The 71,260-nt window shown below is 47.4% G+C and overlaps 1 protein-coding gene and 1 long non-coding RNA gene across 2 annotated transcripts; both read left to right on the plus strand.

Annotated features, from left to right (window-relative positions):
- Positions 1 to 9,198: 9,198 nt before the first annotated feature.
- BATF3 (basic leucine zipper ATF-like transcription factor 3) lies at positions 9,199 to 22,471 on the plus strand. Its single transcript, XM_069544199.1, has 3 exons — positions 9,199 to 9,518; positions 12,231 to 12,335; positions 21,831 to 22,471. Exons 1-3 carry the CDS (start codon positions 9,441 to 9,443, stop codon positions 22,014 to 22,016), a joined length of 369 nt encoding a protein of 122 aa, XP_069400300.1. The 5' UTR covers positions 9,199 to 9,440; the 3' UTR covers positions 22,017 to 22,471.
- A 4,802-nt stretch (positions 22,472 to 27,273) lies between these two features.
- On the plus strand, positions 27,274 to 37,847 carry LOC138415742 (uncharacterized). The gene is made up of 2 exons (XR_011247382.1): positions 27,274 to 27,928; positions 34,602 to 37,847. It is a non-coding gene; the product is annotated as an uncharacterized lncRNA (long non-coding RNA).
- Positions 37,848 to 71,260: the final 33,413 nt, after the last annotated feature.

A 71,260-nucleotide genomic window follows, 5' to 3' on the forward strand; every position in this document is an offset into this window, starting at 1 on the left:
GTTGGAGAGGTGGCGAGAGCCATGTGAGGCCAAGCGGGATTTCTGCGCTTCATCCTGGTGACGAAGGGGAACCAAGGATCAGCCCTGATTGGTCGGGTGGAAGATGCGGAAGATGTCCAATGATTTCTGCTGGGCGGCTGGGCAGCTATTGGCCCCAGACTGTGGGCCAGGACGCAGAGAGGAGCATGCTTGCGTGGATGATAGACTTAGTGTGGATCTTGTGAGGCTGAGGTGTCTGTGGGATATCCCAAGAGAGAGGCCCAGGAGGGAGGTCTTGGTGCAGAAAGATAAACTGGAAATGAATGAGAATGAGAGGAGCTGGGCCAGGAATGGAGGGTGGAGCTCAGCGCAGCCATGACCAGGGGCAGCCAGAGCTGCAGAGATGAGAGAGACAGACAAAGGCAGATGAATACACAGAGAGACAGAACAAGGATATAAACCCAGTCGATTAAATTCTCCAGCCACTATTCCAGCTTCTTTGACATCTGGGCCAAACACTAGCATCCCACCACGAGTAACTTCTTTTCTTTTCCTGTCTCCTTCCCCCGATCCTGCTTTCTCCTTTGGCCTTTTTCTTTTTTCCTCTTTGCTTCGGCAGGGCCAATTCTACTTGCAGAAACAAGAAGATAACAAGCTAACATAATGAGATTAAGGATTCTCCCCAAATCTCTTCCCAACTTTTAGGACCATAGAGCCTAAAATTTCACCGTGTGGTATTTGTCCTCTGTGTAAATGCATCTTCAGTACTTTTTCATTTTATTAATAAAATGCAAATATCTTTAATAGAGGTAATATGAACCCTCAGGTTTGACTTGCTGTCTTTGTCTTTCTGGTCTGAGAGCTAAGGGAGAGAAAAACCTGAAGGGTGGGAAGATTGGGTGAAGAAAATGTGGTGATGGATTTTGAATCAGGCTGTAGAGCACTGGCCTGTAGCCTGCATAGCCTGCCCCTCGAGGAATCCTGGGCACCAGGGAGGCAGTTCTGAGGAGTGGATATAGAAGGTGCAACAGAAGGAACGTTGCTAAAAACAACCCTTTCTGTTGTTGTTCTTCAGTTGAGTCACCTCTTTGTATCAGGTAGCCAAAGTATTGGAGCTTCAGCTTCAGCATCAGTCCTTCCAATGAATATTCAGGACTGATTCCCTTTAGGATGGACTGGCTTTATCTCCTGCAGTCCAAGGGACACTCAAGAGTCTTCTCCAGACTCTTTCCAGAGTTGGAAAGCATCAATTCTTCAGTGCTCAGCCTTCCTTATGGATCAACTCTCACATCCGTACATGACTACTGGAAAAACCATAGCTTGGACTCTATGGACATTTGCTGGCAAAGTGATGTCTCTGCTTTTTAACAAGCTGTCAGTTTTGTCATAGCTTTTCTTCCAAGGAGCAAGCGTCTTTTAATCTCATGGCTGCAGTCCCTGTCCACAGTGATTTTAAAGCCCAAGAAGATAAAATCTGTCACTGTTTCCATTTTTTCTCCTTCTATTTGCCATGAAGTCATGGGACCAGATGCCGTGACCTTAGTTGTTTGAATGTTGACTTTTAAGCCCACTCTTTCACTCTCCTCTTTCACCCTCATCAAGAGACTCTTCAGTTCTTCTTTACTTTCTGTCATTAGAGTGGTATCATCTGCATATCTGAGATTATTGATATTTCTCCTGGATATCTTGATTCCAGCTTGTGATTCATCCAGCCTGGCATTTCTCATGATGTGCTCTGCATAGAAGTTAATAAGCAAAGTGACAATACACAGCCTTGACATACTCCTTTCCCAATTTTAAACCAGTCAGTTGTTCCAAGTTTAGTTCTAACCCGTTGCTTCTAGACCTGCATACAGGTTTCTCAAGAGGCAGGTCAGGTGGTCTGATATTCCCATCTCTTTCAGAATTTTCCACAGTTTGTCATGAGTCACACAGTCAGAAGCTTTAGTGTAGTCAATGAAGCAGAAGTAGGTGTTTTTCTGGAATTCCCTTGCTTTTTGTGTGATCCAGCAGATGTTGGTGATTTGATCTCTGGTTCCTCTGCCTATTCTAAATCCAGCTTGTACATCTGGAACTTCTCAATTACCTAATTAACTAGTAGGATATTCATACACAGCTGGCAAGACTATCAAATTGCAAGGCCATCTTGTACTATGAGTCAAATACCTTGAAAATATGTTATTTCCTTTTGATTAGCAATTCTTTTCCTAGGAATTAAACTTTAAGGCCATAATTAGATAAATGCAAAAATATGTTTACACCATGATTGCTATACGCTTTATTATATACCCTCCCTAAATTCATATGTGAACCCCAGAGTGACTACAACTGGAGATAGGATCTTTATAAGGTAATAGTTTAAGTGAGGTGATAAGGCCCTGGTCCAATGGACTGTGGCCTTAAAAGAAGAGGAAGATAGAAATGGGTCTTTCCCTCTCTCTCTTCCTGCCGTGTGAGGGCACAGTGAGAAGACAGCCTCTATAAGCCAAGAAGAATCTTTGCGGGAAACATAGCTGGCTAGCATCTTGATCTTGGACTTTTTGGCCTCTAGAATTGTGGGAAATACATTTTTGTTGCTCAAGCCACCCAGACTGTGTTATTTTGTTATGGCAACCAGAGTTGACTAATACAATGATATTTATAACAAGGTTGTTTATACAGATGGAGAAACTGGAAACAACAGAGTAATTGATTTTTCTTTTTTTGCATACAGAAAGATTGAAAACAGAGCAATCGATGGGCTTCCCTGGTGGCTCAGCTGGTAAAGAATCCGCCTGCCATGTGGGAAACCTGGGTTTGATCCCTGGATCGGGAAGATCCCCTGGAGATGGGAACCGCTACCCACTCCAATATTCTGGCCTGGAGAATTCCATGAACTATTCCATGGGGTCACAAAGACCCAGACAAGACTGAGTGACTTCCACTTTCCCTTTTTTCAAGTGAAAAGGAAGGTTAGAGTATGACTTCATGTATACACATACATATGTATATCAATATCAACTCGCATGTAAACCTGTGGAAAAGCAATATATGTGTATGTCGGTGTTCTCCAGAGAAACAGAACCAGTAGGATGTATTATACACATACATATACCAGAAACCTCATCGTCTGTGAGGCTGTTTCTCCTTTTCATAAGACAATGCTTCTGTAATTTCACTTTCTATAGAGAGACCAGAAGGATAATTCTTTTTTTTCCATAAAAAGGACAAAAATTTGACTAAAAATATTTAGGTAATTTCTTTCAGCCTCTCAACAAATTACTGGTAATGACATAATTTTTTTAGAATTGTTGTCAGATTCGAAAAAAATCTCTAAATTTTTCAATGTGTGAGTTGTTATATTTTAGGACAGTTCACGTTTTATTTTCCAGTGATCCATCTTAAACATTCTTAGAACTGATGACCTTCATCAACCAATTTGTTACGATGTCCTCATTGTACTGGTATAGTTTCCTTGTCAATGTCAATATTTCAGATAAGAGCAGCAAGAATTGTAAATGTTTTTCCATTGTGTTTATATAATGTACTGTACCTCATTGTGGGTCATCAGACAATCCAAGAGCTTATTCACTGATTCCATTTGACGTTGTTTTCTCCTCTAAATGAATTACTGCTTCATTGTAAGCTGAAACGTGTTGTTATAATTTGCTTATTTTTGTCAAAAATTTTCTATTGATTTTAATTGCTTATCTCATCTTTTACATTTCCCTAATTTTATGTGTCTTTTTCTCTCAGTTCCTTTTGTTTTTTTTTGGCAGTGCCATGAAGCTTTAGGGATCTTCTTTCCTCAACCAGGGATCAAACCCAGGGCTCCTGCAGTGGAAGCACAGAGTCCTAACCCATTGGACCACCAGGGAATTTTCTCTCAGTTCTTCAATACATAAATGAATTGATTTTCAAATTTTTCATTTATTGTAATTAAAATATAGTTGATGTACAATATTGTGTGAGTTTTGATGTACAACATAGTAATTTGCCACTTAAATACATTATAGAATGATTGTCACAAGTCTAGTGACCATCTGATGCCACACAAAGTTACTAGAATATTATTGTATACGTTTCTCACGCTGTAAATTACCTCCCTATGACTTACCAACTTTATAATCGGAAGTTTGCACCTCTTATTCCCTTCACCTATTTCATCTAACTCCTTACCCTACACATAAATGAATTTAAAGAGAGAATGTCGTCCTCCCTATATGAAAGAATCAGAAGTCTGTACTCTCTTTTATTGAAAATGTTCCAGAACATATTTCTAAATAGCAGTTAAAGTGTCATAATCAAGCTTCATCAAATAAATCACTCCCATTAACAAAAAAAATTCCTTATAGTACATTTATTATAGTATAAGCTGTATGGTCGATTTCATTCCTGGGAGGAGAGAATGCTATTTTGACTAGAACAGCACATGTGTGACAGTCTAAGAATTTTCAGAGATTGGCTTCTGGGGCTGTACATTTCAAACCTTGTTTCTCTTCCACCACTGACATCAGTGTGGCGTCTGGCCTTGCAGGAATATTCACGTCTCAGTACAACCTACCTTGTCAGGTGAGTTAGTACAGAGGGCAGCAGGAATATTCCTGGGAGCCATACAGGTAGCAGTAATAGGACTTGACAGAAGAGACTGCAAACCACAACCCTGTATCCCAGTATATAAATATATCTCTGATTAAACCTTCCCCCAAATGCCCACAGCCACTTCAATACCACCAGACTTTATGGGACTGAGTGGAATTTCGGGGTGGAAAAGAGACAGTGGTCTGAACCATCTATGGCTGAAATATCCCAGTTGTGCAAATATTATTATGCCCTGTCACCATATGAACACATTGCCAGGGCCCATTCTGGTCCTGGCCTTGAAGCTGATGCCCACTGACTTCCTGGCAAATTGGCCTCAGGCTCCTCTACTCTCAACAACTTCCAAACCCTCACCCCCACTCTCCTGGTTTGTTGCCATCAACTCCTTTTGTCTTCCTGCCCATTTCAATCTGTTCTTAATGCAGTGGCCAACGTGATCCTGTAAGAACTGACAGTCAGATCATGTCACACTTCTGCTCAAAAGACTCCGATGTTTTCCCATTTCACTTCCAAAAAAGCCAACAGTCCAAGTGGCCCTGCGTGACCTGGCCCTTTGCCTTTCTGAACTCACCTCGTGGTATCCAGCCCTTTCTCAGTCCACTCCAGTCTCCTACAGTTTTTCCTACAGGCACAGTCCCATGAGGCTCTTGAACTTGCTGTTAATGCAGTCTGGACAACTTATCCCATCTCCTTCTGAAAAGCCTTGCTTGACCTACCCTCATGCATGCTTGGGTGCGTGCTCAGTCACTCGGTTGTTTCTGACTCTGCGACCCCACAGACTGTGGCCGCCAAACTCCTCTGTCCATGCAATTTTCCCACTTGAGTAGGTTGCCATTTTCTCCTCCGGGGGATCTTCCTGACCCAGGGATCGAACCCACAACTCCTGTGTCTCCTGCATTGGCAGGCGGGTTCTTTACCGCTGAGCCACCTGGGAATCCTGACCTGCCTCCACCAGGCCCTATTTCTTGTCCCCGCTTTGTGTTTCTCCATAGGCTGTATCACCATCTAAACAGATGTTTTGCTTTTCGTCTCTCTCCACACTCTAGAACTGAGCTCCATGAGGTGTGGATCTTTGTTGAGTCCATGGTTGTGCCCATTTCCTGGAACATGACCAATTTCTGGTAAGCACAAGGATCTCTGCCTTTAATGGACCTTTCTCTAGCCCCACCAGCAGCCCACAGGACCACCTTCTGAGAAACAGCAGTGAAAGTAGTTACTGGAAGTCCAGTTTCCCTAAAAGAGAAGAGCAAAGGTGACACAGTGGCAGGATTTTCTAGCATTTGAGCAATTTTGTTTTATAATGAAATGTTTTCTTGTGAAGTGAATCACCAGAGGATTTGATCACTGAGCCATAAACCTCTTGCACCTCCTCCCTTTGTCCCCAAAAATGCAATCCAGAGTCACTGTGGTAGTAATAGGAAATTGCCAAATCATATAATCTTCCCAGTTCAAAGGAAAAAAATACAAATAAAGAGAAAAGGAGGAAGAAGCAAAGCAGACACTTGAAATGTCTGTTCTTGTTTATCTTTTCTTCCTTTTCATTTTTATTTCTCCTTCTGATTTCAAATAAAATGAACTAGAAAACAGCACAGAAAAGCAGCAAATACAGGCTGTCATTAGCACATCCCACTTGATCAGAGAGGTGTTGACATTCTGGTGTAACAAATGAGCTCAGAACTAGGAGAGATAATATCACTTGTAAATATAAAACATTTTAAGTTGTTAATGTAATAAAACATTTTCCAAAATGTTTAAAAAAGACAAGTGACAGTATTTATAATCCTACCAACACAATAGAAAAGCTAGAACTTTCGTATATTCCCTTCTAATTTTTCTCATATGCATACACTTTTTCATTGTGGTAAAATAAAAATACAACATAAAATTTACCATCTTAGCCATTTTTAAGTGTACATACAGTAGTGTTATGCATATATTTTTATATACATGTTACTGTTATATCTTTTGTATCCTGATTTTTTTTCCCAGTTTGCCTTCTATCAAATAAATCGTCCATGTAGCAAATTTGTCTACATGCTTGTAATTTTAAAGATGCATAACATTCTATCCCATGGTTAGAACATACTTTATTTAGCTGTTCACCTATAATGGGACATTTATGTTGTTTACAATTTTTCACTTACAATATTCTTATGAATTTTTAGTTCATATAGTATTTTCTCTTTAATATTTTCGATTATCTTCTTGAATGATTTTCTAGAAGTTTCCTAGGAAAACTAAGTCAAAAGTGATGTCTTGCATGATTCTTGAAAATTACAATAGAACTGCTTTCCAACGCTTTCTACCAATTTACAGTGATACCGGTGCAATATGAGAACACCAATTTCACCACACTTTCACAACTTTTTCTTTTGATATTAAATTAATATTTTAATTCAAATATTAAAAGTTTAAAAGTCATATTACTTTAACATGTATTTTTCCTATATCTATTTTCCTTGTTTTCTCTGTTGGAGAATGCCAGTTTGTGTCACTTGCTATTTACCTTTAGGAGGTTGTCTCAATATTTTTCTTATTCTTTTTCATGGGCTGTATATATAATAAAGATTTTACCACTGTCAGATTTACTGTGAATATTTTTCCCCATCTACTGGTTTAAAATGTCTAGTTATACTGTCACCTGAGTCAATTTAACACTGTTATACTGCTCAGATCTTGTCAATGGGGTTTTTCCTATCACCTTCATCTTAGAAAATTCTCTCCCCTTTGTCTTATCCCCAGGGCTTTGATAAAGGATTTAATTCTGCTTTATCTTCCTGATCTTATTTTCTATCATTATTTCATTCATTCCTTTTGATGTAAGTGTAGGTCAAATTAATGTGTCCTGTAAGTTCTCACTAGTTAACCAGGACTCTTTCTTTTAATATATTTGAGGAAAGCCCTGAGTAACTGAAACAGTAGGGCTATACCTGTGTGAAGAGTTCTTGTGTACTGGGGATGGGTTCCAGGCTCCCTGGGGGAAGAGGAGCAAGGTAGAGCCCAAAGGACCTAGAATGTGATGTGGCTCAGCGAGACCAGAAAAGGAGCAATATCTAGAATGAAGCGTGGGAGTGCACCTAAATGTCCTTGCGTTTTCATCTTGCTCTTCTGTTGGAAACAACACTGGGGGATGAAAGTGTTTCTAAACATTAAAGACCACTTGACTCGGAGATTTCCCCGTCTTTATTGGAGTCTGTACCTGGATAGGAGGCAGAATAATAGCCCCAGGGCCACCATGAGTTCTGCTGAGCGAAGAAAAGGATAAAAGAGAAATCCAGGCGGACGGAGAGAGGGCTCCGCCGCTGTGCAGCCTTAATCGTGGAGGCGCCCACCCTCTGTCCTCCCGCGGCCCGCGTGCACCTCCACCCTCCTCTCGGCTGGTCCAAGCCCCGACACACACAGACAAGAATCACCACTTGCTTCCCTGCCCTCTAGCTGGCTGCATCTCAAAACTTTTGCAAGGGTCTTAAACCTGGCGCGGAGAGCCACTTGCACTGGACTGGGAGCCACAAGTGTCCGCCCCGCTACCCCCGACTCCTCACCACCCCCTACCCCGCCTTCATCCTCACAGCTGCCCACGAACCTGGAGCCTGAAAGCTTAAGCGACCACACTCGGAAGGCACGCCTGACCTCCTGATTCTGGTTCCCACCCGCCGGCCCAGGTTCGCGGTTATCTTTCCTTCCCGGTGCTCACAGTATGCAGACCACAAACCCGTAACCACTTGTTTTTTTTTGCCTTTTTTTTTTTTTTTTTCCCCTTTGCTGGGATCACGTACAACATCGCTTGACTTTGCATCTTTTAACTGGCAGGCAGGTGGAGGGAGCAAGCCTCGGCCTCCGTCTGGCACGAAGTCCCGCATCTTAACTTTGCGGGCAGAGCATCCGCCACTTGAACCTTGGGAGAGAAAAAGCATCGGGTCCATTTCACGTTAGCGCGCAGGGTCCAGATCCCCGAACCTGTGTACCAGGGACGTCCCCCGTGCCAGCCAGGCTACGGGGAAGCCCAGCCACTGTGAAATCTGCAGGACAATCTCTTCCTCGCCATCCTCCCCGAGGGAATTCACCCTCCGGGGCCGCCCCGCCTGGTTCCCTCCCACTGCCCCGCGGAACTGGCGATAGAGGAGAGAGAAGGTGCTCTCCTCAGAAAGGCCCCGGGGTGCCCCGTGGGTCTCAAGGTGCACAGGCCTGCGTCTCCCCGGTGGGGCCCCGGAGGGAGGGAGCGTGACCGATCGCAGCGCAGAGAAAGTCCCCCGAGACTGTCACCCCTGCGGGCGGGGGGAAAGGCGGGCGGATGCGCAGGAAGGTGCCGCGGTGGGACCGGGAAAGAAAACACCGCCCCCCCTCCCAAACCTCCCACTGGAGTTTCTCAGCCCGAGTTCTCCGAGAGCGGCCGAGAGACGCCCCCCAGGGCTGCGCGGCGCCTCCACGACCGCAACCTGTCCCAGCCTCGCTTCTGGTGAGGGGGCTTCGCGCTCCCTTCTGGGTTTCGGAGCCACCACGTGACTTCCACGAAGCAGGGGGGCCCCAGCGGAAAGCGGCGGCAGGGGTGGGATCTGGGACCCCGGGGTGCGGCGAGAGGGCGGGGAGAGGAGGAACGGAGCGGGGGTGGGAGAAGGCGGGGCGGGGCGGACTCGGGACGGGAAGGACGGCGCGCTGGGACCGGGGGGTGGGGAAACCCGGGCGCCGCGCGGCGGAGCCGGGGGAGCGGGAAGCCCGGGGGGCGGGGCCGAGGCGGCCGCCCGCAGGTGCGGGGGCGCGGGGATGCGTGAGGCCCGAGGGAGCCGGTAGGCAGCGCCCCGCGTGCAGGGCGCGCCGGGCCGCGCGGCCGCTCGTCCGCGAGGCTGCGCGGCGGGCCGGGCCGAGCCGGAGCAGCGCCCGGCATGTCGCAAGGGCTCCCGGCTGCCGGCAGCGTCCTGCACAGGAGCGTCTCGGCGCCCGGGAACCAGGCGCGGCCACAGGTAGCGAGCTAGATGGAGGCTCGGGGGGGGGGTGCCCGGGTTGCGGGGAGTGGTGGGCGCGCTACGAGGGGCGCGAGGAGGTGGGTGCTGGGGCTCCCGGCTGGGGACTGATGGGAGCAGGGGTAGAGGGCAGTGCGGGAGCCGGACGCGAGCGGCGCGGGGGCACGCGGGGACCCCGCTGTGCGCCTCTGCCCGGCCGCCCCGAGCGCACTCCAGGTGCCCGGGGCGTCCGGGATGGTGACTGGGCTCCTGAACCTGAGAGGAGCAGAGGTCGGAGGGCGCCGACGTCTGGTAGGGCTGGGCACTGTTCACGCTGCCCGGCACGTGGGGTCTGGGCCGCCCTGGGTGTCGCCATCCGTGCGCCGCCGCTGGCTGCCGCCCCATCGCCAGAGCGCGTGGTCCTTCCCCGCCGCGCCGAGCTGGGGCCAAGGTGTGGAGAGGGGAAATTCCGCTCCGAGGGGCGGCTCGTGCCCAGGCAATCTCAGCGTGTACTCTCCTCCGGCGGCCTCCCGAATGGCCCAGGGACGCGAGGTGGCGGCCCGAGGTGGGCAGACTCCAACCTCAGGGCGGGTGGAGAGCCCTCGGCGGGCGCCGGCTCCTCTGCGCAGTCCACCACAGTGTTTACAGCCGCGTACTCGGGGAAACACACAAGGTTGCCGGCAGGGACGGCAGACCGAGAACTTCTCACTCAACTACGTTAGGATCGAGTCTTTTCAGGGTTATGCCCTGCTTCTCAGTTAGGTGCCTGCCGCAGAATGTCATCGGGTGACGCTAGAGAGTCACACAGCTGAGTCTGGGCCTCAGCGTTGCCACACACAGGCTGCGTAGCCTTGGGGAATCTGCTTCACCTATCTGAGCCTCAGTTTCTCCACGTGTAAAAATCAATATAACTTCTTGTGATTTTTATGAGGACTAATAGAGACATGGTTAGTAATATATGAATATATCAACATTTTGCTGCTCTCTTTCCGCCTTGATTAAATATTTCTACTGGTTGTCAGGTCCGACCATGTGGTAGGTGCTAACTGCAGTTTGGAGGGTCCACTTTTACAGGGCAGGATGCATGCTCCTCCCTTGGGCCTTATGAATCTCCAATGAGGACCAGAGAGGCATGATTTGGTGATGAGTGCTACAAGGGACTCAACAGAAAATAGCAGTCTTAACAGACGTTACTGAAGACACACCATGTGGCGCTTTGGGATAAAATCTAGTTTTATCTTATGCAGCTCCAAGTGCTGGGCTGTTAGGATAATCATGGCAGAGATTGCTGACCACTTGTTCAGGACATGCATCTCTAGTGCTCAGGACAGTGCCTGGCACATGGCAGGTACTCAGTTAATACTCACTGAAAGAATGAATAAATCACACAGCAAATGAGAAAATCAAAAAATCAGAGAGTGTAAGTCATTTACCCAAGGCCATATTGCTATAACGGACAAAACCAAGAACCTATATTTCTAAAGCTAAAGTTCTGTGTGTCAGACCCCCTGTTGTGTTCTGATTACCTCCACCAAGACTTCTTTGCCTCTTAAAGACTACATCTTAACAGCTCGTGTCTGGTCCCTTAAACACTGTCTTCAGGCCACTTCTCTCTGTCATGTTCTTTCTTCTTTTCCTTTCATAGCTTTATTTTCTTGCATATGCTGAAAATTCTCTACTCACTGTAACTTGAGGAGCTATGTATCTTTCTTATTTGGAATATTAGATCTGATAAAATGATATCTGAAAACATCTGTTATTTCATGTTATCAATATTTGCTTTCCACTAATAGTAATAACTGAGTAGCTTTCCTGTGTTTGTATCCCACTGAATTCTTGATCTCTAAACTCTTTAAAGGTAGTATTTCCATGGAATCTTCTCACGGGTCTCTGGGAAGCAAATACTCTACCCCTCCTCTGTTTTCTATAACTGGATGAAGTGTTTTTACCATTGTAGGTGCATTTTTCTGCCTGCCTTTTCAGAATAACTCTTGAAGGACTTGACTAAGTTTGGTTAAATCTCATATATAGCTAAGAGCTTTCAAGACACATCATCAGTTTGCTTTAGGATTCAAACTGCTCTGACCTGTGAAACAAAATGTCAGTCAAGCACTGTTCAAAGGGATGAGCTGCCTGTGGCCTTTAGGACCACTTGGTGTGTTGGGAGAGTTGCGTGGTTACAATCGGTAATCAGCATAGTTGTGATTTGCACACAATGTCAAAAGTACCTGTTTGTGTGTGGTGGCGGAAGGCCTGGCCCACGGCAAGTCCCAGATAGCAGCCGCCTTTTGCCTTTCCCGTCCTCAAGTGCACACCAACACCACACCTCTTCCAGGCACACGCCCCAGGAGGTGGGTGGGGGAAAGGTTTGAGAACTTGGTTTGGAGTCCAGCAGACGTGAGTTCCACTTCCCGTTCGACCCTCTACTAGCTGTGATACCTGGAGCAAGTTCCTCAACCTCTCGGAGTTTCTTATTCCTCATCTTTTAGATGGCAGTCCCACCACACAGGTCTCGGGGGCGGCGAGGGCGGGGGAGCAGCTAACCCAGCCATAGCTCATGCGTAGTGCTCCCTCGACGCGGGGCCACTGATTCCCCCGCTGATGGAGCAGCAAGCGCTGCTGTGGCCGCAACGAACATGGTGATGCTCCCGAGCAGGGCTGGATGAAGGGAATGGGCAGAGGAGGGGCGGCGAGGGGCCTCAGCATCCCACCTGACCACGCCCTTTCCCCCAGAGCCCTGAGGATGACGACAGGAAGGTCCGGAGGAGGGAGAAAAACCGAGTTGCTGCTCAGAGAAGTCGGAAGAAGCAGACCCAGAAGGCTGACAAACTCCACGAGGTGAGCGGGTGTTTGGGGCTGAGCCACGCGAGGGCCACGGCGGGGAGTGGTCCTCCGCCCCCACGCCCTGGTCATCACCACTTCCGGCCGGGTGCATCTAATCCCGCTGCCTCCCTCCAGCCCAGCGTTCGGAGTCATCCCTCTCCGGAGTCTTCATTGCTCCTTCACTGGCTGTATCTCACAGTTCTCTTTTAATTTTAAAGCAAGGAAACTTCCTTTTGATCCTGACTCCCTTTCAAGCTAGTGCCCCGTTTCCTTTCTTTCCCTCCTTTATTTACCTGGTTCTTTTTTTTTTTTAATTATTGAATTTATTTGGCAGACAGGATCTATTTTCATGGCATATGGGATCTAGTTCCCTGACCAGGGGTGGAACCTGGGCCTCCTGCATTTCGAGCATGGGCCACCCGACCACCAGGGAAGTCCCTCCCTGCTGCTTAAAAAGAGACCTGCTGTCTCGATGTCCCCAGTTCCCATTTATTTCCCAGGTCACTGTGATATCCTTTTAGCACCCCAAACACACACACACACACACACACACACACACACAGACATGCAAATTTCCTACAGAAACGGCTCCGCTGAGTCTGCTAGTGTCTTGACACTGCCTGGTCCAGGGACCTCGTTCTAGTCCCCTGATCCTTGACCTTGCTGAGACCTCTGACACCACTAACCCTCAGCTTCTTGGAACATTCATGGTCTTTAGCTTCTTTATTTTTATAACTTTAAAAGAGTGTTTATTTGTATTTATTCCTTTGGCTGTGCCAGGTCTCAGTCGCAGCGCTCAGGTTTTTCAGTCTTCATTGCAGCGTGCAGGATCTTAGAGTTGCAGCATGTGGAATCTAGTTCCCTGACCAGGGATTGAACCCAGGACCCCTGCATTGGAAGTGTGCAATCTTAGCCAGTGGACCACCAGGGAAGTCCCCCCGCAAGGTCTTTAGCTTCCTATTTCTCCTGACCCTCTTAACCACTTTTTTCTGTTTCTTTGATCACCTTTCTACATGTCTGTTTTCTCACATGTTGGTGCTGACCATGCTTTCAGACTCTACCCTTTTGTCCTCTCACCTGGGAGATTTAATCTGTTGATCTGTTGGCTCCCAGCATTGCTCACCCTCAGGTAGGCAGTGATCACTGCAACAAGACCTCTGTCCTGGCCCTAACCCCGCATCTCCAGTGTCTGCTTCGAGGCCTCCAAATGGGTCCCCGCAGGCTCCTTAGTGGCAGCCTGGCCATAATAGTGGGATTGTTCATCCTGAGACTTCCTCTTCTCAGCTGTCTTCAAATTGTAATATGAAGCTAATGAACCGTCGACCCATCACCCCAATCAGGGACCTGAGGGTGACGCTAGACTCTTTCCTTCCCTGAGATCCCTGTGTATTATCCCGTATAATCTCGCAGCCAGGACGAGGGAACCACTCTGTGTCAGTAAGTGATGTAGAAGGCATCCCAGGATCTGTCCAAGGAATCGATGGCAGCTCTGTGCTCATCTTCACGCAGGATTGATGTGGTCATTAAGGGTTTTGGTTCTGCACTCTCCTGCCAGTCTTTCTGGCCGTAGATTGTCTCAGCATGGCCAGTCTGAGGGTGTTGACAGCATTGGAGCCTGTGGGCTTTTATGAGCGGGAAATGACTATCTCTAAAAACCCCTTCACAGTGAGCAGAGAACATATTTAGAATGCACAGCCTCCAGGGAGAGGAGACCCATTGATGTAAATTCACGGAGGGCCATACATTATAAATGCTAGATTCTTTCTTGAAAGTAGGAAGTCTGCATTGTAGAAAGAGATTAAGACCTTCAGACCAGGGTCAGGGAAAGCCTGTCCCAGACTGGATTGTTCTTTAAAATTCCTCAGAAGAATTGGGATGTCCTTTGCCTCCTTTCTTCCCTCCCTTTGCTCCTGAAGCAAGCCTGGTTCTAGCTTCCTGTTACCAAAGAACCCCCAGAGGGGATTTGTTGCTCAGTCAGTGCACAGCCCTACGTTCAGAGCACATGCGTCAGCCTGACAGCTGGGCCCTTCCTCTCGAAGAGCTTCTAGTTGGAGATGAGTATATTAATATCAAAACACACCAGAGGATACTCGGTTTTAAGACCTCTGTGATTATGTGTGCAGAGGTGACTAAATGACTTGGATAAGATCTTTCGTGGAACCAGGTCAAGTAGATTCATTCAACAGATATATATTTTTAATTTTTATTTTTATCTATTTATTTGGATACACCAGATCTTAGTTGCCGCATTTGGAATCTTCGATCTTCATTGCAGCATGCCGACTCTTAGTTGCCATGCTGGATCTAGTTCTGTGACCAAGGAGGGAACCCGGGCCCCCTGTATTGAGAGCACGGAGCCTTAGCCACTGGACCCCCAGGGAAATCCCTCAACAAGTTTTTTTTTTTTTTTTTAACAAGTATTAATTAAGAACCACTGCCAGCAAGGCACTACCACTGGGTCACAAGGAGAGGAATCAGATCTCATTCCTGTCCTGGGGAGGGATAAGAGTCAAAGTGAAACTGAAGTGAAAGTTGCTCAGTTGTGTCCGACTCTTGGCAACCCCGTGGACTATACAGTCCATGGAATTCTCCAGGCCAGAAAAGTGGAGTGGGTAGCCTTTCCCTTCTCTAGGGGATCTTCCCAACCCAGGGATCAAACCCAGGTCTCCTGCATTGCAGGTGGATTCTTTACCAGCAGAGTTAGAGGATTGTTATTAATTGTATTGATTAGTTCAGAAAGCCTGGAGCTTATTCTGTATCCCATGGAAGGTAACATGAATATTTTACTACAGCTTCAAAAAAAGAGATGGGTCTCTCTCAATTTCTGTCGCTGTGGGATTTGATAACCAAACAAACTTGATGTCTGGGAAACTTAACGGTGGTTCGTCACATTTTCTCCTGCCTAATCCCTCCTAGAACAGTGGGTGGAGGACCGTTCATACGTTCTTAGCTTGTTCTGCTATCCATAGACATAACCATGCCAGCTGCCCTTTCCAGAAACAGGGCTGATTGCTCTGAAACCCAGGGCCTCCACAGAAGACCACGGCCTCCCCTCTTTTTCTGGGGAGCTGCCAGGATGGATCAGGATCACGCACCACGGCCAGTTTTGTTGGGAAACACAGTGTCGAGGAGGCCAGGACAGTGGTTCCATCCATGCCACACGGAGCCCTTTACTGTCACTAGCTACGCTCAAGTGTCATTGGTCGCTGGTGGCAGCAGCCACCTTGGTGACTAGTTTTCAAACTTTGAAGAACATCTGCACATTGAGAGTGAGATGTCTGGTTCAGACGTGTGGTGATGAATAATTTGTGTTCCAGTGGGTTGTGGGCAGGGGACCCTGCACACTGCTGTGGGTCACAGCTGAAAGCCCCGCGGGCTCCCTGGGGCTCCCAGGCCACTTCTAGGTTGGGAGAAGTAAGAGGTGATTGGAAACCTCCTCCTCAGACTTGGAATGCGGCCAGCATGTTGGGAGACATCGAGGGGCCAAGAAACCCACGGCCTGACGTCCACAGCTGCCCTGCGATCCCCTGAGGAAGTCCCTCTCCTCTGAGGAGAGGAGCCCACCCGTCCTAAGAGTAAAGTAAAGCGGGTTGTTAAAACCTGCGACCTGTGGGATTTTAAATTCCTGGTCCAGGACTCGAACCCACACTGCTCTGCTGGAAGCATAGAGTCTTAGCCAGTAGACCGCCAGGGAAGTCCCCTTGAGTAAAGCCTCTATCCCATGAATTTCTCTATCCCATCTGGTGGGCTGCCATTGCTAAATATCTCCAGGTAGCACGAGCTCTTTGTTTGCTTTTCCTGAGCACTGTGAAGGGGAATATTTAGAGCAAGATGTGTTTAAAAATTCCCACCGTCCTCTCCTGCCCCCTCAATTCTTGAGCCTCTCTTCCCTCCAACATCCAGAAAGGTCTCCTGTAGTCCCAGCTGTTACAAGCCTCTCAGGCGCCCTCCTCCTTCCCCAGCTCTCCAGCCCCAAAGATGGGGGAGCTATCCTATCAGGGCAGGACCCCCCCCCCCCAACCCACCTGGTTGGGAGGAGCACCTGGGCAGGCAGAGCCAGGGAGAGGCCAGGCTCACTCTTGAGGGTTGTCTGAGTTCCCCGCGGGCGGGTGTTTCTGGAAGCCACACTGTGGTGACGAGAAGCGGTTCCTAGCATATATCTGTGTGCCTCACTGTTCACTGTGGCTTTTCAAGTCACCCAGTCAAAGCACTTAACCCTTCTCTTGGGGATTTTGAGCCCGTATTCATCTCTGAACACTAGGCACACGACCTGAGTCCATATTTACAGATGGGAACCCAAGAAGACGGTCCGGGTCTCTAAGGCCAGTTGTGAGTGTGTCAGAAGTGGGTCACCCTGGTTCCAGCCAGGCACCCGGAGATGTAAGACTGGGAAAGGATTTTGAGCCAGAAAAGGAAGACAGCAGTGCCACCCTCGGGAGCCCTGAATGTCACAAGCTGACAACTGTCTTGGGCAATATGACTGTGGTGTGTGCCGCCCTGGTGTTTTCAGATATTGCATATTCTAAGAGAATGCTTCATGTCAGTCCTCAGCGGGTTTAGAAAGTGATGATGACACTAATTTGTACTGCCCTGGACTGGTGACACAATTTTTCTGCTGGGAAGCGTATGAGCTTAAGGCTTGGGAAGAGACTTATTGTAAAATCCTGAGTTCGAGTAGTCCTTTCCTGCTGGTAACCACCATGGGGGAAATTTGGGCCCAGGCCCTGCCGAGCAAAAGCAGAATTGCTATCATTGCGTGAGAGCTGCGGCTGATGTTGGGGTCAGGGATCAGGTCCCAAGTGTGTATGACCTCGGAAGAGTCGCTGTACCTCCGAGCCTCGGTTGCCTCGCTTGTGAAAGGGGGTCTGTGTCCTCCTGATGGCCTTTCCCTTCCCCTCATTCCCTTCCCGCCTTAGTTATCATCTCTGGCCCCTGGTTCCCACATACCAGTCTTTGCATCAAAGGCATCTTAGAATCCAAATCTCTCCCCACCCAGACAGCACCGCAGTCCTCAATCAGCCTCTCTTAGGTGCTCAGACCAGGGTTTCTCAAGCATAGTACTATTGATATTTGGGGTCAGCTATCTCCTCACTGGGGGGGATGTCCTGTGTACCCTAGGACATTGAGCAGTATCTGTGCTCAACCCTGTACCCCCTGGAGGCAGTGGTGCCCTTTGCAGCTGTCACCACCCAGGCTGTCCAGCCGCTCCCAATGTCCCCTGGGGACTGCCAAGATTGCCCCAGTTGGGCATCACTGCCTGAGACAGTTTAATTTCCGAGGCAGAACTTGGATTTGCAGTGATTTCGCCACCTCCCATTCTCATCTCTGCTCTGTGGCTGTGTCCTGCAAATACCCAGAGAAGGCAGCCTGGTGACCTCAAACCCTCCCAGGGCAGGAGACTCAAGAGTCAGCAAGATCAGAGCTAGACTGATCATCTCTTTGGAAATAACAAAGGGTCTAACGGTCTTGGCTTGTCTTACACACATATTAAGTCCAGGTAATTTTCCCCAGGCTGAAGAGGGTCTTCCTCATTCCCCTCTGTACCCACTCAGTGTTCTCACCTCCTCTTCCTCCTCTTCCCACTCCCCTTTTTTATATTTGTGAAGCTGGTCTTGCGTGAAGAAGATTTTGACCTCTTCTCTTTTTATTCCCTCAGCTCGATGAAAAGCCCCCTCTGCAGATTTATGAATAAAACTTAAATCCCAGAAGAGAAAGTCCCCAGGGAGAAGGCAGCCAGGGGACCTGCTGGGCGCCCGCTCTGTGGCCTTTTTGAGCGGAGGTTTAGGGCAAGCAGAGAACTTAGGCAGCGTGGCCCCCGTGGCTTCCAGAGGGAAAGCTCACAAGCATCTTGCCACACAGTTCAGTAACTACACAAAGCCATTTGGAATATTCTGCCACAGGAAGGAGTCTTTTCTTTGGAATCCAGTTAAAATCTTAGCTGTTCTTAGTTGTTCAGTCGTGTCCGACTCTTTGCGACACCATGGACTGTAGCCCACCAAGCTTCTCTGTCCATGAGGACTCCAGGCAAGAATACTGGAGCGGGTTGCCATGCCCTGCTCTGGGGGATCTTCCCCACCCAAGGATCGAACCCAGGTCTCCTGCATTGCAGGTGGATTCTTTACCATCTGAGCCACCAGGGATGGGACCAATCAAACGTGTTCTCCATTTTACTTGGAGTGCAGAGCATTTCCAGTTGCAGGATGGAGTGTGTGTGTGTGTGTGTGTACGTGCACGTGCGTGCTTGCACACACGCATGTGCAAGCTACCCAGAGCTATAGTCTCTCTGAGCCCTCTGCTGTGGGCAGGCTCCCCGTGGTGCCTAGGCCCCCATGCCCTGCTCCTATCCAGACCCTTCCAGCCCACGGAGGGCCTCTTGCTGCATCAGGAGACTGACTTCTGACTCCAGGACTAGAGCTGGTCAAAGGCCAGACGAGAGTCTGGGGAGGTGGGGGTGGTAGGTCTGGGGGAGAGCTGCAGGCAGATGTGGCCAGCCCCCTGGGGGAGCCAAAGTGACCCCCAGACAGCCTGCGGGCACGTGGGTGAGGCCTGCTGCCGTGGAGAGTATTCCAGGCCACCCTGAGAGCCTGCCTTGGAAAGACAGGGGGCAGAGGGATAGCTTCAATGGCCTCTGCATGGAACCCCTCTGGGACCCTTGTTCTGAGTGGGAGGAAGGTGACTAGAAGGAGGAGGCAGGGAGGAAAGAAGGTAAGAGGAGACCGAGGGCGAGAGTTGAGGAGTCAGTGATGTTGAGGAGTCGTAGATGTTGGCACTGGGGCCAGTCAGAAGGGTTATAGGAGAAGGTAGCAGAGGCCCTTGGTTGCTATACATTTCTAATCTTTGGGGAGAGACTTTATTTATTATAAGTAAGATTGAACTATGATACAAGACTGAAGAGAACAAATAATGAGAGATGTGGTTTCATTAGGTGCTATAATCAGGGAAGCCTTCCTGGAGGTGGTGGACTTGAGCTGGGCCCACATTCAAAAAAAGGAAGATAGCTCAGTTGAGGAGAATAGCAAAGAGGGAGAGCTGAGAATTTGCATGTGCCTTCATGCTTGTAAGAAGATCAGACTCTTTCCGTAATATTTCTTAAACATTACTGGTAAGATAATAAGGTTGGGTCCCCAGCTCAGAAAATGCATGGTACGACAAAGCCTAATCATATGAATCAACCTAGAAATGGTTGAAAACAGCTTTTCAACAAGATGCAAATGAGACTGTCAGCCTTAAGAAGGTCAGGCTCTGCAAGTGGCCGAGTATTGTAGGACTTACTAACGAGTTGGATGAAGAAAAAGACTTGCTTCATCAAATGAGGGGAAAACTTAGAGCTGTGTGGTATCACCAGTTTAGGAGCTGGCATAATCAATATTCAAAACGATTTTGCTGAGCTGGAAGGTGCCCAAGAAACAGGGTGAAATTCAGTAGAAGTGGATGTAGAGCCCACCCTTAAGCCAAAATATTAAAAAATGGTCGTTCAAGCAAGGACGGGGATGCAGCAGGTGCCGGCAAATCCTGCACTTCTCTGCAAGCTCAGGGAGAATCTCTCGAGCCAGCTGGCTTTGAATGTGGGTCCCACCCAGAGCAGACTACCTCTAGACAGCTGCCCTCCGCATAGCCGGGCCCTCCCCAGACTCACGCACTGTGTTAGGGGAAGTTTGCTCAGAGCCCCTGGCAAATGGAACGTACGTCGGGAATGGCCTCCAGGAGGGCAGAGGAAGCAGAAGTCCTAAAACCCAAGGAGCCCAGAGGACCTGAGGCAGTTGGGCTCGTAGAACACCTAAGGGGAAGTGGTATGGGGCCATCTCCTCACATTTCAAGAACTGTGATGTTGAGAAAGTATCGCACGTATTCTGTGTGGTTCCATAGGTGGAACCAAGCCCAGTAGGTGGGTGTGAAGGGGAGAAGGATTTTAGATCAGTACAAAGTGGAGCTTTCTAATAGAGCGGCTGGGAAACGTTGGCAGGAAGTGTCCTTGGAAGAAGGAGAGAGTCGGATGTTGGAGATGGGATTACACAGGGAAGGTTTCTACACTGGGTGGGTTGGGCCAAGGGCTCTCTGATTCCACCCTCCTCCCCCGCCCCCCACCAGCCCCCAGTTCTAAGCCTCTGTAAACTCTCACATAGTGGAAACTTATTAGGTGAGTGTTGAAACAAAGCCAAAGCAAAAGGTATTTTGCGCTCATTTACTCAGCATTCAACAAACATGCGTTCTGTTCCAGACACTTTTCCTGGTGCTGGGGCTAAACAAGTGAACCCAGCAGAGACCTTCAGAAGTAGGTCAGCAGCTAGGGGGCAGGGGTGGCTGACTGCAGAGGGAGATTGAAGGATGAAACAGACGGAACAGGCTCCGTCTTGAAAGCAGGACTCCATCTTGGGCCAGACTGTGGACTTTGAGCTAGATGCCCAGCATCTATGGAAATGACATACCAACTGGAAAACCAGGCCCCCAGAAGGAAGAGCCCCAGGGCTTGTACCTAGACTCTCCATTGTCTGAAAGAATACCTTAATTATCTATGTAACTGAATAGAATCATACACTCTATTATGCTTATTGGGGTATGACCACAGGCCTATTGATAACTGTCCACCGTTAACTTCCTAGGGTCGCAAAGATTCGGACACGACTGAGCGACTGAACTGAACTGAACTTCCTAGGGTTAAGGCATATGAATCACGGGTTAACTCTATTTTTCTTTTCCTTTGTTCAGACTAGTTTCTGGGAATCTGGGGAGGTGGATTTGGGCACGAACACTTAGGGTATATAAGGTTTTCCCAAAAACTAGTCGGGGTCCTTGGCTAAGAGGAGACTCTGCTTTGGGTGCGCCAGTGTAATAAACTCCCCTCTGCATTGTCCTTCTGAGTGAGTTTGTTTCCCGGAACGCATGGCTACAGCAAGATCAGGGAACTTTCAGATGGATGGAGACGTTCTGCGTCTCGATCAAACCAGTTGTTTGTGCTTGTCAAAACTCATTAAACTAAACATGTAAAATCGATGCATTTTATTTTATATGAATTATACCTCAGTAAGGGCTTCCCTGCTGGCTCAGCAGGGAAAGAGTTCACCTCAGTGCAGGAGACACAGGAGACGGCGGTTTGATCCCTGGTTCTGGAAGATGCCCTGGGGAGGGCATGGCCCCCTACTCCAGTATTCTAGTCTGGAGAGTCCCATGGACAGAGGAGCCTGGTGGGCTATAGTCCATGGGGTTGCAAAAAGTTGGACATGGCTGAGCGAGTAAGCACACACACACACACACACACACACCCCTCAATAAAGATGATCCAAAAAAGCAAAGCCCTCATAGAACTAGGGCTCATAGAACCTTTCAGCCCGGTGGGAGGGGAGAGACATGGAGCAGATGAACAGACACATCCGAGGGCTGGAGGCAGGCACCGTTAAGGAGAAGCTGCCAGGGAAGGAGGTGAGAGCTCCGTGGCCCACGGTTACATCTGCGGGAGGATGGAGGAAGGGCACGGGTTTCAGGGCCAATTTTGCGCCTTTCCTGTCTTCTCAGGAGTATGAGTGCTTGGAGCAAGAAAACACAGTGCTTCGGAGAGAGATCGGCAAGCTGACGGAGGAGCTGAAGCACCTGAGCGAGGCGCTGAAGGAGCACGAGAAGGTGTGCCCACTGCTGCTGTGCCCCATGAACTTTGTGCCCTTGCCGCGGCCGGACCCTGTGGCCGGCTGCCTGCCCCGGTGAAGCCCAGAGACGGCCCTCCTCGGCTCAGCGAGGAGCCCGACGAGTTGGTATCTTTCACCCCCGCTGGAGGAGGCTTCTCTCCACATCCGGGCGCCTGGGTCACCTCTTTGGAGCTCTGGGTTCGGTCCTCGGTGGCCCAGGCTCAGCGTGACGCTCCCCTTCCCCGCAGGAGCCTGACTCAGAGCCTGCAGCGGAGCCAGGCCGGAGTCGCTGTGCTTCCGCTTTGGCAGCTAGTACCTTCCCTTGCAGAATCATTTCCCCTAGCATATGCATAATAAAGGCATTGTCAGGACTTCCTTGGTGGTCCAGTGGCTAAGACTCCCAGCTCCCAATGCCCCTGGTTCCATCCCTAGTCAGAGAACTAGATCCCACATGCCACAAGGAAAGATCCTGCGTGATGCAGCTAAGACCCAGCTCGGCCAAATAAATAAATAAAAATATTTTTTAAAAAGGCATTGTCTTCTTTCCTTTTGGCCAAGTTCTTGGAATTTAGAGACGCAATACCTTTCCTCTTTCTGAAGAGGTCATCTCCTGTTCCCTCAGGTGGTTTTGCAGCTCCTGGGTCTGATTTCCCCTCCTGGTCATCAGCCCCAAGGACATATCCAAGCTAGATGGGGAGGCATCTGGCGGAGGTGGGACTCCCTGCCCTCCCCCAGCAGGGTGGCACAGAGGTGTGCTGGGCCTGACTCCTGTTTGTCATATGCTCTGTGTGGCCCTCCACCCTGGTTAACTTCCCCACCCAGGCTAGATTGTCATGGAAGATTTTCTATTCCAGGCTGATTTTCTCCTGAGACTGTGCACTGTACACTGAGTGTTTTCTCTGTACACTCGTTGGTCACATCCCATTCCGTTAGTACTCATAGGATCAGGCAACAAGTTTCCTTTTATAGAAGTCTGAATCACTATTGAATGGAAGAGTTGTTCAGTTGCTAAGTCATGTACTACTATTTGTGACCCCATGGACGGCAGTACACTAGGCTTCCCTGTCTTTCATTGTCTCCAGGAGTTTGCTCAAACTCAGGTCTGTTGAGTTGGTGATGCTATCCAACCACCTCATCCTCTGTCACCCCCTTCTTCTGCCCTCAGTCTTTTCCCAGCATCAAGATCTTTTTCATTTAGTCGACTCTTCGCATCAGGTGGCCACAGCATTGGAGCTTCAGCTTCAGCATCAGTCCTTCCAATGACTATTCAGGGTTGATTTCCTGTAGTATTGACTGGTTTGATCTCCTTGTTGTCCAAGGAACTCTCGAGTCTTCTCCAGCACCACAATTTAATAAAGCATCAATTATTTGGCCCTCAGCCTTCTTTATGGACCAACTGTCACATCTGTACATGACTACTGGAAAAACCATAGCTTGGTCTATACGGACCTTTGTTGGCAAAGTGATGTCTCTGCTTTTTAATATGCTGACTAGGTTTGTCATAGCTTTCCTTCCAAGGAGCAAGTATCTTTTAATTTCATGGCTGTAGTCACCATTCACAGTGATTTTGGAGCCCAAGAAGATAAAATCTGTCACTGTTTCCACTTTTCTCCCTTCTATTATGGGACCAGAAACCATGATCTTAGTTTTTTGAATGTTGAGTTTTAAGCCAGCTTTTTCACTCTCATCAAGAGGCTCTTTAGTTCCTCTTTGCTTTCTGCCATTACAGTGGTATCATCTACATATCTAAGGTTGTTGGTATTTCTCACAGCAATCTTGATTCTAGCTTGTGATTCATCCAGCCTGGCATTTCTCATGATGTACTCTGCATATAAGTTAAATAAGCAAAGTGACAATATACAGCCTTGATGTACTCCTTTCCCAATTTTGAATCAGTCTGGTCTTCCATGTCTGGTTCGAACTGTTGCTTCTTGACCAGCATACAGGTTTTTTAGGAGACTGGTAAGGTGGTCTTGTATTCCCATCTCTTTAAGAATTTTCAACAGTTGTTGTGATCCACACAGTCAAAGGCTTTAGCGTAGTCAGTGAAGCAGAAGTAGATATTTTTCTGGAATTCCTTGCTTTTTGTATGATCCAACGGATGTTGGCTATTTGATCTCTGGTTCCTTTGCCTTTTCTAAATCCAGCTTGTACATCTAGAAGTTAGTTCACCTACTACTGAAGCCTAGCTTGAAGGATTTTGAGCATAATCTTGCTAGTATGTGAAATGAGTACAATTGTATGATAGCTTGAACATTCTTTGGCATTCCCCGTCTTTGGGATTGGAGTGAAAGCTGACCTTTTCCAGTCCTGTGACCACTGCTGAGTTTTCCAAATTTGCTGACGTACTGAGTGTAGCACTTCTCTTATTTATACCAATATTAGAGTAGATGAGGAGAGGAGAGGCTGTTTCCTTTCCAAGGTCCCAGTCAACTCTTTCAGAAAAATCAGAAGCAAGCCAAGTTGAAGGCGGCCCCAGTGAGTAAAGCAAAATGGGAGAGCAATTCCCATCCCCTCCCGATTCTCTTTTATTCCTGGAACAAAGCAGTTGTAGAAGATGGAGCCAGTCCACATAAAGGGAACAAGAAATGGGGACAGAAAAGAAAGTGTAAATGTAACCAACTGTAAATGCAGTTGGTTAAAAAAGAAAGAAAAGAAATAGAAAGCAACCCTTCCAGGGGTGAAGAAATAGCTGCTTTCATACCAGGATCCCATTTGGCTGCTTCCCACAAGCCTCTTTTTCTTCTCCTTTTCTTCTCCTGCTTGCTGGAGTCTCGCCCGTGTCTTCTGACTCACACAGGCTGATGGTGGCAAGGTTTGCCTGGTCAGAGGCGCTGAAAGTCTGCTGTTAGATAACAGGACCTGTGCCTGCTGGCTTCTCAGTTGGCGCTAGTGGTAAAGAACCTGCCTGCCAATGCAGATTAGCCGTAAGAGATGCGGGTTTGATCCCTGAGTCAGGAAGATCCCCTGGAGGAGGGCATGGCAACCCACTCCAGTATTCTTGCCTGGAGAGTCCCATGGACAGAGGCGCCTGGCGGGCTGCAGTCTCATGGGGTTGAACACGACTGAAGAAACTTAGCACATAGCGCATGCCTGCTGGCAGGACCAGGTCAAAGCATCCTGAATGCAGCTGTTTCAAGGGGGTGGTGGCATTATCTAGCCTCACAGCTTGTGGGATCTTAGTTCCCTGAGCAGGGATTGAACCTGGGCTCTCGGCAGCAAAAGCACAGAGTCCTAACAACTGGACCGCCAGGGAATTCCCAGCACAAGAGACTTGAAAATCATCCAGCCTCATCCCTTCACTTTGCAGATGAGGGGTGTGGCAAGGGGGAGGAGATTGCTCACGGTTGCCCATGGGTGCAAAGCAGAGCCAGGCTGTGACCCCGGCGGATCTGACCATGGATCCAGTCTAGTTGATAGGCTGCTGTCATGCCACAAGGCGGTGATTCCGGGCCGGGTCCGGCTGAGCCAGTGGCTAAATGTGGTGTCACCGTCTGTCAGCACCTCACCAGGCTGCCCCGTCCCGGAGAGCGGCCCTTCTGTGAAGGATGGACTCCTAGCCAGGGTCCCAGGGGCCGATGTAGCTGAGAGCATGACACCTGGAGTGTGCGCCTTGTACCCGCAGGCATTTTGCCGCAGCTGTCTTTCAACTCCAGCGTGTTCCTGAAGGGAGCATTTTACCCTCTGGCTGGGGCTCACCTGGCCCCTGCAGGACTTCCAAGCTCCGGCTTGCAGACCCCTCTAGCTGTCCTGAATGTTGATCCGCTCCAGTCACCGCTGTCCAGCTGGCTGATCACCCACTCTGCTGCTGACCTGGGGGGGTCCGAGCCTGCCAGCCCAACTGGCTAGAGCCCCCTGGCTCCATGTAACCACCCAAGGCCCAGTCTCCTTCCATGTAGGTGCCCTGTGCCCCTGAGGCCTTGGGGTCCCCCAGGTCCTCTCCTCTGACTGGGAGACTAGGAGGAAGTGTCCAAGGTGGACAGTGGGGAAGGGCTGTATCCTGGAGGTGAGAGGGCACCCTTTCCCACCCACAGTCCATGGGCCAGATCTCAGGCCTCACCCAGCCGCAAGGGAGGTTGGGAAATGAAATTCAGCCACGTTCTTGGGAGCTGGAGGAACAGGCTTAGGTGAATATCTGCAGTCTCTGCCATAAGAAGACCCAGCTTGTGCTCCCCAAACCTTGCTAAAACTGTGCCGTTAAAGGTCCCCAGAAGGCTCCTTTTGTGCCAGATCTGATGGGCATGTCCCAGGCTTGATCTTCCTTTACTTCCTAATGGCCTGTGACACTAGCTTCTGTGCTGCTTGTCAGTATAAAGGGGTCTCCCCTTCTCAGAGCCTCGATCACCACCTGTCCGTATACTGACGACTCCCACATCGGTACCCACAGCCCCGCTGTCTCTTCGGAGGGCAGACCTGTGTGCTCAGCTGCCTGTCATGTGTCTCTGAGAGGACCTCTCACAAGCATTTTCCCCTGAACATGTTCAAAGCTGGACTCTTGGCCTCATCATCTTCTCTTCCAATATGCTTCTCAGTCTGTTTTTAACTGTCTGTTAAAGGCTCCAACATCCACCTGGTCGGAAACCTCTACATCATATTTGATTCCTCCAAGTCCTTCGGTTATGTCTCCTAAATACCCCACTATCCCGATCTGGCTACTTGGCTCCAATGTGCCAGCTGCCTTATCTGCTGTTTGAGAACTATATTCAGATTATCTGATGAACTTTGGGGCTTCCTCCCTAAGCTGGGTGCTCACTGAGTTTGAGCTCACATTTAGGGAGGGTTAGGCCCCCCCACATTTGATGTCAACAGTCAATTTGGAGTTAGGGAACCAAAAACTAGGGTAGCCCAGGGTAGTGAGTCAACAGTGATGGGGCCAAGTCCCCTCCAAGATAACTGGAGATGTGACGAGTGTTCTGAAAACCAAAGAGTCATCAACCTGGTTGCTAAGATTGTCTCTGCCAAGATCCCAGTGACATTAGGGGCTGTCTCAGCTCTCCACCTCCTACTCTGAAAAGGCAGAAAATCTGTATAAATTACTCCAAGAGGGACAGGGGAGGTAGACCTGTTCTGGAGACTGGATTTGATTGGTTATGTTCACCCTGCTGCGTGTGCCAGACGCTGGGCCCTGCGTGTGAATTAAATCTGCGAGTGGCTCTTTGTCAGGCTGGACGGAAGGGAAGCAGGCTGAGAAAGGCGCTTTCAGAATAGAAAGTGTCAGCGAGGGAGGAAGTCCTTCCTTCTCACCCATGCAGCCACACCACTTCCTGTCCGCAATCTTACCCCGTATTGCACCACCGCAGCCTTGAAACCTGGGGTTTCCATCACTGAATCAATTTGGGCCTCAAACCTTGGTTGAGAATGATGACTCTTAACGGACAGGAAAGTGAGAGACCCAAAAGCCCCTCTCTTCTTTCCCATCAATGCTAGGGTTCCCACAGTCTGGGTGTACTCCCCAGCGCTGTGGGTTCTTCTCTAGGAGGAGCCGGAGGAAAAGGGACAGCCCCGGAGCTCACTGACTCGTCTTCCCTCCAGGATGTGAAGGAAATCTGGCAGAGTCACCCGAACCACAGTGGGAAGACTTCTCCCCGAAAGCCAGGACAGCAGAAAGAAGGAAGAATGGAGAGGAGGAAGGAGGGGGGAAGGAGGGGTGGTTGGAGGAAGGGGAGAGGGTGATGGGAGTCCTTGGGCTCTGAAGCTAAACCATCCCTGTTCCTGGGGAAGTTATGCTGAAAGCCCCAGGAGGACCGGCTCTTGGAAGGCCCCTAACAACACCACACGTCTTGAGGGGTGAGAGTGGAGCTGGTCAAGGCCAGCTTCTGGAAACCTCACTCTGCTTGGAGGCAAGGGAAATTTCCTGGATCACCCATTTAGAAACTGACCACCTTGATGAACTGTTCCTCCCCAGATATCAGGGGCAAAGGAGATCCGTGTGGTTACTACCATCGCCACGGACATCATCACCATCGATGCGGTGCACACTGAAAGTCTGCGGTAAGCAGGTGCAGGTACCCTTGACGTGGCGTGCTCAAGTTTGAGCCCCAGGCTGGGGCTGTGTTCAGGGCAGATTCTGTCCCTAGAGATAGCTCACCTGCTCTTCTGGGTGCTCTAGCATGACCTTTTCTGGTATGATGTTCTTGAGAAGATCAGAAATGTCACTGCAGACCAGAGCAAAGGCCCCTGGCTCAGGATTCCAACCACGACCTTGAGGGAAAGTGCGAGGGAGAGTTCAGCACTTGCTTCCTATGACCCTGTCCTGGAAGGCCTGAGTGTTCCTGGAACTTCCCTGACTTCCCTTAATAACCCTGCTGCTTATCTGCGTGCTTGCTTAGTCGCTCAGTCATGTCCAGCTCTTTGTAACCTCATGGACCATCTGTAGCCTGCCAGGCTCCTCTGTTCACGGGATTCTCCAGGCGAGAATACCGGAGTGGGTGGCCATTCCCTTCTCCAGGGGATCTTCTGAACCCAGGGATCGAGCCCACGTCTCCTACATCTCCTGCATTGGCAGGCAAATTCTTTACCACTGCTTCACTTGGGAAGCCCAGATGCTTATCTATTCATCCATTAATCAAGGGTCTCCTTGAACTAATTTGAGTTCTCCGTCACCTTGTACTGGGTGACACTCTATTCAGCATCCACCCCGTGTGGTTCCACATCCCAGAGGAAAACTCCTTGAATGGCGCTGGGGTCTGGAAAGCCAGATTGTTTCCAGAGCATCCCGGGTTCACCAAGCTTCTTTGCAATCTTCCCTCTAGACTGGTAGCAAGGCCAGAAAGTACCTTCCAAAATGTCACAAACCCACAGAAGGGACAAACTGACAAACCCTCAGTTTGCCAAGCAGGACTTTTTGAAATTGAGAAAGTAAGAGAGTTCAAGAACCAACAGTGGTGGCCAGCATCCTGAGGCCAAAGGGTGGAAAGAACCAGCGAATATTCCCCACAGCAGTTCTTGAGCGGTTGCAGCACATTTGCAAATTATTAATCATTATGAAACTTTATTAGTAATTGACTGCATTACTTTTAATTCATCTTAATTATTGCAGTGAACAAATATATTTATTAATAAAATGAATTAATTCATTATTGTAGTATATCAATACACTTATTTATGAAGTAACAATAAAAATTTTATTGTAACATAATAAAATAATGAATTATTAATAACTAGTTACTATTATGAATTTAGTCTTCCCTGGTGGCTCAGCAGTAAAGAATCTGCCTGCAATGCAGGAGTCGCAGGAGACAGTTTTGATCCCTGGGTTGGGAAGATCCCTTGGAAGAGGGCACGGTAACCACTCCAGTATACTTGCCTGGAGAATCCCCATGGACAGAAGAGCCTGGTGGGCTACACGGTACATATGGTGGCAAAGAGTCAACACAACCGAAGTGACTTAGCATGCACTAATTAACTATCCTTCAAACGATTAGTAGCTAAGTACCCATTGTGTGTGTGGCAGGGTTGGGGGTGGGGAGCAGGACCAGCAAGGAAAAGATCCCCCCTAAATACCTTAGAGGGCCACCTCGTCATAGAGTTTCCAAAATCTTACCTCCAGACCTGTGTCAGTTGGAGGAAACGTAATGATTTTCTCCATCTTGTTGGAACAGGGAATACCTCTCTTTAAAATGTAAGCAACTACAGGACAAGAATTGTGTTTTTATTCGTATATCCCTAGTTGCCTAACATGGTAACCAGCACATTTGCTTAGCAGTAAAAAGTCCTAGTTGAAGGATGGATGGAGAAGGATGAATGATGGATGGATTTTCCTAGTCTTCACCCCAATTAAGGCTTCACCCTCATTCCAGCTCCCCCCAAAAACTTACTCTTACTCTCTTTGTGATGTGAATTTCTCATTGTTATTTCCCCATTTAAGAGTGTGGACCTAAGCTACTTTTCTTGTTCCTGTAATTTATCATCTGGGTCAGCCTGCCTGTTGTAAATTAGGGATTCCCATAAACCACAGTGAAGCTGTTTTTTAAAGGCCTGGTAACGATACTGTGGAAAGGGACAGCAAGCTGGTTGATGAGAATGGGGGAGGGGGCAGAACTCCAGGCAGAGAACAAATCTCAAGTGTCACCTTCAATTTTATTTAAAAGCTGAAATACAATTGTATTTATTTGTCCCGCAATCCTTACTGTTTAAGCCTTTAATATTTATTTAGGATTACTTCACTTGTCACCTGTTCACAGAGAAGTGGGATACATAAATCACCAATAACCCTCAACTAGAAAGAGAGGGGAAAAAAAAAAAGAAATTTAACAGGATGCTTCCCTTGTGGCTCAGCTGCTAAAGAATCCGGCTGAAATGCGGGAGACCTCGGTTCGATCCCTGGGTTGGAAAGATCTCCTGGAGGAGGGCGTGGCAACCCACTCCAGTATTCTGGCCTGGAAAATCCCATGGACAGAGGAGCCTGGAGGGCTACAATCCACGGGGTCACAAAGAGTCCAACACAACTGAATGACTTCACTTCACTTCATAGGGGGCAAAAACACAGGCATCCCCAGGAGCTTGTCTGGGTTCAGTTCCAGATCCCTGCCTTAGAAGGATTAAAGCAATGATACAAGTCACATGAATTATTTGGTTTCCCAGCACATATGAAAGTTATGTTTACTATAGCTATACTATAGTCTATTAATAAAGTATGCACCAGTATTACATCTAAAACCCAATGTACATACCTTAATTTAAAAATACTTTCCTACTAAAAAGTGCTATTATCTGAGCCTTCAATGAGTCATCATCTTTTTTTTTTTTTTGAGTCATCATCTTTTTGCCTGTGGAGTGTTTTGCTGCTGGTGGATGATGGCGGCTGATGACTGATCTGATCAGAGTGGCAGTTGCTGAAGTTGACTGGTGGTTTCTTAAAAAAAGAGCAAGGAAGTTTGCCTAATCAATTGACTCTTCCTTTCACAAGCAATTTCTTTGTGGCATAGAATGCTTTTCAATAGCATTTTTACCTCCAGTGGAACTTCTTTCAAAATTAATCCTTGCCACTGTTTCTGAAGCAAACTTGGGGGTGCTCACTCTATATGCAGTTAAGTCGATTTACTGACACTGGACTGTGGTGAAGGAAAGTTCAGAGCTTATTGCAGCGCCAGGCAAGAAGGATGGACAGATCAGGCTCAAAAGACCGAATGCCTCGATGGTTTCCAGGGAAGGGTTTTTAAAGGCAAAATGATGGAGACGGACAGGGTGTATGACCATCTGTGTACACTCTTCTGATTGGTTTGGTGGTGAGGGAACAGGGTGATGTTTCTGGGATCTCAATTATCAACCTTCTGGTTCTAAGTGTCCTGGGGTCTACATTCTGATGGTCAGCATACAGCTAACTTTTTTCACTTGGTGGAGGTTTTAGGATCTGCAAAACAACTCAAGGGTATGGCTCAGGACAGGATCTATAAATCTTGAGGAAGAACTAGGGGTCCTCCCCTTTGTTTTATGGCTAAACTACTATTCTTTTGTCTTGCTTGACTGCTTTCCTTTGTTTCGGTATTTTCTCACTTTTCTGATTAAATTTGGTTTTTGGAACTCGGGGAAGGCTTACCATAGGTAGGGGGCACAAGGAAGAAGTGGGGTCTGTCTCTGGGAAGACCCCACTGCAGGGTCCTGATCCGTTTCATCACTGCTTTAGCAACTAAGTTTATATAATATAAATCCTATGTTGTCATTTTAGCAATCTTCACATCATCTTCACCACGAGTAGATTCTATTTTAAGAAACCATTTTTTTTTCCCCTCAAGAAGCAACTCCTCATCTTTCAAGTTTTATCATAAGATTGCAGTGATTCAGTCACATCTTCCAGCTCCACTTTTAATTCCAGTTCTCCTGTTTCTACCACTTCGGGGATTACTTCCGCCGGTGAAGTCTTGAACTGCTCAAAGTCATCCACGAGGAATGGAATCAACCTCTTCCAAACTCCTGTTAACGTTTACATTTCTACCTCTTTCTATGAATCATGAATATTAATGGCATCTAGAAAGGGGAACCCTTTCCAGAAGGCTTTCAATTTACTTTGCCCAGATCCATCAGAGGAATCACTACTTATGGCAGCTATAGCCTCATGAAATGTGTTTCTTACATACAGATAAAACTTGAATGTAGAAGTTACTCCTTGGTCCATGGGCTACCGAGTGGACGTTGTGTTAGCAGGCATGAAACAATTTTAATCTCATACATCTCTATCAGAGCTCTTGGGTGACCAGGTGCATTGTCAATGAACAGTAATATTTTGAAAGTCTTTTTTCTGAGCGGTAGGTCTCAACAGTAGGCTTAAAATATTCACTAAACCATGTTGTAAATAGATACACTGTCATCTCGGCTTTGTTGCTCCATTTATAGAGTACAGGCAGAGTAGTTTTAGCATAATTCTTAAAAGCTCTAGGACTTTCAGAATGGTAAATGAACACTGGTTTCAACATCAAGTCATCAGTTGCACCAGCCCCTAAAAGAGAGGCAGTTTGTGCTTTAAAGCTTTGAAGCGAGACATTGACTTCTCTCCAGCTATGAAATTCCTTGATGACATCTTCTTCCAATAGTCGGCTATTTCATCTACACTGAAAATCTGTTGTTTAGTGCGTAGCCACCTTCATTAATTATCTAAGCTAAACTTCTGGATAACTTGCTGCAGCTTCTACGTCAGTAATTGCTGCTTCATCTTGCACTTTTATATCATGGAGACAACTTATTTTCTGAAACCTCATGAACCAGCCTCTGCTAGCTTCAAACCTTCTGCAGCCTCTTCACCTCTCTCCACCTTCACAGAATTGGAGAGAGTTAGGGCTTTGTTCTGGATTAGTCTTTGGCTAAAGGAAATGTTGTAGCTGATTTGATCCTCTATCCAGACCACTAAAGCTTTCTCCATATCCGAATAAAGCTGTTTTGCTTTCTTGTCAATAAGGGTATTCACTGAAGTAGCACTTTTAATTTCCTTTGAGAACTTTTTCCTTTGCATCTGCAAATTGGTTAACTGTTTATTGTCTAGCTTTGGCCCATCCTGGCTTTTGACATGCTGTCCTCACTCAGCTTAATCATTTCTAGCTTTTGATTTAAAGTGAGAGATGTGTAACTCTTCCTTTCACTTGAGCACTTAGAGGGCATTGTAAGGTTACTAATTGGCCTAATTTCAATATTATTGTGTCTTAGGGAATAGGGGAGGCATGAGGAAAGGGGCAGAGACGGGGGAACAGCTTGTCAGTGGAGAAGCAGGACACTTAACATTTACTGATGAAGTTTGCCGTTTTATATGGGCACAGTTCATGGAGACCCAAAACAATTGCGATAGTAACATCAAAGATCGCTAAGCACAGATCACCATAACAAATATAATAACAATGAAATTTTGAAATATTGCAAGAATTACTACCAAAATGTGGCACAGAGATATGGAGTGAACAGATTTGTTTGGAAAAATGGCACCTATAGACTTGCCCGATGCAAGGTTGCCACAACCCTTCAATTTGTAAAAAAAATAAAACAACAAACACAGCATCTGCAAAGCCTAGTAAAGCAAAGAGCAATAAAATGAGGTGTTCCTTCAGGTTGTCCAGAAAACACCCTTCAGCTTACCTAGTCACAGTCTTTCAGTGTCTTTGAGCTAGTTTACAATTCTATAAATTGTAGCTAACTGAGCAATGCAAAGTAATTTTTACCTATAGACATGCAAACTATACCAAAAGATGATCATTTTCCTCCCGTCCTCTCCCTCCAAAAACCAGTTTGCCTGAATTTGCACAATCATTCCAGTATTCCAAATCCATAAGTATGACCAGTCTTTGCATTCTCTTCTGAACTGGTTATAACTGCTCAGCTCCCCTGTTGATTAATAATCATTACTCTTTATGATCTAATTTAATCTTTATCTTACATGTGCCTCAAAATTTTAATACATGTTCATTTTATATTCGGATAAGAGCTATGTTGTTTTTAAAAAATTATTTTTAAACAGGTTCAAATGATCCTAGTATTGTTGGTTTGGAGGTGTTCACCCCATGTGGATAGAGGCAGTATATTGACACTAATGTCACCTCCGAGGAGCAAAGTCTCTGGGGCTCCTTCTCTGGTTCTGCTGTCTTGGGCTGCATTATCCTGAATCAGGTCCTCATATTTTGCTGTTCCTCCTCCTCATTTTTTCCTTCCAGTTCCAAGGCATGCTTTCCATGACAGGCTAAAGGCCATTTTTCCTGGAAGCCTTCTGGATCCCCAACACATTGGGTTGAATGTTCTTATTCTGTGCTTCCCTTGACGGTACACTGAGTCACAGCATACACCCCATGCTTTGTTATAGCTCATTTAAATAGTTGAATATGCAGATGAATGGATCTTGTGTGAGAGGTTTCTCAGCACCTTCTAACCACCCATTCTGGTGCCCGACTTCCATGAGAAAACTTTTCAGGTATGAACGGAATCTCTGTGGAAATATTTCTCTTTCTTCATTTTCAGCAGACACATTGCCTTTTAAAATTTATTTTGTATTGAAATACCTTTGTGCTTAAAACTCTTACACCTGTATATGTATGGCTGAGTCCCTTTGCCGCTCACCTGAAACTACCACAGCATTGTTTATTGCTATACCCCAATTAAAAAAAACAACAACAAAACCCTTACACCTGTTTCAATTTTCCCTATTGATATTTTCCTCTTGTGTTCTTTTTTCCTCCTCTATCCTCTTTAGTGAGCTACAGAGTCCAGGAAGCTAAGAACACAGGGTTGAACCTGTCATTGCAAACAAATGCTTTGAAGGTGAGTACAAGCCAACACATTTCACCGCAAGCTGTTCTCCAGCTGTCCAGACCTTCAAGGGCGCAACAAAGGAGCGGACTTCTCCCTGTAGCCACTCTTGGGGTGTCCCTGAAGCCAGAGTGCACCATCTTCACACCTCCACAAGCACACGATGGCCTGCCCTGGGCTGAGTCATCTCAGCCTGCAGAAAGCTAGGAGAGAGAAAGCCACCCAATAGGCGCTCCGGGGCCCCAGAGCAGACTGAACAAATCTGTGCCCTTATCCAGTCTAATTCTTTGTATTAATAAGGAGAAAGATGATGATGCATTTCAGAAATCTCTGGACCACGCTTTCAAACCAGGATTTCAGAAAGGCTTTGCGGTGTACTTGCATCTCACCCCAGGGCCAGGCAGTGCGGTTGGTGGTCACCGAAGGTTCTTTGCCTCCCAGCTTATTGGTGAGAAGATATGGAATGCTGTGTCTTTAAGAACTGAAACTGTCTAGAAACAGGATTTGATACCCAGTAGGAGCCGGGAGACTTCCCTTTTGCTGTTCAAGTTTCACCTTCAGTTATCAGGAACTGAGCAGGGGGCACCACTCCTGGAGCTGCTGCAGCACAGGCCTGAGGAGCTGCTGCTCTCTGGGGATGAATACACTCTGCTTTCTTTTTGAATGTGCCTCGTCACAGTGAAAAAAAGTCCCTGGTTGACTCTGTACGTCCCAGGGTTTCACTGGAAGAGAGGAGCACCAAGTGCAGTCCCAGAGGCCGCTGGCCCCAGGATCCCCTGGGCTGCCCCTTGCGGGAGGCCTGGCATCATATCTGCAGCGGTGGAGCCCAGGGAGGCAGGGACTGTGGGGCAGAGTCCAGTCTGTGCTGGTGACGGAGCCAGCCGACTCACAGCCTCATCAAGGGACCCTGTGTTGGAGGGCTTTGAGGGTCACATGGTCCAGCTTACATATTTGACAGCTGAAGCAGTTGAAGCCCCAGAGGCCAGCCACGTGCCGCTAGGGATGCATGGTGGGTGACAGGGCCAGGACTGTCGGGAATCCTATCTCCATATCTCGGGTGTCATTTTTCTGCCATTCCACAGAATTGACTCACGCCACCGCCTGGCACAGGCTGTGTCGAAGGATGTGGTTGTGCTCGTGTTATCTCACTTGCGGCCCTGAGCCATTTTCACCCTTCTCTGCCTCACTCTGTGTGCAGGAAGCTGACCCCTGTGTCCTCCAGCCCCTTCTGCACCACTAGGGGGAAAGGCGGACGGGGCAGGCTGGGATGTTCCTTGCGGGTCCTCAGATCTGACAGTGTCACTTTCTTCTGTGACAATAGCTACCCCTGGAGCAACAGCCCCCTCCTCCACTGGGTGCCACCGTTTCCTTCTGCCTGTTCAGGCATAGATGTGTCTGTATCCATTGTTTGTACCCCTTCGGTGCCTCAACATCTTAAGGTCCCCTTAATCCTGCCCACCTCCCTCTAAATTGTCTCTTCACTGAAAGCTCTTCCGTAGAGTAGAATCTTGGTACCTGATTGATATGTTGGTCAAACTTGGTCCAGCATTCTAAACCAAGGACCAGGACTTCCCTGATGGCACACTGGATAAGAATCTGTGGGCCAATGCAGGGGACACAGGTTCGATCCCTGGTCGCGGAAGATCCCACATACCGCAGAGCAACTAAGCTCAAGTGCCACAATTACTGAGCCCAAGCTCTAGAGCCCTTGAGCCGCAACTACTGAGTCCCGCGTGCTGCAACTACTGAAACCCATGCACCTGGAGCCTTTGCTTTGCAACAGGAGATGTCGCCACAACGGGAAGCCCACGCACTGCAGTGAAGAGTGGCCCCCGCTTACGGCACCTAGAGGAAGTCCTGGCAAAGCAGTGAAGATGCAGCACAGTCAAAAAATAAATATTTTTTAAAAAATCACCAATGGCCAGTGATTTTTAAAAACAAAAATAAACCAAGGACCGCGCTAAGGAACATCACCATCACCAAAAGCTTGGAGAAAATTGCTTTGTACTTACTCGCTCAGAGCCTTAAGACTCAGCATCTGTCTAACTAACTAATGGCCAAAGAACATGTTTCTAGCCAACAGGGTCTGCCCCATGAAGGCAAAATTAAAAGGCTGACTGGAGTCAGTCCATCTCCAGCTCTCTGCCTGCTGGACACAGTGGGACTGAATTCCTGAGCTCCCTGCGGGTGTAATTCTTCTCTCAGCTTCTCTTACTCTCCACTCTCACGTATAAACATACTCTGCTGTTCGTTTCCCAAGTCCTGGAAAATGAAACCATCATCCACTCAGCTTCCTGAGCTGGAGACTGCACTGTTAAGTGGACTCCTTCCACCAAGTCCAGCTGGTCTCCAAATCTATCCCTGCCTTCCATCCATCTTATCACCATGGATGTTTCTCTGTCACCAAGGGCGTCACTTTGGACCAGGAGTTCTCAGTCAAGATCAACTGGAGAGTTTTTTCAAAATGTAGATGATTTAACTCTCTTTGTCCCTGTCCCCTAAAGGGATATAAAATTGTTGGCCATGGTAGAATATATTTTGCTACTACCCAATCCCCACGTTCACCGAGTTCCATTGGTTTTGACCTTCATATACTTTCCTCTGGTTTGCCTGTCTCTAGCCTCTCTACATCTCTCCAATCATTTCTTTCTCCTGCTTAAAAATCTTCAGAGGCTACAAAGATAAAAATGAACCTGTGGGTCCAAACAAGGTCTTTCATCACCTGCTTCTAACCTATCCTTCTAGTTTCATATCTGAAAGTACAGAGTATAAAGTAGATGGTAGGAGAAGGCAAGAAAAGAAGACTACAAGACAAGAAGGCAAGACAGAATACTACATTAAATATTTAGGGGTTCTGGCTGCTAAGGTCAGGAAAAGAACCTCAGCTGAAGAACTGCCCTGTAAGTCCAGAATCTGAGGGCTCACCAAAAATTTTCATGAGACTTTTTCTGGACAGTTCCACATGGACAGTTTTCATTCTTTATGATCAACAAAGCCTAAGTAAGTCAACAGCCTTCATGAAAGTCTCCACCTGGTAAGCCCTCAGCCATCTTTCAACTCACAGTTCTAGTGGTACCTCCTTTGAGAGGCAGCCCCTGAGTTACCTAGTCAGAGCTTGAATAATCAACTATTATTGGAATAACTATTATTGGAATAATAAAGCTATTCTTCCTTCCTCTGTGCTGTTGTAGAACCTTGTATGTGTCTCTGTTATAACACTGATCTTCTTTTATTCAATTTTAGTTTCACTGTATTATTTTTAAATTTTCATATAAATTTAGAATTACCTTGTCAGTGTATAGAAACCACAGTTGTTTTCAAATAGGGTTACATTAAATTTATAGATCAATTTGGGAAGAAGAAGAAAAATTGACATCTTGATAATCTTGAATCTTCTAATCCATGCAGGTGATGTATCTGTCTAGCCTTTTATTTATTAATAAGTATTTTAAGTATCGCTCAGCTTATGTAACCTATTACAAAAATTCACTGTAGACATCTTACACATCTTTCTTTAAATTTATCCCTAAATATTTGATGCTTGCTGTCAGCATCAGTGGATTTGTAAGATTATAATTTTCCAGGTGTTTGTTCTGGTTTATTGATTTTTGTATGTTGATATTGTATATTTTCACCTTGCTAACTTCATTTACTAGTTCTAATTATAGTGTAGGTATTCTTATGTGTAAGATTTCTTGGAATTTTCTATGTAGGTAGTTATGTTGTCTGTAAATAAAGAAAGTTTTACTTTTTCTTTCCAAACTGTGGAAAGGAAAATTTCACTTTCTTGCCTAGTGCTTCAGCATAGTATTTAACACAGGTGTTAAGAACAGTTATCTTCTCATTTTTCTCTCTCTTAGGGGAAATCATTCAGTCTTTGACCATTAAGTTTGTTGTTAGCTGTAGTTTTATTTTAGAATTGCCATTTGTCAAGTTTAAGAAATTCACTTCTATTCTTAGATTGCTGGGAACTTTATTATGAAGGATTACTGGATTTTTTCAAATGCTTCTTCTGCATCTATTGAGCTGATTATTTGGTTCTTAATCCTTTATTCTATTATTGTGGTCAGTTACATTGATTGATTTTGATTTTTGAATGCTGTGTTGACCTTTCATTCCTGGGATAAATCCCATCTGGTCATAGTACATTATTCTTTTTACAAATTGCTGAATTCAATTTGCCAAAGTTTTGTCAAGAATTTTTATTCCTATGTTCATGAGAGATATTGGTCTGTGAAGTTTTTCTTGACCGGTTTTTGCCAGATTTTGGTATAAAAGTTTATTTTTAAATCAAACTGTATTTTTTAGTCAAACATACACAGTTTTAAAACATCAGATAGTGCTAGAAGGCTTATGGAGTAAGTGGCATTAGTTTCAACTACAAAAACAGAAAACCCCCAAATATTTGTGCTTAAACAAGATTGTATGCTAAGTTGCTTCAGTCATGTCTGACTCTTTGTGACCCTATGGACTGTAGCCCTCCAAGCTCCTCTGTCCATGGGATTTTCCAGGCAAGAAATATATGTGTGTGTATGTGTGTACCTGCCTATGTTTCATTTACAAGCAATATGAGAGGAAGGGAGTCAAGCTGGCATGGTATGACATTTCCACTGTGTCATCAGAGACCTAGGCTCATTTTCTTTTCTTGATTATTCTTAACATCACCTCATATTTCAAGGTAGTTGCTGGGGCACCATTCATCATACCCATATTTCAGGCCATCAGCAAGAGAAAGGGGAAGAAAAGAAAAAGGTTGTCTGTCTCTTACTTTTACAAACCCTTCCAGAAGTCCCACATGACCCTTCTACTTACGATTCTTTGGCCATCATTTTTCATATGACCACAGCTAGTTACTGACTTATAGAGCTTCTCCATCTCTGGCTGCAAAGAACATAATCTGATTTCGGTACTGACCATCTGCTGATGTCCACGTGTAGAGTCGTCTCTTGTGTTCTTTGTAGAAGATGGAGAAGATGGAGAAGCTCTATAAGGTCAGCAAAAACAAGACTGGGAGCTGACTGTGGCTCAGATCATGAGCTCCTTATTGCCAAATTCAGACTTAAATTGAAGAAAGTAGGAAAAACCACTAGACCACTCAGGTATGACCTAAATCAAACCCCTTATGATTATACAGTGAAATGAATGAAGTGAAGTCGCTCAGTCATGTCCGACTCGTATGGGCTGTAGCCTACCAGGCTCCTCTGTCCATGGGATTTTCCAGGCAAGAGTACTGGAATGGGTTGCCATTTCCTTCTCCAGGGGATCTTCCAACCCAGGGATCGATCCCGGGTCTCCCATGTTGTAGCAGATGCTTCACCATCTGTGCCATGAGGGAAGTCCTCGATTATACAGTGGAAGTGACAAATAGATTCAAGGGATTAGGTCTGAGAGGCAGAGTGCCTGAAGAACTATGGATGGAGGTTTGTGACATTGTATGGGAGACTGGGATCAAAACCATCCCCAAGAAAAAGAAATGCAGAAAGGTAAAATGGTTGTCTGAGAAGGCCTTACAAATAGCTGAGAAAAGAAGAGAAGTGAAAGGAAAAGGAGAAAAGGGAAAGATGTACCCATCTGAATGCAGAGTTCCAAAGAATAGCAAGGAGAGATAAGAAAGCCTTCCTCAGTGATCAATGCAAAGAAATAGAGGAAAACAGTAGAATGGGAAAGACTAGAGACTTCTTCAAGAAAATTAGAGATACCAAGGGAACATTTCATGCAAAGATGGGCACAATAAAGGGCAGAAACTGTATGGACCTAACAGAAGCAGAAGATATTAAGAAGAGGTGGCAAGAATACACAGAAGAACTGTACAAAAAGGTCTTCATGACCCAGATAACTGTGATGGTGTGATAACTCACCTAGAGCAAGACATCCTGGAATGTAAAGCCAAGTGGGCCTTAGGAAGCATAACTATGAACAAAGCTAGTGGAGGTGATGGAATTCCAGCTGAGCTATTTCAAATCCTAAAAGATGATGCTGTGAAAGTGCTGCACTCAATATGCCAGCAAATTAGACAACTCACCAGTGGCCACAGGACTGGAAACGGTCAGTTTTCATTCCAATCCCAAAGAAAGGCAATGCCAAAGAATGTTCAAACTACCGCACAATTGCACTCATCTCACATGCTAGCAAAGAAATGCTCAAAATTCTCCAAGCCAGGCTTCAGCAATACATGAACCGTGAACTTCCAGATGTTCAAACTTATTTTAGAAAAGGCAGAGGAACCAGAGGTCGAATTGCCAACATCCACTGGATCATAGAAAAAGCAAGAGAATTCCAGAAAAATATCTACTTGTGCTTTATTCACTATGCCAAAGCCTTTGACTGTGTATATCACAACAAACTGTGGAAAATTCTTCAAGAGATGTGAATACCAGACCACCTTACCTGCCTCCTGAGAAATCTGTATGCAGGTCAAGAAGTCAGAGTTAGAACCAGACAGGAAACAATGGACTGGTTCAAAATTGGGAAAGGAGTCCATCAAGGCTGTATATTGTCACCCTGCTTATTTAACTTATATGCAGAGTACATCATGAGAAACGCTGGGCTGGAAGAAGCACAAGCTGGAATCAAGATTGCCAGGAGAAATATCAATAACCTCAGACATGCAGATACTGCTGCTGCTAAGTCACTTCAGTCGTGTCCGACTCTGTGCGACCCCATAGACAGCAGCCCACTAGGCTCCCCTGTCCCTGGGATTCTCCAGGCAAGAACACTGGAGTGGGTTGCCATTTCCTTCTCCAGTGCATGAAAGTGAAAAGTGAAAGCGAAGTCTCAGTCGTGTCCGACTCTTAGCACCCCATGGACTGCAGCCTACCAGGTTCCTCCCCCATGGGATTTTCCAGGCAAGAGTACCGGAATGGGTTGCCATTGATATGCAGATGACACCACCCTTTTGGCAGAAAGTGAAGAGGACTAAAGAGCTTCTTGATGAAAGTGAAAGAGGAGAGTGAAAAAGCTGGCTTAAAACTCAACATTCAGAAAACTAAGATCATGGCAGCCAGTCCCATCACTTCATGGCAAGAAATGGGGAAACAGTGACAGACTTTATTTTCTTGGGCTCCAAAATCACTGCAGAGGGGGACTGCAGACATGAAATTAAAAGATGCTTGCTCCTTGGAAGAAAACCTATAACAAACCTAGACAGCATATTAAAAAGCAGACATATTACTTTGCCAACAAAGGTCCGTCTAGTCAAAGCTATGGTTTTTCCAGTAGTCATGTATGGATGTGAGAGTTGGACCATAAAGAAAGCTGAGCATGGAAGAATTGATGCTTTTGAGCTGTGGTGTTGGAGAAACTCTTGTGAGTCCCTTGGACTGCAAGGAGATCCAACTGTCCATCCTAAGAGAAATAAGTCCTGAATATTTATTGGAAGGACTGATCCTGAAGCTGAAGCTCCAGTGCTTTGGCCACCTGATGCAAAGAACCAACTCATTAGAAAAGACCCTGATGCTGGGAAAGATTGAAGACAGGAGAAGAATTGGATGACAGAGGATGAGATGGTTGGATGGCATCATCGACTCAATGGACGTGAGTGTAAGCAAGCTGAGGGAGTTGGTGATGGACAGGGAAGACTGGTGTGCTGCAGTCCATGGGGTCAAAAAGAGTCGGACATGACTAAGTGACTGAACTGAACTGAACTGACAACTAGTTGCCAGGAAGGGTGGGAGATATAATCTTTTAGCTTGCCTAGGATTTACTGAGAAAGAAGAATATCGTTTCAAACATTACCTTGAGCCAAAAAAGCTAGGATACAAAAAGAGTACACACTGTATGATTCTATTTGTATGAAACTCTGGTAGTCAGATCTAATTTCTAGTGAGATTTTTTATTGCAAGCCAGGATTGAATAGGATGAAGTAAAAGGAAACTTTGGGCAATGAGGGAAGTATTCTGTAACTTGATTACATGAGTGTATAAATTTGTCAAAATTCATCCAAGTGTATGCTTAAAATGGATGTGCTTGTGTATATAAACTATACCTCAGTAAAGTTCATTTTTATAAGTATGGAAAATCCCAGAAGCCATAACAAAACTAACATAAATGTTGTTCATGTCTATCAACTCTTTATTCATTTGCTTACCTTAACATGATTGAAATCAGAATGCGCATAATGACTTTGAATCTTACTTTTTTCACTTAACATTACATCATAAAATTTTCCCATAAAATGCTTCATTAATATTCATAATCGCCATTTTAAATGACTCTATAATCTTTTGGGAATTGAATATGTAGTATACGTTTACCAAAAAAATTGAGAAACACCCTACACAGTAACAACTCAGTTTTCCCCCCAACTCTGACCTTTAAGGCCCTGTACTTAGAAGCAGTGGACATCCAGTTTCTAGTATGTACATTCAGAAATATTCTATGCACAAAAAGACATAGATATGAACATCTTTCCCTCTCCTTGTAGACATAAATAAGACAGTATGAGAAACTTCCTTTTCCTCGCAATACAGCTTGGATACCATCTCCTGTTCACACATCAGTCAGTCAGTCAGTCAGTTCAGTTGCCCAGTCGTGTCCGACTCTTTGTGACCCCATGAATCGCAGCACACCAGGCCTCTCTGTCCATCACCAACTCCTGGAGTTCACTCAGACTCATCGAGTCCGTGATGCCATCCAGCCATCTCATCTTCTGTTGTCCCCTTCTCCTCCTGCCCCCAATCCCTCCAAGCATCAAAGTCTTTTCCAATGAGTCAACTCTTCCCATGAGGTGGCCAAAGTACTGGAGTTTCAGCTTTAGCATCATTCCTTCCAAAGAAATCCCAGGGCTGATCTCCTTCAGAATGGACTGGTTGGATCTCCTTGCAGTCCAAGGGACTCTTGAGAGTCTTCTCCAACACCACAGTTCAAAAGCATCAGTTCTTCAACACTCAGCCTTCTTCACAGTCCAACTCTCACATCCACACATGACCACAGGAAAAACCATAGCCTTGACTAGACGGACCTTAGTAGGCAAAGTAATGTCTCTGCTTTTGAATATGCTATCTAGGTTGGTCATAACTTTTCTTCCAAGGAGCAAGCGTCTTTTAATTTCATGGCTACAGTCACCATCTGCAGTGATTTGGGAGCCCCCCAAAATAAAACCTGTCACTGTTTCCAATGTTTCCCCATCTATTTCCCATTAAGTGATGGGACCGGATGCCATGATCTTCATTTCCTGAATGTTGAGCTTTAAGCCAACTTTTTCACTCTCCTCTTTCACTTTCATCAAGAGGCTTTTTAGTTCCTCTTCACTTTCTGTCATAAGAGTGGTGTCATCTGCATATCTGAGGTTATTGATATATCTCCCGGCAATCTTGATTCCAGCTTGTGTTTCTTCCAGTCCAGCATTTCTCATGATGTACTCTGCATAGAAGTTAAATAAGTAGGGTGACAATATACAACCTTGATGTCCTCCTTTTCCCATTTGGAACCAGTCTGTTGTTTCATGTCCAGTTCTAACTGTTGCTTCCTGACCTGCATACAGGTTTCTCAAGCGGCAGGTCAGGTGGTCTGGTATTCCCATCTGTCTCAGAATTTTCCACAGTTAATTGTGATCCACACAGTGAAAAGCTTTGGCACAGACAATAAAGCAGAAATAGATGTTTTTCACACATCAAAACAGGTCAAATTCTTTTTAACCCCTGCAAGTGTTCTATCTAGTTATTGTTTAGTCACTTAGTTGTGTCTGACTCTTTGTGACCCATGGACTGTCGCTCCTCTGTCCATGGGATTTCCCAGGCGAGAATTCTGGAGTGGGTTGCCATTTCCTTCTCCAGGGGATCTTCCTGACCCAGGGATTGAACCCACGCTTCCTGCTGGCAGGTGGATATTTTTCCACTGAGCCAACTGGGAAGTCTGTTCTATATGGTACTTAACCAGTATTGATAAACACTTAGGGTTTTCCCAAGTCTTTTTTTTTTTTCTGTCTCGCATACCACAAGATAAAATGTTGAAGTTTTGACTCAGCTGCCAAGTAAAAGTAGATGCTACGTTCCAAAGCAAGAGCTAGCCTGTATGTGAAATTTACCACAAATGTAGCTGAAAGCTGGTGACATGACCATTGAAACCTCTGAGCTACACTGAGAATATAAAAGGATGGAGAGAAAAGAGTTGGTGAAAGGATTTGTGAGGGCATCCTCCAACCCCCAAGGTCAAGAAAGACTTGATTCAACAGATAACTCAAAGGGCTCAGGATGCCCGTCCTGCAGCCTGGGGTCTGTCCTCTGCCTGGGAGATGCTGGGGAGGAGAGAAATGCGAGAGCACTATCTTAAAGGTATAGAGTGGTGTGGCTGCTGCCTCCGCTCCTCTTGTGGGCTCGGGACTTTTCCAGAGAAAACTACATTCACGAGTTTCCCCGTGCAGCAGTTGCAGCTAAGCCAGGGCCATCTCCCACTCCCCATCCTCCTCTCTTCCTCCCGTCTGTCAACTGGAGGTTCAGGAGGCCAACTTTTATCTCCTTGCCCACAGATCACAGCCTGTTCCTCCCATATTTTCAGCACAAGACGGGCTAGGACCTCTGGATTAGGTCTGGCACAGTGTGCAGCCTGGCTCCTTGCCTTTGACCCTTCTTGGCCCCCAGCCCACTTACCCTGCAGGTTGGGCTGAAGGGGCGCTAGTGGTAAAGAATCCACCTGCCAACGCAGCAGCCACAAGAGACCCAGTTTTGATCCCTGGGTCAGGAAGTTCCCCTGGAGAAGGAAATGGCAACCCACTCCAGTATTCTTGCCTGGAGAATCCCATGGACAGAGGAACCTGGCAGGTTAAAAGTTCATGGGATCTCAAAGAGTTGGACACGACTGGGCACTTGTCAGCAGTGGGTCACTGTGCTGAGCCTGAAGGGCTTGTCTCCTCCTTCCTACCACCTGCATCAAGACAGGGGCTGCCTCTGGCCCCGCTGCTGCTCTCCTGGGGGACCCTGCTTTCTGGGCTTCTTCCCTCTCACTGGGCCAGCTTCCAAGGTCATGACCTGCACACATCCCCACGTGGTCCTTCTCAAAGTCTTCAGGTTGTTCTCTCTCTGCTCCTCTCACCCTCAACCAAGCTCAGGGCTGGCTGCCCCCACAACAAGGCACGTGCTCAGAGGGGGCCAGCCCCTGTTAGCATCCTTGGGAGCAAAGCGAAATTCCTCTGGGAGAGTCACTGCCTGTGAAGACTTTAATGTGCTTCAAAGGGCGTGTGGATCTTGCTGAAATGCACACCCTGACCCAGGAGACATGGATGCTGCAAGTCTGCGTTTCCAACAAGCTCCTCAGTGATGCCAGCGCCCTGTGGACCGAACGCTGAGTGGCAAAGCCAAAGTGAATTATTTAGGAGGTCATTCTTTGGAGTCATCTCATGAGGCCAGCAGAGCAGACAGAACTAAAGATGAAAGTGAAAGTGAAATCGCTCAGTCGTGTCTGACTCTGCGACCCCATGGGCTGTAGCCCACCAGGTTCTTCCATCCATAGGATTTTCTGGCAAGAAGACTGGAGTGGGGTGCTATTTCTTCCTCCAGGGGATCTTCCTGACCCAGGGATCAAACCCAGGTCCCCCGCATTGCAGGCAGATTCTACCGTCTGAGCCACAAGGGAATTAAAGATAAATTGTTTAGATATTGTAAAGTACCAGGGCTTTTATTTCTTCCAAGGATATGTATTATCATGGAGTGGAGTGACAGGGGTTTAAAAAGAGTCCAGTGAATCTGCTGCAATGAAGAGGAAAGCACTGGGAGGCACAGGTGTGTGAAGACCTCGAAACAGCTTGAAAATGCCTGATTCTCGCCCACAGGCCAGAGTTCTATGACTGATTCTCTTACCCATTTTTTTTTGTTGCTGTTGACGATAAGGGCCATTTTTAGGGGATTTTCTAGCACTCCTTGAGTATGTTCTTATATATGCATTGAACAAATGAACAAATAATTGGATTTGTTTGCTTAGAAATTAGTTTACTCATTGTACCAATGTAAACTCTGGTCCCATCATGGTGTTGTCACAAAGTCTGTGCACAGCCCCCGTTAATGATGCTTTCCCCGAAGCAGCCTAAAGGAGATCAGTCCTGGGTGTTCATCGGAAGGACTGATGTTGAAGCTGAAACTCCAATACTTTGGCCACCTGATGCGAAGAGCTGACTCATTGGAAAAGACCCTGATGCTGGGAAAGATTGAGGGCAGGAGAAGAAGGGGACGACAGAGGATGAGATGCTTGGATGGCATTACCGACTCAATGGACATGGGTTTGGGTGAACTCCAGGAGTTGGTGATGGCCAGGGAGGCCTGGTGCTGCAGTTCATGGGGTCACAAAGAGTCGGACACGACTGAGCAACTGAACTGAACTGAACCCCAAACCTAAGCTGGGCTCCCATCAGGTGCCTTCTATTGCCCCTAAAACGCTCAGGGATTCCTCAGGATTACATGGATGTGTTTTCCTGAGCAAGGCTTAACAATCGCTGTTGCTGCCTTGCAAGGACAGCCGGTAGCAGCTCTCTCCTGTTATCCTCACCTCCCTGGTCTGCGTTGTGTTGGGGTGGAGGTGCAGGAGGATAGGCAGGGAAGCTAAGAGCTGCCTTGAGAGGTGCCTGAGAATGGCAGCCCCATGGTTTCCCTCTGAGTCATCAGGGCAGGGATGAGCTTGGAGAAGCGGGGTTTTCCTGCCAGGGTTCGATCTCTCTGGGTGTGAGCACATGCAATTGGCTCTGCAGCCTGGCAACCAATACCCACCCCCACCCCTGTGGCTCCTGCCTCATTTGCCTCATGATTTACATGGCTGGGTCTTAGACAGTAGCAGAAAGGTTACTTTTCAGAAACCTTTAGGCAGATGCATGTTCTCTGCATACCTATGCAAGTGAAGAGTTCTTTGGAGTGATGGCAGGATCAGGGAACCAGATTTGGGGCTGTTTTCTCACGTTGGCATTTCTACCAGCTGTGCCAGCTGCTCATGCGCTCAGAGCCACGAAGCCTCAGTGTCTCACCCGGGTCCGCCTTATGAAGCAGCACCTCAGGTGGGGCCTTTGGCCTTGGAGTGGAGGGGACATAGAATTGATTAACATGGCCCTGGCTTTTGAGGAACTAATAGTCGGAGGCAGGAAGAGAAGCAAAGTAAGATCCTGAAAAGTCATGAAAGAACTTCTGTGTAAATGGGTTTAGGAAGCGTAAGGGCCGAGGGTGGTGATCACAGAGAGAACCGAGGTGTTGCAGCCCTTGGGGGGCAGGGGAAGCAGAGGGGAGTTTGCTGCGTCCTCCAGGGAGTTACGAAACCTCTCTAAGCTTTGCTGTCCCCCCTACAGTGGGTGAGACAGTTACACCTACCTGCTCAGCTGTTTTGAGAGGGAAATGACATAACGAATATAAAATGCCTGGAGCAGCCTCTGCTCCGAGTGACCAATGTCAGTCATCATTACTGTCAATAGGATGGAACTCCATGCAACTCCATCACCTGTCACAGGTGGACCAACCGTGACGCTGTCTGGTGTATTTAGTTTTCCACTGTGAGGAAGGCCTGCCCTGAGCCTCACATCCTCAAAGCTTGGGTTTTCTGCGGACTCTACACCAGCAATGAATGAACGGCTGGGGAAAGTGCCATCTGTGGCTCCCAAACAGGACAGATCAGAATGAGGCTGAGAGGTCCATTTGAGGGTAAACCTCGGGACTGCAGCCTCAGGGGTAGAGAGTGTAACTCTCTCCCCACCGGCAGCCAGGTGCGGCTGGAACAGGTTGGTCGACTGAGAGGTTACATGGTGAGTAGTTAGGAGCATAGGGCCAAACCAGGTTCAGATTTCAGCACTGTCACCCTTCCTATGCCCTTGGGAAAGTGACCTTAACCTTGCTGCGCCTGTTTCTTGATCCATCACAAAGTATTGTGAGAATCGGAGGAGTTAACACACACAAAGAGGTTGTAACAGTGGCAGGGAATCAACACGATGTATTAGCTAGGCTTATTTTTTTATTTATGTGTGTTAGTCACTCAGTTGCATCTGAGTCTTTGCTACCCCACAGACTGTAGCCCATCAGGCTCCTCTGTCTGTGGAATTCTCCAGGCATGAATACTGGAGTGTGTTGCCATTCCCTTCTCCAGGGGATCTCCCTGACCCAGGGATCGAATCTGGGTCTCCTGCAGTGCAGGCAGACTCTTTACCGCCTGAGCCACCAGGGAATCCCAAAGAGACAAAAGTGTGTTTTTGACTGGGCTAGATCTTCGCCTCGTGTGGGCTTTCTCTGGTTGTGGCGAGGGGGAGCCCCTCTCCAGTGCAATGCGTGGGCTTCTCGTTGTGGTGGCCTCTCTTGGTGCAGAGCACACTTGGGCTTAGTTGCTCCATGGCATGTGGAATCTTCCCAGACCAGGGCTTGAACCCAGGACCCCTGCATTAGCAGGTCACCATTGGACCACCAGGGAAGTCCCTTAGCTATTCTTATTGAGCAGAGACCGGTGGGTATGAAATTCTGGGTTTTGTCCCCATCTGATCATTTTTTTGGAGGCGACTGATGTGTGTAGGGTAGAGTGAGGGGAAATTGTGGCCAGTGGACGAAGGACACCCAGGTGGGCAGGCAGAGCCCTCTCCTTGCCCAAGTCTTCAGGGAAGCGGAGGATAGGATAGGATGTTTGCCAGGAGGGAGGAGGAGGTGCTTGCCCAAGGCCAAACAGTTCCTCTAATGGACTTTCACGGATTTTTTTTTTTTAGCAACATCCACGTGGAGGTTGGGTGGCACCTGCCCAAGGAGTCATCTCCTTTGGCAGGTGGGGAATGGCTGTGTCTGCATGACCTTCCATGCCCACCTGCCACAGCTGTGCTTCCCCACCCCCTAGCAGCCCCTCAGCCTGGCCTGGGTGCCTAAACCTTACCATCTGACTTTCCTGACCTCAATTTTTCCTTCTTTCCTTTTATTTCTTTACTTAAACAAACAAAAAACCCTTGCTGTGTCATACCTGGTTTTGTAGTTTGCTTTAGGTCGCTCTCAGAATAGGCAGAGAATAAATAAACAAACTTACTCCTGGAGTTCTCATTTGCCTTTCTTGAAGTTTTTATAGCCCTGATTTTCAAACTAATTTTTTTCCAGAGAAATCCTTTTTTAAAAAATGAAATATTTCACAGACACCCTACAAATGTATATTATACTTACCTTGGGCACTGCGGGTTTGGCTCCAGACCACCATGGTAAGGTGAATATTGCGATAAACCGAGTCTCACAGTTTTGGGGTTTCCCAATGTGTGTAAAAGCTACGTTTACACTATAGTGCCACCTATTAAGTGTGCCATAGGGTTATGTCCAAAAAAGTATGCTGAAAATACTTGATGACTGAAAAATGACAAAATAACCACAAAAATAGCATCAGCGATCACAGATCACAGATCACCATGGCCAATATAAATATAACAAAAAAGCTAGAAATGCTGTGAGAATTGCCAAAGTGTGACGCAGAGGAATGAAGTGAGAAAACACTATTGAAAAAATGGTGCCGATAGACTCACCCGACCTAGGGTTGCTGCAAACCTTCAATTTATAAAAATAAGAATAATACCTGCAAAGCAAAAGAAAGTGAAGTGCAATAAAAAGTATGCGAATATATTTATGTCTTACTCAGGTTAAAGCAGGAAAAGGGCTCCAAGTCCAGGTGCTGGCTGTCCCCTTTCTCCTGAGCTTAGCTCCCCAGCCTTAGCTCTGGGGAGCTCTGTTTGTAAACCACCAGTTGGCTCCATGGAAACCATGCCACAGTGTTCAGTATGTCATTTAGAGGCAAAAAAAAAAATAAGGAAGTGAGATGACTGTATGACCTTTTGGACAGTTTGCTAATTACTGCTGCTGCTGCTAAGTCGCTTCATTCGTGTCCGACTCTGTGCGACCCCATAGACGGCAGCCCACCAGGCTCTCCCATCCCTGGGATTCTCCAGGCAAGAACACTGGAGTGGGTTGCCATTTCCTTTTCCAATGCATGAAAGTGAAAAGTGAAAGTGAAAGTGAAGTTGCTCAGCCTGTGTCTGACTTCTAGCGACCCCATGGACTGTAGCCCACCAGGCTCCTCCATCCATGGGATTTTCCATGGAATGCTAAAGAATGACCATTCATTCATATCTAACAGAAAAGAACTATGAACAAAAACAAAGTCTTGTTCACTCTTCTAGCATAAAAAAATAATCATTGAGAGTTTTAAGTAACAATTCGGTCTTAAACCTTACTGATGCAATGTCACTGTTGAACTGTGGTTCCTTGGTGTGAAATATACAAGAAAAAAATTCAAAAGTCATTCTGGAACAGAGTGTTAATCGATCATCAACACAAGCTGTTATCAGCTGTATCTGTATCAGCTGCTTCTGTCTCCCGCAAACCAGTGAATTCCCGAATTCCTCCATTTGTCTGTCTCCCTGTTTAACAACACTCTTGCTCCTCAACTCCCAGCTCCATGAAGCCTCTGTGATCTATCTTGTCCAAACCCTGTAGGCCTCCTAGGGCAAGCGCAGGCTGCTCTGAGCCAGGCAGCACACCTGGCTCCCCCAGGGAGGGGATAGCCTGGGGTCTGAGTCCCTTTGCACTTAGTGGTCAGCCTCACTGCCACCATTAGGCTCTACTTCTGCCTGGTACCTAGCACAGCATCTGCTTCTAAAATAATAAAAACCTTCATGGCCATGTTGGTATACAGTCAAATGTATTAATATTATATATGCAAACATTTTCTTGAGACTTTCTTCTGATTAAAAAATAATTTTTTTGTAAGCCTCCCAAAGTTTTGTGGGCCCTTTGCACTATGCAGGTATATAAGGCTACTGCTTGCTAGTATATGTGGACTGAGCAATTTGCTTAACTTCTCTGGGCTTAGTTTTCTCATTTGTAAAATGAGGATAATAATAGGACCCAATATGCAAAAATAAATGTTAGATATTACTTGTTTTGTTTTGCACAGTTAAAAAGAGGGAAACACAAGGGATTGTTGTTGTTGTCTTTCAGTTGCTCAGTTGTGTCCAACTCTTGGCCACCCCATGGTCTGCAGCACACCTGACTTCCCTGTCCTTCACTACGCCCAGAGCTTGCTCAAACTCATGTCCATCAAGTCGGTGATGCCATCCAGCCATCTCATCCTCTGTCGTCCCCTTCTCCTCCTGCCTTCAACCTTTCCTAGCATCAGAGTCTTTTCTAATGAGTCAGTTCTTTGCATCAGGTGGCCAAAGCATTGGAACTTCAGCTTCAGGATCAGCTGCCAATGAATATTCAGGACTGGTTTCCCTTAGGATGGACTGGTTGGATCTCCTTGCAGTCCAAGGGACTCTCAAGAGTCTTCTCTAATACCATAGTTTAAAAGCATCAATGCTTCGATGCTCAGCCTTCTTTATGGTCCAACTCTCACATCCATACATAACTACTGGAAAAACCATAGTTTTGACTAGACAGACCTTTGTTGGCAAAGTAATGTCTCTGCTTTTTAATATGCTATCTAGTTTTGTCACAGCTTTTCTTCCAAGGAGCAAGCATCTTTTAATTACATGGTTGTAGTGCCCATCTGCAGTGATTTTGGAGCCCAAGAAAATAAAGTCTTGTGCTGTGATCCAACCTCAAATCTAGTGTATCCTTGTATTCTTGGCAAAAAAAAAAAAAAAGTCTTCCTATTTCAAAGGAAAAGCAAGCACCACAAACACAAATAATAAATGAAACCAAACCAAAAGCCCTTTCTGAGACATCCAAGAACTCTTGCCAAACACCAACTCGATGAGTTCACCGTAAATGAATCAGAGACACAAGGCTTAGATTTCCCTCTCAAAGTCCCAAGAGGGAAGCAGGAAGGCAAGAAATTCAGAGAGCGGCTGGTTGTGCCAGCCCAGCTCTGCCAGTTGAACAAGGGATCAGAAGTCCAAGAGCCCCTCAGACATCCTTCCCCTGGGCTCAATTCACATTTCTCATTGAACATAGGTTATAGCTCAGATGGTAAAGAATCCGCCTGCAATGCAGGAGACCCGGGCTTGATCCCTGGGTGGGGAAGATCCCCTGCAGCAGGGAATGGCTACCCACTCCACTACTCTTGCCTGGGAAAATCCCATGGACAGAGGAGGCTGGTGGGCTATGGTCCATGGAGTTGCAAAGAGTCAGACATGACTGAAAGACTAGCACTCTCCCAGAGAGTAGGTGCCATTAAGGGGCCCTGATGAGAAACTGGGTAGTAACCAGGGCCCTCCAAACCCAGTATTTGGTTTGGATTATTACGGCTTAACCCTCCATCCATTCTTATTCTGTTCATTCCAAGATGCAGGCAGGTAGGATTTCTAAGAAAGATTTGAGGGGTAGCATGGAGGTGGTGGATTGGTTCTCCGTGGAGGAGGTTTTCCAAGAAACTCAGCTAGCTTCCTGAGAGATGTCATACTCTGGAAGGTTCCCAGGGGCTTGGCAGGGGAACTCTGGAATGACTCAAGTGCTGATCTGAACCAGGAAAGGGTGGGTTATGGCCCCAAACCACACCCTCCTCTCACTTTGTCAAACTGCATCCGTTTTGCTTACCGCTTCACCCCCGTTCCCTACCAATCAGCAGGAAGCCTTCCTATATGAACCAGGAGCCCTTTCCACCCCAAGTCACCCACACCTCCAACACCCTCATTTGCATATATGGTTGGATTTTATTGACATCTGAGGGTGCTCTGTGAACAGCTTCAGCAAGGTCCACTAATGGAATCTAAGGAGTCCGATCGCAGCTTTTTAAAAGACCTGCCAGAGGCCCAGCTTGGCTGAAGGCCCCTGGAGCCAACTTGTCAGTCAGTCAATACACATGGAGTGCTCAAGCACTTCTAGAAAGGCCTTTTACTAAGCTCTGATTTCTGCAAGACTGAGACAGATGTTAGGGAGAAGGCAATGGCAACCCACTCCAGTACTCTTGCCTGGAAAATCCCATGGACAGAGAAGCCTGGTAGGCTGCAGTCCATGGGGTCACTAAGAGTTGGACATGACTGAGTGACTTCATGTTCACTTTTCACTTTCAAGCGTTGGAGAAGGAAATGGCAACCCACTCCAGTATTCTTGCCTGGAGAATCCCAGGGATGGGGGAGCCTGGTGGGCTGCCATCTATGGGGTTGCACAGAGTCAGACACGACTGAAGTGACTTAGCAGCAGCAGCAGCAGAGAGAGAGATTAAAGACCTGACCTCTAGAGATGGCAAAGTCAGGAAGAATATGAAGAGAAACCCCAAAGAACTCCAGACACAAACATCTACAACCTGACCTGTTACCCTGTGTGGTCAAGCCCAGCAGAGGCAAGTGCACCACACTGTCTTAACCTGGCTAAGGTTCTAGAAGCCAAGGTTCTAGAGCCAGCTTCTTCCTCTCTGCCCAAGCAGGTCTTTTGCGGAGCATCTAGTCTCTCCGATCCTGAGTGGAAACAAAACAAGTCTGACACCATTGCCAACCCATTCTAGACATCTCCCCAGCCCCAGGGAGCAGGCAGGCCTTCCTAGCCTAGAGGAGAATACAAGTGTCTCATCAGGACTTCCGCGGTGGTCCCGTGGCTGAGACTCGGAGCTCCCAAGGCAGGCAGCGGCCCGGGTTTGATCCCTTGTCAGGATGTTAGACCCCATATGCCGCAACTAAGAGTTTTTGTGCTTCAGTGAAAGATCCCACATGCTGCAACTAAGACCCAGTGCAGCCAAATAAATAAATAAAAACAAATATTAAAAAAGACTCCTGGGGCTTCCCTGGTGACTCAGTGGTTAAAGAATCCTTCTGCCAAGGCAGGAGATACAGGTTTGATCCCCGGGCTGGGAAGATCCCACATGCATGGAGCAACTCAGGCTGCATGCCACAGCTATTGAGCCTGTGCTTCAGAGCCCAGGAGCTGACACTACCGAGGTCACATGCCACGACTACTGAAGCCCGAGTGCCCAAGAGCCCGTGCTCCATAACAAGAGCAGCCACTGCAGTGAGAAGCTCATGCACTGCACCTAGAGAATAGTCCCTATTTCCCACAACTAGAGAAAGCCCACATGCAGCAACAGAGACCCAGCACAGCCACAATTAAATAGATAAATAAAACTATATAGAGATATATAAAGACTCTCATTACTTGTGTCTCACTACTCTTGTAGCCTGCCAGGCTCCTCTGTCCATGGGATTCTCCAGGCAAGAATACTGGAGTGGGTTGCCATGCCCTCCTCCAGGGGACCTTCCCGACCCAGAAATTGAACCTAGGTCTTCTGCATTGCAGGCAGATTCTGTACCGACTGAACTACGTGGGAAGCATTATAAATAAAATGATATATAAAAAAGACTCTCATTATTCAAAACTGGGCACCATGTGCCCCACAGCAGACAATGGGAGCACTCAGCAATTGGATTGGCAGATTTATGTGAGAACCGACCCCCTGGAGGAGATGAGATGGATTCAGGGGGAGAGCTGGAGGCTGTGGCTTGTGGTGACCCATGACCCACTCTAATTACATGTACCAGGCAAGGAGCACAGAGCACACAGACCCAGGGCACACAATTACATAAGATGGCCCTCTGGCCTTGGGACACCCCATATGAAAAGTCAACCGAAAGCCCGAGGCTGTCTGCATTCAGTGCCAAATCATCGATGTGCACCGTGTGTCAGAGGGAAATAATAATGGTAACATTTAGTGAGTACCTCCTATGTGTCAGAGCACTACTCTAAATGGTTTATACATATCTAACTTTTCCAATAACCCATATGCCAAAGCCTTTGACTGTGTGGATCACAATAAACTGTGAAAAATTCTGAAAGAGATGGGAATACCAGAACACCTGACCTGCCTCTTGAGAAACCTGTATGCAGGTCAGGAAGCAGCAGTTAGAACTGAACATGGAACAATAGACTGGTTCCAAATAGGAAAAGGAGTACGTCAAGGCTGTATATTGTCAGCTTGCTTATTTAAATTCTATGCAGAGTACATCATAAGAAACACTGGGCTGGAAGAAGCACAAGCTGGAATCAAGATTGCCGGGAAAAATATCAATAAGCTCAGATATGCAGATGACACCACTCTTATGACAGAAAGTGAAGAGGAACTAAAGAGCCTCTTGATGAAAGTGAAAGAAGAGAGTGAAAAAGTCGTCTTAAAGCTCAACATTCAGAAAACTAAGATCATGGCATCTGGTCCCATCACTTCATGGCAAATAGATGGGGAAACAGTAGAAACAGTGGCTGACTTTATTTTGCAGGGCTCCAAAATCACTGCAGATGGTGACTGTAGCCATGAAATTAAAAGATGCTTACTCCTTGGAAGGAAAGATATGACCAACCTAGACAGCATATTAAAAAGCAGAGATATTACTTTGCCAACAAAGGTCCGTCTAGTCAAGGCTATGGTTTTTCCAGTAGTAATGTTTGGATGTGAGTTGGACTATAAAGAAAGCTGAGCGCTGAAGAATTGATGCTTTTGAACTGTGGTGTTGGAGAAGACTCTTGAGAGTCCCTTGGACTGCAAGGAGATCCAACCAGTCCATCCTAAAGGAGATCAGTCCTGGGTGTTCATTGGAAGGACTGATGTTGAAGCTGAAGCTCCAATACTTTGGCCACCTGATGTGAAGAGCTGACTCATTTGAAAAGACCCTGATGCTGGGAAAGATTGAGGGCAGGAGAAGAAGGGGACAACAAAGGATGAGATGGTTGGATGGCATCACCGACTCAATGGACATGAATTTGGGTAAACTCCGAGAGTTGGCGATGGACAGGGAGGCCTGGCGTGCTGCAGTCCACGGGGCCGCAAAGAGTCGGACACGACTGAGCGACTGAACTGAACTGAATAACCCATAAGGTGGGTACTAGTATTAGTCCCATTTTATTGATGCAAAAAGTGAGGCTCAAGGAAATGAAAGCACTCTTGGTGTCACGTCATGTTTATCTGTCGACCCAGGATTTGAACCAAAATTCCACCTCTGCAAGAAGTGCTGTGTTTTTCACCTCTTTGGGAATGAAAGGTGACAGAAAGCACAAGACTCTGCCTCGTCCTCTTGTTACTTATTCTGGGGAAGTCAGGGAAATTTGATGGCTGCGTTTTAAAGTAAGCACCCGAATCTCAGCGACAAGATCATTTTTGGATGCCTCGTTTTGCAATATTTAAAATCCTCAACTTGCGAGCATCCTTTTCAATTATATGTTCAGTATCTTGTAATAGCCCATCATAGAAAATAATCTGAAAAAATATATGTGCATCACTCTGCTGTACACTTGAGACTCGCACGATATTGTAAATCAACTGTACTTCAGTTGCTAGAAAAGATAAAAAGGCTGTGCTGTGAGCAGCGGGCTGGGACTGGCTGGACGGGCAGGGGAGGAGCCGAGGGGAAAGGAGGAAGGGACGGCGGGGAGCGAGAAGCCGCGATGCTGGCCGCTGCGGAGTCCCGGGCTAGCCGCCGGGCGCGGCGCTCCGGGAGGAGGCCTCCGTGCCGCAGCCCGGATGGAGGAGGGAGGGGAGAGGGGTTCCAGTGGCACGGGCCTGGGAGAGCGTCCTCGACAACCCTTCTGCTCGCTCGGGGTCGAGTCCTTCTCGAGAGGCAGCTCTGTCGAGGGGGGCCCCCGTCCTGCCAGGGTCCCAGGTCTTCGGAGCTGGCGTTGGGCAGCGCCCCGAGTCTCCTGAACCACAGCGCCATCGTGTGGCCACTCGCAGGTCCCTCTGGGGCTCCTCCGGCCCCCAGGTGTCCCGCGCTCTCCCCACCTGTGCGGGAGGCTTCCAGTTGGCCATCTTCTGAGGCAGGGAACCGAGAGGGAAAGTGGGCCTGCGTGCAGAGGCCGGGACAAGACCGCCTGGCTCTGAGAACCGGCTTCTCAGAGGATAGCATATCGGAAGGGATGCTCCTTAGAGCCCAAGCAGGCCAGAACGCTGCCCCCTTGCTTGTGAGCTTTTATCTTCCACCTTCTTTGGGCCTCAGTATCCTCATCTGTTAAAGGGGCATAATAATATCGGGTGAAAGATAGATCAGAAAGCCTCTAGGATAGTTTCTTCAAGCTGTAGGAGCTCAGTGTGTCACTGATAGTGCCTCATCTTCGGTCACGCCCACAGGTCTCAGCGCTGCAGAGATTCATACTTGGCAGATGGTGTTCGGGTGCACTGCTAACTGCTTGGGATGGCTTCTTAGTGCCAACTTAATAGTGGGATAGCCCTTTTCATACTTGCCTCTTTTCATAAAAGATAACAGTGCAAATGTTCTTGCAAACCATATAAAATTAGCTAGGTAGACTTTTCACTGGGCTTCCCTGGTGGCTCAGTGGTAAAGAATCTGCCTGCCAATGCAGGAGACACAGGAGAAGAGGGTTCAATCCCTGGGTTGGGAAGATCCCCTGGAGAAGGAAATGACCACCCACTCAGGTATCCTTGCCTGGGAAATCCTCTGGATAGAGGAGCCTGGTGGGCTGCAGCCTATGGAGTTGGCAACTAAACAATAACCCATCTATTCAGCAACCTGGGGGGGGGGGTGCTCCATCTTTACCAGTTACTTTTGCCTCCCGCATCTGCCTGAAGGCAAATACATTCCACTCCTGGGAGGCATTGCTGGAGTGAGGGGAAGGCAATCGTGCAAGGGGGCCCACAGACCCAGAGTTCATTTGCCAGGTGAGCACCTGGGGCAAGTCACCAACTTCTCCAAACCCCTGTTTCTCATCTGTAAGTTGGAGATCTTAATTCCCACTTCCTTAGTCTTTGTGGGATTGAATGAGGTATCTTGTAAACACTTAGCACAGTGGATTTAGCATGTATTAAGATCACCAGAGAATTTATTAAAAGACTAGTCAATGAGCCCCGCCCAGAGTTTCTGAATCAGTGTGTCTGGGGTGAGGCTCAAGAATTTGCATTTCTAATTTGCATTTCAAGAAATGGTGCCACAATCTGTCCAGGGACAAAACTTTGAGAAGGACTCATCTTGCATATTCTGGACCTGCAATTAATGTTCACCATGACTCCCCAACCACCCAAAGTACAAATCAAAAGGGAGAATGAGGAGATGTGGGGGAATATGAACCCAAACCTAATCAAGCAAAAGCTGCAAACCCAATGTCTAGCTAGTAATAAGAATGGTTCTGGCTTCCCTGGTGGCTCAGATGGTAAAGAATCTTCCTGCAATGCAAGAGACCTGGGTTTGATCACTGGATCGGGAAGATCTCCTAGAAAAGGGAATGGCTGCTGACGCCAGTCTTCTTGCCTGGAGAATTCCATGGATAGAGGAGCCTGGTGGGTAACAGTCCGTGAGGTCACAAGAAGTTGGACAAGACTGAGTGACTAACGCATTTTTTCAAGAACAGTTTCATTTGACAAGTATTAAATTGAATATCTTCTCTCCGTTTCTTCCATGTGCTCTGTTGGGCTTGTTTTGCTCACACGCCCGATCTCATCTGATGCTCATCTTAGGCTTTTGAAGTGTGTGATGATCAGGAGGCAGGGGTCCTCAGAGACGTCTGCTAAGGGCGCAGAGCTCTGGAAGGCAGAGCCCAGGTGGTTGGACTCAGCTGACTGTGACAGGGGCCTTTTAAGCGCACTCCCGGGTAGTCCCTTGGGAACCTGCCTTATGCCTTGCCCTCGGATGGCTTCTGTCCTGTTTGAATTCCCATCACGAGCGCACTCTCTTAATCAATCGTCCTGCTCTGGGGTCAAGTGCTGAATCATCTCACCCTTGCTGGGTTCTTTGCCTCTGACTCTCTTCTCACGCCCAGGATACTCATTCCTTCCAGAGTGTGGCTTGTGTCCTGACCCCCGGCTCTTTACTCTGGGCCCAAGACTCTCAGCAAAGGAGGAAGTCCTCAGGGTTTGGGATAGAACCAGGAGGACCACCCTTGGTTGTCACACCCCATACAGGCCCTTCAGGTCTCAGAAAGAGTCCTCCCTTCCCCATCCGGGGCCCCTAGATGCTGCAGGGACCCAACCACGGGACCCTCAATGGTGACCCCTCCCCCACTCAGTGTGGGTCAGGGAAGGGGTACTAACGGCCCGGACTCTGGGATGCCAGAGTTCTCTCCTCCAGGCCCCAGATGCTTTTGAGTCTTTTTGGTTGCTGGAAGGAACAGGCCTTGAAAGCGAAAAGATGTGATCTAAACCCAGCCCTGGGCCTCTGCTACCAAAATAGCTGCGCGGCCTTAAGGAAGTCACAGCTTCTTCGCCTGCTTTGGTTTCCTCATCTGCAAAGGGCTGAGGAGGACCCGCCTCATAGAACCACTGTGTGGCCTGAAAGACATCTGTGTGTTCAAGCTGCTGGCACCTAATGAGCACTAATAACCCCTTTGGTGAGCCTGTTCCTGGGGATACACAGGCCGTGAGACAAAGGCCCCGCCTGCCAGGAGCTTCTACCCTGTGGCTTTGCCCAAGCAGGACAATGGCAGGAGGCCTGAGACTGGGTCTGGCCGGAGGTGCTGGGTTCAGGAGGCGAGGCTGTTGGTCCAAGGGATGGGCACCCCTTGTGTGAACCCGGCAGCTGAGTGACTAAAACCTGCTCCCTGCCAGCTGGGCCTGAGTCAGAGCTAATGGCCTGCTAATGGTTTTCAGAGCGCTGCCTTAGAGGTGTGGAGAGCTGTGTGACTCACTGCCCTGCCAGCCAGAGAGACTGGAGGCTCTTCCATCCAGCGCTCTCTGCTCCGCTCCATGCTCCTTCCTTCATTTATTCATTCATTTGCAATGAATTAATTTGCATGTTTCAATGAATTTGCATAAATCCATTCTGCAAACGCTTTTCAGGAACCCAGGATGTGCTGGGCCCTGGGAACACAGGCCCAGGTGAGGGAGACAGATTTGAAGGGGGAGAGACTGAAGGTGGGCAACCCCCCCACCATCTGCCCCACTCAGGTTCTGAGTGAGGGTGGGGGTTGATGAGTTGGAGCGCTCCAGGCTCTCAAAGCTCACTTCCTTTCTTGGGTGGGGGGGGGTGTCTCAGTTCAGTTCAGTTGCTCAGTCGTGTGCGACTCTTTGTGACCCCATGGACTGCAGCACACCAGGCTTCCCTGTGCATCACCAGCTACCAGAGTTGGCTCAAACCCATGTCCATTGAGTTGGTGATGCCATCCAACCTTCTCATCCTCTGTCGTCCCCTTCTCCTCCTGCCCTCAATCTTTCCCAGCATCAGGGTCTTGCCTAATGAATCAGTTCTTCACATCAGGTGGCCAAAGTATGGGAGCTTCAGCTTCAACATCAGTCCTGCCAATGAACACCCAGGGCTGATCTCCTTTAGGATGGACTGGTTGGATCTCCTTGCAGTCCAAGGGACTCTCAAGAGTCTTCTCCAACACCACAGTTCAAAAGCATCAGTTCTTCGGTGCTCAGCTTTCTTCATGGTCCAACTTTCACATCCATACATGACCACTGGAAAAACCATACCTTTGACTAGGTGGACTTTTGTTGGCAAAGTAACGACTTTGCTTTTTATTATGCTGCCTAGGTTGGCTAAAGTCACCATCTGCAGTGATTTTGTAGCCCAAGAAAATAAAGTCTCAGGGGGCATCTCAGGAAAGGCCTAATGAAGGATAAGTCTGAGGACTGGACTTGACTCCTGCTGGAATGTGGGATGAGGAAGGAGGAGGCATGGAAAGTAGTTCTGGGAGACCAAGAGAAGGGTACCACTGACAGTTGTGGCCAGAGAATTGTCTTGGATGGGGCAGAGATCAATTGGCTTCAGCTTAAGTGTTTTCTTGAGTTTCTTTTCTTTGAGAAGATGAAAAGAGAGTCGAGAAGCCCAGTGTGGGGATACTGGGTGATAAACGCAAGGATGTAGGAATGGCAAGTGCTTTCTTGGCCCCAGCTCCCTTGAGCCTTTCTTCCCTGTTTCTCTGTTTCCAGCAAAGAACAGTGACCCCCAAAGTGGCTCCCCTGACCTGTCCCCTCCTCTGCACCTGACGTCCCGATTTTGCTTCAAAGTTCTGCCTGTGACTCAACCAGAAAAGAAGTCTTGATTAGAAAATAAAAAGAAGCTGGGAATTTGAGTCAGAGAATGGAAGGTAACATGGTTCAACCCTGCACTGTAGCTAGTAGGCTTTTTTTTTTTTTCTAAGACAGTAAGTTCTAGGTGGTTTATTACACAACAAATACACAACTGATCAGAAAGTAGGTAAAATAGGAATGAATCACTCAAACACAAAACAAGGAGCTATATGATTTTGAGAATTTTATTTTCTGAGAGTAAAAACTACAAAACTGAACAAAGGGGAAAAAAATCCTGAGAATCTGATTTAGTATTCCATCCTTTTAAAGTCATTACTTTTAAATATAATTGCTTTAAGTTTGTGCTCACAAAACTAATTACCAGGTTGGCCAGAAACTTCATTTGGGTTTTCCTGTAGGATGTTACAGAAAAGATGCTCCCACCACTGTCCTGCCCTGAATACTCAGTCTCCTTGGGGTGCTGGGCACCTGCTGAGGGGTAACACTCAGGTGGCCCGGCTTCTCCTTCTGGTTCTGCCTGTATATCTGCTCCAGGTTCTTCTATCACAAAGCAGCTCAAAGCAACTCAAAGCTAGTTGATTGCCCAGGTTTTCTTCTAACTTCAACAACATGTGATTAATAATTTTGAAAACAATGAAATTTGGTGTATATCAGGATGCGTTGGTTGCAAATAAAAAAAAAACTTTTGGACTAAAGAACTAAATGATGGGCAGATCAGATGAGGTGGTTCTGGGACTGGGGTGATGTCTCTGAGAGATCATCGAGGACTCAAGCTCTTCCACCTTCTGTCCCTGTCTTCTTCATGGCTGCCACTGTCTTCCCTCATGGTGGTAAGACGGCTGCAGTGGATTCAATGTAGCAGCTTCTCAAGCAGGAAGAAAAGGGGTAAGGATGCAGTCAGTGAGGAAAATCTTTCTCAGAAGCTACTAGCAACTTCTTCTTGGTTCCCTGGTCAGACCTAGGTCCCTGGTCTAATCTTAAACCAATCACCAGACAAAGAAATGGGACTGACCAATCATGATTTGTCCACTTGAGCCTGGTGGATAAACAAATGAAAATTTGGGATTCTGTTAGCAAGAAAGGGTTGGAGCAGCTCTTTGGTGGGCTACTGATGGTTGTAGCCTGTCACAACTGGGGGAAGGCTTTCAGCAGCAAGAAACAATTGTCTGGTTGTTGTAATCAAAAGGGGAATTTATTGGGAGCAAAGTGTAGGGTGGGGCCTTGAGGAAATAGGCTGAAAATAGCAGAAGACTTTTGAAATAAGTGCTTCTCGGCCAGAATGGCCTAGTTTGGACCCCTCATCACTGGGAAAGAATTCTAGCACCTCTGCACTTTGCATCACTTGTTCAAAACCGAAGTCTTAGTCAAAGGAGCATATTGAATCAGGCTGGGATTCAACCAGGACACCTGGGCACAGAGAAGGACCACCTGGCCTGTTCAGTCTCCAAAGCAGCCATTTACCAAGCCCTTGTACAATGGGAGATGCTCATCCAATAAGAAAGAGGAGTCGCACGTTGCGCAGCCAACACAAAACCAGACAGCCCAGCTAAGATACAGGGATTAAAAAGCCTCTCTGAAAGCTGGGCTTCCCTGGTGATTTGGACCGTAAAGAATCTGCCTGCAATGAGGGAGACCTGGGTTTGATCCCTGCATTGGGAGGATCCCCTGGAGAAGGGGATGGCTCTATTCTTGCCTGGAGAATTCCATGGACAGAGGAGCCACGAACTTATAAGATGCTTGCTCCTTGGAAGGAAAGCTATGGTAAACCTAGACAGCGTATTGAAAAGCAAAGACATCACTTTGCTGACAAAGGTCCATATAGTCAAAGCTATGGTTTTTCCAGTAGTCATGTACAATTGTGAGAGCAGAACCATAGGAAGGTTGACAGCCAAAGAATTGATGCTTTCGAATTGTGGTGCAGAGAAGATTCTTGAGAGTTCCTTGGACTGCAAGAAGGTCAAAGGAGTCAATCCTAAAGGAAATCAACCCTGAATATTCAGTGGAAGGACTGATGTTGAAGCTGAAGCTCCAATACTTCAGCCACCTGATGCAAAGAGCCAACTCATTGGAAAAGACTCTGATTCTGGGAAAGATCAGAGGCAACAGGAGACGAGGCTGGCAGAGGATGAGCTGGTTATAGAGCATCATTAACTTGATGGGCATGAACGTGAGCAAACTGTGGGAAATAGTGAAGGACAGGGAAGCCTGGCATGCTGCAGTCCATGGGGTCACAAGAGTCTGACGTGACTTAGTGACTGAACAAGAAAATAAAAAGAAATTGTGACAAGTCAAGAAGATTTTATTCTCTCACATAAAAATTGCAGTGGTAGGCCATCCAGGGAGTTATCCAGACCCAAGATCCTTCCAACTTTCTGGTTCATCATTTCCAGAGTGTGGCCTTCAGCTTTGTGGTCCAAAGTGGAGTGGATACTCATGGCCCAAGCATTATGCCCACACTCCGGGCAGGAGGGAGGAGGAGAGAAGAGCACGCCCATTTCTTTAAAGAGACTTCCTGGAAGTTTCGCACCAGAAGTAGTTTTCAAAGTGTTTACAACATGGATTTTGACTAATCAGAATGGATGCCCTCTATCGACGACCGGTGGTCCAGAATTCTTGCCTGAGAATCCCATGGACAGTGGAGCCTGGTGGGCTACAGTTCATAGGGTAGCAAAGAGTTGGACCCAACTGAAGCGACTTAGCATGTCCACTCAAACGCAGGTGATACACACACACATGGACACAGAGATGTACAGTATCATCTATAAAATGTTTGAAAAGTCTCCATCTGAAACCCATTTGGCCTCAGGGTTTTGGATACATTCCAGTGTGCTTGGGACATTCTGGTTTACCCTTGTCCTGGTGAAATTTTTAACAGCTCTCCCAGGTTTCACATTTACAACTGCCCAGTTTGGATGGTAAATGATAGGGTCAACCTCTGGATAGGGGATTGCGAACCTGTACAAACTAAGCTCTCGAAAAACGGCAGTAGAGCTCCTGGAGTGCCTATTGATGCATGCAAATATGCTACAGTGTTTCTTCAAGCAACAATTCAGTTCCTCACTGCTAGACAATACCTGCCTGCCGTTTTTGGCTCCTTTCTTCATGAAATGGCGTCCACGATGGCATGGCAGTCAGTTTCATTCCAGCACCTCTCAGAGCACAGTCTTGGATGCAATGAGCACTAAATCAAGGCAGTTTTCTGAATCAGGAGAATGAATAGCATTTTCTGAACCTTCACAGACCTTTCTTTCCTCATCCCTGGTGAAGTTAGAAAAAAAAATAGGTCTAGAGATGACTGTGCAGCAGCGTCCCATGGGCGAGATGCCCCCTCCCCGCGGCGGAGGTGCAGGGAGAACGGCCGAGAAGAACAGCCTTTTCCTGATTTCGCTCATTGTTCTGCGGTCTCTTGGCCAGGATCTCGACTGTGAGCAGGGCCAGCTCTGGACGAAGCCGTAGAAGGCCCCTGTCTGTTTCCTTCATCCCACTCCCTAGGCATCCATGTACCCTCTTGGTCTTCCCCATTGCAAGGCACAGAGGACTGGTCCCCAGCTTGGCTGGTCTTCGCTTTTGTCTGGGATGTGCGTGTGAAGAGAGAATGCTGAGCCAGCCCAGGGTCAGTGACTTGGGAGTCTGGCACCAAGCCCAGGAATCTGTATTTGAACTAGTCCCCTGGTGATTCTGAAGAGCAGCCCAGCTTAAGAAACACAGGCAGAGTGCAATGAGCAAGGACTTTGGAATCAGACAAAGCTGAGTTCAAATTTAACTGCTGCCGCTGTGGCCTGGGGCCCTACCTAAGCTTCTCTGAGTCTCAGTCTGCCCATCTGTAAAATGTGAAACTTCAGGAAAATAATGTATTTCAAATTTGAAAGATGTTTCTCAGTTGAAAGTCTATTCTCAAATATAAAATCAGACACTCCCCAGGCAGCTCATTAACGCAAAGGGAGAAGGATTCATTAACCTCATCATTGCTAAAAAATGAATCGGCTTATGCCTACCTCCCACCCTGTCCTCTGACCCACTCCCATCCAGGAGTGCAGAGGGCAGAGCTTGTGACCTCAATAATTGTGTCTCGGCTTGGCAGGTAGTATGCCGCCAACAAATATTTGTCAATTCCCTGCTTGATTTATTGTACTGGCTTACTCAGTTTCAGCTAAAGTCTTTAAGAATCTAGTTCTTGGGACTTCCGCTGGTGGTCCAGTGGTTGAGAATCTATTTTGCAAGGCAGGGGACTCAGGTTTGGTCCCAGGTCAAGGAACTAAGGCCCCACTTGCCACAACCAGAGGGTCCACGGGCTGCAACAAAAGATCCCACCTGCCACAGCCAAGACCTGATACAGTTGAATAATAAACAAATAAGAATAATAATAAGCAAAGTGTTGACTAATAATAAACAAACAAAACAAGAATCTTGCTCTTGGTAGTGGGGGAAACATGGCGGGAGAGAGGTGAACTATGGGATTAGGTAATATTTTATAGTTGGATTTTTGTTATTTCTGCAGGACTTGTGGCAGTATGGCTTAATGAGAGCAGAGAGTCTTTAGAATCTGCTGGACTGGGCTTCAGATCTTAACCTTCCCCGTACTGTCAGGACAAACTAAGCTCTCAGTGGATCAACACAGCAAGTGTTTACCTCGCCCAAGTCAGAGGGCAGGGCGAAGGGTGCTCTGCTCCATGTAGTCACGCAGGGAGCAAATTCCTCCCATTTTCACAGCTTCCCAGTGCCCTGGGTCATCCAGATAGTGATGGGAAAGGGCATGAATAGACCAAGGACCAGAAGTGGCAAAATCATTTCTGTCCCTATTTCACTGGCCAGAATTCAGTGATGTGATCAGCCTAATTGCAAGATGACCAAGGAAATAGTTTAAGACATACCTAGAAAGAAAAAGAGCAAATGGATACCCATGAGCAGTAGAAAGTTCTGCCAAAACCATTCATCAGCTGTGTGACCTTAGACAAATGCCTTGAACTTTCAGCCTCAGTTTCCTCATCTGTACAATGGGAGTGATACATGTCCCCTGGGACAGCTGAAGACTTAGAAGATGCACATAGCATGCTTGGTACACAGTGTGCCCTTGCCTTTGAAATATATGGAAGAGCATGTTTTCTTTTCTCTGAGTAACCCCAGATACTGAATGGTTGAAAGCTGGCCTTCAGCAAACTTCCTACCTAGTTAGGGGCACACAGAAAACACAGATCCTCTCTCCTGGAGTGGCTGGTTCAATTTGGGTTATCTCCTTTCAGGGAAGCAGTGAGGTGGTTCCTGAATCTTGGGGAAGTTTGTTTTAAGGTCTTTTCACAACATGTGTTGAGAGTTTGCTGGAGTATTACCTTCACAACCAGAAGCATCTGTACTCTGATTACCTGGAGGAAAGAACCAGAAGGGAATGACTTCTATGGCAGCATCAAACAGTTATGTTAATATACGGGAAAACATTCTTATGAAGCTTAGACTGGTGGAAAGATTTTGGAAAAAAATCTTTTCTTGAAATCTTCAAGAAGACGCCGGTTTCTACCTTTTGGACTTACTCAGCACATCCCAGCTTAGGGGCAGAAGAATGGAAGCTGTTGCTTCTGGGGCCACTTCATTCTCTCCTGTCCTTTCTTGGAGGGGTCTCTCTCTCCCTGTAAATGAGGTACCTAAGGCTTTGTGCCTGAGTTGACCTATCCCAGAGCTATCCTCTGAGGCCTTTTTTATAGGAACATCCAGACTGCTGCCTGGCCAGATTCCAGAACATTCTGTTCACTTGACCAGCTGTACCCAACGAGGACAAGTAGAAGAGGGTCAACGTAGGAGATGCAAGAAGAGAGGAGAATATCAGAGTGTTGTCAGGGGGAGCGGGATGTAAATAATGCCTTATTTCAAAGATGCTGCAATGGCCTGTGTGCCCTGCCCTCCAGCATCGAGTGGTTTTGGCAGGGCATGGGGCTGAACCAGAGCTCGCAGCCAAGAGAGGAGAGGCGGGGAAGGCTTGGCAGCTAGATGCTTTCTCTTCCTGTGACTTTTGCTGGGTCACTTAGTAACGACATAGAACCCAGACTGCTCCTTCCTCCGAATGACTTCCAGCTGCACCCCTCCCCAAACCCCAACTCAGAACACTCTATTTTTAATTTTCTCTTGGGAAGTGGATTCCAGAATTTCCCTACAGCCTTCTGTCTTCTCGTCAGGGAGCCACTGATTTCCAGTAAATCCAGGGTCACATAGCTTTCTATATTCATTTGCATTCGGTTTGCATAAATTTGCATGCCACCGAAAGCAGCCCCGGGAATCAATGCAGAAGGACTCCTACTCTGGAGCTGAGGAGTGCAGAGGCAGCCACCTCCCCTGAGAGAGTGCAGCAGCCCTGACTTGTAGCAGGAAGTTCTGGCATCTCGCAGGTCCGCAGATCCCCATCTTGGGCCCACCGAGAGCTCTATCAGTGTTTTTCTTGTTTCCTGGACCTTGAAGTTTCATCCTCAAATGTGCTGGCATCCAAGGGAGGAGATTCAAGTCACATAAGAGGGGTGGCTGGCCAGTGGGAGGAGGGATTCTCGGATATGAGTAAAGGCAGAAAGGAATGAAGCTGTGGGCAGGAGTTGGGCGCAGAGAGACAGAGCTTCTCAGTGGAGATGGAGCCAGCCCACAGGGAGGGGACGAAGAGGAGAGGAAGAAGGAGCAAGAGTGGGTGAGTGAACGCAGGCAGGTTGGTGGCAAGTACTGCCCGGCCAGTCAGAATGGTGCACAGCAGACATTTGTTATGTAGCAAATGAACGGTCCTAAGAGCATGAGGCTGGGCGGCTTTCCCAGGGGCCATTTCCCTCCTCTCTTGCCAGGAAGGTGTTCAGTTCAGTTCAGTCGCTCAGTCATGTCCGACTCTTTGTGACCCCATGGACTGCAGCACGCCAGGCCTCCCTGTCCATCACCAACTCTTGGAGCTTACTCAAACTCATGTCTATCGAGTCAGTGATGCCATCCAACCATCTCATCTTCTGTCATCCCCTTCTCCTCCCATCTTTGATCTTTCCCAGCATCAGGGTCTTTTCCAATGAGTTAGTTCTTTGCATCAGGTGGCCAAAGTATTGGCATTTCAGCTTCAGCATCAGTCCTTGCAATGAATACTCAGGACTGATTTCCTTTAGGATTGGCTGGTTGGATCTCTTTGCAGCCCAAGGGACTCTCAAGAATCTTCTCGTTGGACTAGGGTTTCTTGCTGGGGTCTGGAAAGTCATCCCTTGAGTGTCGGAGGTGTCACAGCCTGAAAATGCAGATGACAGCAGTACAGGATTTGGGGTTATTTTTCTAGAAGGAACATGCTACCCCACCCACTCACTTCCCCAGGGGCCCCAACACTCCTGAGCCTGCATGAAGGGTGCTGCCTGTGGCAGAGGAACAAGGGAGATGAAGTGTTCCCAAAGCCCGGGGGAGGCTGGTCCCTGGTGTAGTACCCACTGTTCTAAGCACCAGGGATGGTTCTAAGCCACAGAGCTCACTGACTGCTGGCTCTAGGCTGGCCAATCCACAGTGGCGGGTCTGGTATCTTCTAAGGCCATACAGTCCATGGAGTTAGCCCATGGTGGAGTCCAGGGTCAGACCCCTGGGGATTTAAGCCTGGCTCCACCACTGGGGGTCCTGGGTGAGTTATTTGAACTCACCTGTGCTTCAGTTTCTTCATCTGAAAAAGGGGAATAATATTGTCTACTTCATAGAGTTGTGGTAAAGAACTAAACACAATAATCCCTAGAGTCCTTCGAACAGCAGCTGCTGGAGAGGAAGGACTCAAGCGATCTTACCATTATTATATGAGGAAGCCCCAAGTAAGAGGCAATGAGAAAGATTGCAGAACTTGGAGGGAAACATGGAGTGGGTTCCCAGTTTTTTGGCCCTATGCCCAGGGCAGCAGCTGCTCCTAAAAGTTCTACCCAGCCACAGCAGCAGGCCATGTGGACGCGGGCCAGGCACAGGCTTTGGTCAACCACGGGCCTGGAAATGACACTGTTAGCTGATGGGGGTTCCCTTTTTCTCTCTCCAGGAGGTGGGTATGGAGGAAAGGAAACTGTTCCTTTATTTGTTTGGCAGGAAGGAGACATGGACTGGAGAAAGGGACCCCAGCAAAAAAGAAAGATACGGGACCCTCCATGACTCGTGCTGACCACTCTTAGTACAGGGCCCCTAGGGAGGGACCGGCATCGCAGGGAGACACCACAATATCAGTGGTGTCTCTCTATGTCCTGGGCCTCCCATCAGTGAGAGTTGGCAGAGAGCTGCTGGGAGGACGGGTGGAGGGACTATGGAAGGTCACTGTTGTGCTTGGATGCAGGAAAATAATGAATGATTTTAAGCTATGGTGTTGGAGAAGACTCTTGAGAGTCCCTTGGACTGCAAGGAGGTCAAACCAGTCCATCCTAAAGGAGATCAGCCCTGAATATTCATTGGAAGGACTGATGCTGAAGCTGAAGCTGAAGCTCCAATACTTTGGCCACCTGATGCAAAGAGATGAATCACTGGAAAAAAAACCCTGATGCTGGCAAAGATTGAAGGTGGGAGGAGAAGGGGACAACAGAGGATGAGATGGTTGGATGGCATCACCGACTTAATGGACATGAGTTTGACCAACCTCTGGTAGATGGTGATGGACATGGAAACCTGGCATGCTGCAAAGAGTTGGACATGACTGGGTGACTAAGAAACAACAATAAACGAATGGACTGGTGACTGTAAATCTTTATAACAAACATTCCTGGAGCCCTTCATATGAGCCAAGCTCTGTGCTGTACCTGGGGACCCAGAAACAGTAAGACTGGCCACCTCTCTGAAGGAGGTTATTAGTTCAGTTCAGTTCAGTCACTCAGTCGTGTCCGACTCTTTGAGACCCCATGAATCGCAGCACGCCAGGCCTCCCTGTCCATCACCAACTCCTGGAGTTCACTCAGACTCATGTCCATCGAGTCCGTGATGCCATCCAGCCATCTCATCCTCGGTTGTCCCCTTCTCCTCCTGCCCCCAATCCTTCCCGGCATCAGAGTCTTTTCCAATGAGTCAATTCTTCACATGAGGTGGCCAAAGTACTGGAGTTTCAGCTTTAGCATCATTCCTTCCAAAGAAATCCCAGGGCTGATCTCCTTCAGAATGGACTGGTTGGATCTCCTTGCAGTCCAAGGGACTCTCAAGAGTCTTCTCCAACACCACAGGTCAAAAGCATCAATTCTTTGGCACTCAGCCTTCTTCACAGTCCAACTCTCACATCCATACATGACCCCAGGAAAAACCATAGCCTTGACTAGACGGACCTTAGGAGGTTATGAAGTGAAGTGAAGTGAAGTCGCTCAGTCGTGTCCGACTCTTTGCGACCCCATGGACTGTAACCTATCAAGTTCCTCTGTCTATGGGATTTTCCAGGCAATAGTACTGGAGTGGATTGCCATTTCCTTCTCCAGGGGATCTTCCCGACCCAGGGCTGTACCAATTAAAAGAATTAGTTCAATCCTTTCTTCTCAACGGGCTTCCTTAGTGGTTCAGACACTAAAGAATCTGCCTGGAGTGTGGGAGACCTGGGTTTGACTGCTGAGTTGAGAAGTTCCCCTGGAGAAGAAAATGGCAACCCACTCCAGTATTCTTGCCTGCAGAATTGCATAGATGGAGGAGCCTGGCAGGCTACAGTCCAGGGGGTTGCAAAGAGTCGGAAGCGATTGACACTTCTTGACAGGATACTGCACAGATACCATTTCTCCCTCCACTCCAGGCACACAGATGGCCTTGGGGATGATTCACTGTTGACCTAAAGTGACTTAGCTCATTAGGTGTTGCCTAAGGTGACTT

Source organism: Ovis canadensis, chromosome 12 (genome assembly GCF_042477335.2).
Source record: "Ovis canadensis isolate MfBH-ARS-UI-01 breed Bighorn chromosome 12, ARS-UI_OviCan_v2, whole genome shotgun sequence".
NCBI lineage: Eukaryota > Metazoa > Chordata > Mammalia > Artiodactyla > Bovidae > Ovis > Ovis canadensis.

Bases quoted from the DNA above. Each gene is read 5' to 3' on its own strand.
- BATF3 (XM_069544199.1), top strand. From the start codon at position 9,441: ATGTCGCAAGGGCTCCCGGCTGCCGGCAGCGTCCTGCACAGGAGCGTC. The intron at 9,519-12,230 runs GTAGCGAGCTAG...CCTTTCCCCCAG, and splicing joins GGAACCAGGCGCGGCCACAG to AGCCCTGAGGATGACGACAG. The intron at 12,336-21,830 runs GTGAGCGGGTGT...CTGTCTTCTCAG, and splicing joins AGGCTGACAAACTCCACGAG to GAGTATGAGTGCTTGGAGCA.